General features: G+C 42.9%; 1 protein-coding gene across 1 annotated transcript; it reads right to left on the bottom strand.

Moving 5' to 3' along the window:
• Positions 1-14,727: 14,727 nt before the first annotated feature.
• LOC146008373 (G protein-activated inward rectifier potassium channel 1-like) lies at positions 14,728-60,221 on the bottom strand. Its single transcript, XM_083147580.1, has 3 exons — positions 59,254-60,221; positions 21,791-22,007; positions 14,728-18,595 (listed from the first exon to the last, which is right to left on the bottom strand). The coding sequence occupies exons 1-3, from the start codon at positions 59,917-59,919 to the stop codon at positions 17,994-17,996; spliced, it is 1,485 nt and encodes a 494-aa protein (XP_083003706.1). The 5' UTR covers positions 59,920-60,221; the 3' UTR covers positions 14,728-17,993.
• Between the last annotated feature and the right edge of the window lie 1,545 nt (positions 60,222-61,766).

Genomic DNA, 61,766 nt, shown 5'->3' with positions numbered 1-61,766 from the left:
TCTGTCCCATTGATTCTTGAGAGACCTCTCCATGGAAGTTATTAGTTTTATACCCCATAAAAGTTCCATGGTTCATTTTCTGAACAATAGTAATGCCCTAGTTAATATTATGTCACATAGTAGTGCCTTAGTGTATTTTATGAGCTATTGTATTGTAGTTCTTTAGTTTAAATGATGTCAGATTGTAGTAAACATTATGGCACTTTGGGTGAAATTTAATAGAATGAGAGATTCAGAAAGTGAGAGATTTGGGGTGACATTTAATAGAATGCGATTTTTAGACACTTTCAAATTCGCCCATTACTGCACTTTTTAAAATGAGGTGCGTGTTCCCGGAAAAAAAGTGCGATAAAGTGCGATAATGGGCGAATTTTTGTCATGAAAATGTGCGAATTTGAAGTAATGTGCGAATTTGTGTTTTAAAAAAAAAATGGTGCGAGGTCCCCCCTCCTGAGCATAACTAGCCCTGGGCTCATTGAGCCGGACCTGGTTCCAAAAAATACGGGGGACAAAAAGCGTAGGGGTCATCCAGTGGCGGATTCAGGGGGGGTGCCACCCCTGTCATTTATTTTGTAGCTGAGGACCAGGGCTTTCCAACGAGCCCAGCCCCGTGTCTCTAACCCCCCGGGAATCGGAGATATCGCCTGGCAAACCTGTAACGTTTTTTCCCCATAGGATAACATGGGACCCGTCAAATCCGACCCCCACCCGGTTCCCGCCCTGGCATCATAGAAGCTTGTGGTTGATTTCATTCAATTCCAAATCGCTGGGCCTTCAATATGATACCAGGCTGGTTCAAATCGGTTAATCAGTTCCAGAGATATTGCATGTAAACCGATTTCTTTCTTTTTGAAATGTAATTTCATGGCTGTTCATGCTTTTGAGGGCAGATTACTCTGGAACCACACGTTCCAGTTTCACTGGACCAAAATCATTCAAAGCCCACTCAAAAGTTCTTCAATATAATACTTGTCTCATGTAAATGGGTCAGTTGGTTCCGAAGATATAGCCGGTTAAATGAGATAACTGGTTAAAGGGGGGAGGGATGGTTTTCTCTCCCCCTCACACCAGAAAATGCAGGGACTAGGCTGGTGTAAAAGGGGCCAACCTGGGAATGCATTTTCTGGTGTGAAAGGGGTATTATTTCAAATAGCCGGGACCTGCAGTGCTCTGAATACAGCCAGGCTCTAACACTGTCAGTGGCTATCACTTCTGCCTGGCGGCGGCTGTCCCCCATTTACCACGAGCATGTATTCCCCCTTGGCAATGAGCATGTTATCCCACATGGCAACGAGCATGGAACCTCTGGCAATGAGCATGGAACCCTTGGCAATGAGCATGTAGAGAAGCAGCACTTATGTAGAATAATTTTTAATAGGCATTATGGTGTTTGGCATAACACATAATGGACATCATGCCGTGTAACTTAACGTGTAATGGACATTATGGTGTAAATGTTTAATGCGCGCGTTTGGTGGACAATGTCCCTGTTTATGAAGTGTATTGTGAATTTTGGCTTAATCTGTGTGGCATTATGTGAATTCTGGCTCAATCCATGTGGCATTATGTGAATTTTGTCTCAATCCGTGTGGCAGTATGTGAATTTTGGCTCAATCCATGTGGCATTATGGGAATTTTGGCTCAATCCGTGTGGCATTATGTGAATTTTGGCTCAATCCATGTGGCATTTTATGCATTTGGCTCAATCCATGTGGCATTATGGGAATTTTGGCTCAATCCGTGTGGCATTATGTAAATTTTTTCCCAATCCGTGTGGCATTATCTGAATTTTGGCTCAATTCGTGTGTGTTATTATGAAAATTTTGGCTCAATCCATGTGGCATTATGTGAATTTTGACACAATCCATGTTTTATTATTTGAATTTTGGCTCAATCCATTTGGCATCATGTGTAAGGGGCAAATATAATAGGGTCTAGTATTTTGTTGCATAATGTGTAGAAGTTGTATATGGTGTTGACACGCCCCCTGTTGAGTGGCCACACACCCTTTTCAGGAGCGTGCCTTTGGCACGCGCACAACTACGTCCTTCACTTTTGTCGCCATGGTGGGACTGCGTACTTTAAATGCCAGGGCCTATTTTTAATTCCATTCCCACCCTCTCCTGCCGCTCTCTTAGCATGTACACTGGCACCACTAACACCGCCCCTCCTCCACCCAAACCCTTTTTTATCATGGTGCCCCCCCTGTCATTTTATCCTGGATCCGCCCCTGGGGTCACCCATATTTCTGAAACCAGCCTCAGACTCTTGGACTCTGGGTTCCCCTGTATTTTGAAACCAGCACCGGGCTCCAACAGCTCGCGTTGTCATGGCACAATGGGGGGACACTTTTTATATAAGGTCCCCCGGCCGAAACATGAGCACCGTGGCTGGTCAGCCTTGGACGGGGTACCTGGAAGAGTGGGGACCCCCCAATAAAGGGGTTTTCCCCCCAGGCCCGGACTGTCACCGGCGTCCGTGGCCAGTGGACGCCGGCCTGATAGGGTTAATTCACACATTCCTAGCATTGCTTTATGCAGGAGAACTACAAGTGCCAGCAGACCTCCCCCACATGCTGGGACTTGGAGGTCAAGACCCAGCATGCGGGGCATTAATGGGCCCGCTGGGACTTGTAGTCCACCTGTAAAAAGAATGTTAAAAGAAAACACACACACACAGAAAAGCATAACTTTATTCACACACAAACACACACCTCACTTTTACACCAATATACTTTCCAATCCAGAGTCCAGTGCTGGTCTGTCTCCTGCATAGCCAGCTCACCCCGCACTGACAGCGGTGTGAGCCAGCTTTCTCATGCACAGCTAACACCTTCTGTAGCGCTTTTCCAGCGCTACAGAGGCTGATAGCGTCTAGGGCTTATGCGTCTCCATGTCAGCCTCTGTTACTCTTGGTAAGAAATCTCCAGAATTCACACTGGTTTTGCAGTGTAAATGATTGCCGCTTTAAAAAAACTGGAGATTTCTTACCAAATCTCTTACTTTATGAATCTCTCATCCTATTAAATTTCCCCCAAAGTATTCCTACTTCTGACATACTGTACAGATATAGCCATGCTCATCATTGCTGTGATATGGCCACTAGCGCCCTTTGGCACCAATTTGTTGAATTAGGCTCACGTGCAGGTTAATTATGCTCCTGGTGCTTACCTTTTGCCACGCATGTTGCACGTGCGACATGGCGGAGCTCCAGAATCAGAATCAGCTTTATTGGCCAGGTATACTTACACATACTAGGAATTGGATTTGAATTGCTGTACAACAGCCGGTTAGAAAATTAAACAGTGACAGTACAGAAATACATAACACATACATGTATACGCTAGATGTACCCTGGGGGTTATAGACACCTAGGGAACATATATTTGCTGGGCAGCAAAGCACTTAAGCAGCAATCAGCTGTGCCACTGGTCGTTGTAGCAGCCAGGTTGGTAACAATATGAGCAGAGACAGTACAGTTATCACACATGGGACACATACCCACCAATCTGCACTTCGCCTAGGCAGTCATCAGTGGCGCCACTGGTTGCTGCAACAGCCAGGCACACAGGGAACATGTTCCCGCTGAGCAGCCCAGCACCTAGGCAGCCATCAGCGGTGCCACTGGTCGCTAATACAGCCAGGCAGGTAACAGATAAGCAGATACAGCACAATTATCACACAGGAAACACATACTCACCAAGCTGCACAGCACCTAGGCAGCCATCTGCGGCACTACTGGGCATTGTAGCAGCCAGGTAGGTAACAGTATGAGCAGACAGTACAGATACAGGGGTTTATTCTTATTAATTCAGTCCTCCGTGCATTCGGCCCGGATGTTGCACATCTGCGCATGTGCAGGCGTGTTTCCCATGGCGTACCTTTGGTTCGGGCGTGCACCCATGGCGAACGGCACCGGGCTACCCCATTACTGTATGGGAACGCCCAGCGTTCCATGGGCATGTCCATGAGAACGCTGGGTGTTCTCATGGTAATGAGGCGGTGACGCGAGTACGGGGGGCTTGCAGCTGATATCAGATGTCAGCTGCCAGCCCATATCCAACCCAGCGTGCACGCATGTGGAAGTGACTTGAAAGTCAGTTTTATATGCGTGTACCTTCCACAAGTTTCGATGGTCGGCGACCATCGAAATATGTTGGTTACATGCGGCATACGAATGGATGTTAATGTTAAATTTCCATTCGCAGCCTGTGCGGGCGAAGGGGGGGGGGGGGCGGGTGGGCAGACATTCAGTGGCTGGTTTGGTGTATTTGCAAGGCTGCAAATTCGCAGCCTTGCGAATCAACCAGAATAACCCCCATAGATTGCTATAATGCAGTGTACAAGACAGGGGAGACATGGGAGTACATGTGGCTGAGTGCACAGTTCCTAGGCAGCCATTGGCGGTGCCATCTTAATCATACTGCTCGTAGGTAGCAATAGAAGGGCTTAAACAGGCCATCTCCCTACAGCACTCCACAGGATGGAAATAGGCTGTAGGGTTGGGAGGGCAGGGTGTCAGTGCCCTGGCTGGAGCTGCGGCTGCGGGGGTGGGGGAGGCAGTGTGCTGGGAGAGTGGGTAGAGTCAGTCAGTGAGGCTGGGGCCAGGAGTTGGTGGTTCGTTGTAGTTTTTGGGCTATCACTTCCCTGGGGGGCTCCAGGCCGGCCACACTTCTCTCCTCTGCTTCTGGGTAGGATGCAGCAGTGTGTCCTTCATGGGGGCCCGCCACGTCTTGCCACTGGGGGCCGCAGCTGCTGCCTGGCTGGGGGGGGGGCATTCGCCACCTTCCTCCATCCAACCAGCTGAATGCACCGCTCCATGCCATGCGAGGGGGGGCAGCCGCGATTCACCGAAGGGGGCTGCAGCCACCAATCCACTGCGTGTCCCCCAGCCACGGGGCTGCCGCGCTGGGGGCATCCATCTCCCTCCATATCACCTCCACTGTCCTCCGCTCCCAATTCCCCTGGCCGCACTCTGTCCTTCGCTCAGTCCTCCCCTGGCTACACTCTCCTTCTCCTCTTCTCCAGGGGCCAGGGGAGGGAGCTCCGGGGGATGGGAGCTGGGAGCTCCACAGCGCGTGACCATCCCCCGGCCACACCAGAATCCTCCATTGTACAATGTCAAATGTAATACCACACAATACAGACTGGGCTACTGAATCTTGGTCTAGGCCTCTAGGCCCCCAGGCCCCATAACAAATGCACACATGCACCCTCTATAGTTATACCCAAGGTAAGGGGGTAAATATACTTACTCAGTTTCTCTCAGGATTCTGTTGAGCGAGATGCTGCTGTTAGTCTTCTGACGGCCGGCATCCCATCTACTGGTCACGGATACTGAATCCATAGGAAGCACATAAAGTTGATAGTTGTATACCTGCTGTCAATAAATCTAGTATTTCCAGTCTCCTTAAACAGGGCCGTAACTAGGGGGGGGCTGGGGGGTCACGCGCACCGGGCGCTGGAGGGGGGGGGGGGGCGCTGTCAGCAGCGGCGGGCTGGGCCGGGGGGCAGGGTGCCATTTGCCCCCCAGGCCGCACTGGCAGGTCTGTGCGGGCCGCGGCCGTTTCCGAGGCCGCCTTACCGTGTTTTGTCTGCCGGCGGCCATGTTCCTGTGGTCCTTTACATGATGTGTATGCGGCGCGGCCACAGGAACATGGCCGCCGGCCTCGGCTCCACTATTCCCCGGCCAGCGGCAGTGGCAGACGCTGGGTGGGGACGTCATGACGATGACGCCTCCCACCCACGCGTCTGCAGAGAGTGCAGGAAGGCAGGCAGGCGCAGGCTGCAGGAAGAATCGTGGGGGCCGCAGCAGGAGGCCGCAGACCGCAGGATAGTTGAAATTCCTGGAGAGGAGCCACAGCAGGACAGGAGCGCGTGGGAATTGAAATTACACACAGTAAGTTAATATTAAACACTTAAAACGAAATATCTGTTGTTTAATGTATATTAATAATAATGCAATGACACCACAGGCTGCTCCCCCTGTATAATAATTTGTGTCATGGCATTACTATTATTATATTATACAGAGGGAGCAGCCTGTGGTGTCATGGCATTACTTTTATATTATACAGGTGGAGCAGCCTGTGGTGTCATTATTATTGTACAGGGGGAGCAGCCTGTGGTGTCATGGCATTATGCCTTTGGTAAAACATCTCCACCCATGATCCACCCACTCATTAATAAGGAGCATCAAGGTGTGTGGCATATGTATAATGGGCATCACAGTGTGCGGCATATGTATAGTGGGCATCACAGTGTGCGGCATATGTATAATGGGCATCACAGTGTGCGGCATATGTATAATGGGCATCACAGTGTGCGGCATATGTATAATGGGCATCACAGTGTGCGGCATATGTATAATGGGCATCACAGTGTGCGGCATATGTATAATGGGCATCACGGTGTGTGGCATATGTATAATGGGCATCACAGTGTGCGGCATATGTATAATGGGCATCACAGTGTGCGGCATATGTATAATGGGCATCACGGTGTGCGGCATATGTATAATGGGCATCACAGTGTGCGGCATATGTATAATGGGCATCACAGTGTGCGGCATATGTATAATGGGCATCACGGTGTGCGGCATATGTATAATGGGCATCACAGTGTGCGGCATATGTATAATGGGCATCACAGTGTGTGGCATATGTATAATGGGCATCACAGTGTGCGGCATATGTATAATGGGCATCACAGTGTGCGGCATATGTATAATGGGCATCACGGTGTGCGGCATATGTATAATGGCGCATCACGGTGTGCGGCATATGTATAATGGAGCATCACGGTGTGCGGCATATGTATAATGGAGCATCACGTTGTGGGGCATATGTATAATGAGCATCCAGGTGTGGGGCATATGTATAATGGAGCATCACGGTGCGGATCATATTTATAATGGGCATCACAGTATGCGGCATAGGTATATTGGGCATCACGGACTGCACTTTTGGGGTCATGTGTATCTGGCACTGCACTATTGTGGGCATATGTGTATCACACCTCCATTTTCTATGGCCGCACCCCATGTGGCTACAGCTCTTAGAGAGCTGACCATGCCCTCATAGCGGAAAAAATGGGGGATGTAGTCTCGCAGGAGTACCACGGTAGTAGGTGAACGCTCTAATTTTGGGCGCAGATGTCTCCTCTACTCTGCCTCCTCTCCTCTGCCTCCAGTGTTGGGAGGTATGTTTGTGACATATTGGACATTGCAGTGTGGCATATTGTGTATTATTCAGGGACAGTGTTCTATCCAGTGGCAGCAGCAATTAACCATTGCTTATAATGTGTACTGGGGGGGCATTACGGTTTGTGGTGTAATGTGCTCTGGGCATTACGGTGTGTGCTGGAATGTGTACTGGGCATTACGGTGTGTGCTGGAATGTGTACTGGGCATAACGGTGTGTGCTGTAATGTGTACTGGGCATTACGGTGTGTGCTATAATGTGAATTGATACTACTATGTGACCACACCACTTCTCCCCCCCCCCCCCCCCCCCCCCCCAAAAAAAAAAAACATGCCCTAAATTTTTAGCGCGCGCCTTCGGTTCATATAGTTTCTAGAGAGATCATTTATAAATATATATTTCATTTCAGAATACAGTGTAAAATATTTTTTTTGGGGGGGGGGGGGGGGGGGGGCACTAAATGAATGTCTTGCCCCGGGCACCAGAAACCCTAGTTTCGGCCCTGCCTTAAAGCTCACAGTGAAATAGGATTCTGTCTCACCAAAACATAAAACAACACTGACAAACTATTGATTAGGCTAATAGCTATTTGTCCAGATAAAACAAACAAAAAACAGAATCTCCTGATTCAGTGTGTTGTCGATTTCAAGTAGTGAAATGAACAATTCAAAAGCCCCTTGAAATTAAAATCTGGAAAACTCAATTAAAACAAATAATTGCAACTATATTTAATAATATATAAAGAAGTAGATTTTTAAATGACCAAAAACAGTAAAATTAAGCTTTGTCCTAACTAATTTGTATGCTACTGTATGTACTCTCAATTATAGTCTTAGAAGTCTTATCTTTGTTTTTCCCCAGAGCCGCATTCTTGGAATTATGTAGATACCAGTTTTGGTATCCTTTACATACTTTGCATAATTGCTTTTCTTATAGCCTTTATAGTCTGCTGCTGTTACCCAGACTAGTGCAGAAATTGTTTATCGTGTTCATAGACATTTATTTAAACAACAAGAGAGCACACTGTGTTGATCTATTTAAAAGTTTATTATAATAAAAATTATATAATTAACTAGTTAAAGACATACATAGAGAATATATCGACATTCAAAAAAACCATTATATGGAATAATTTGATCATTAAAAAAACATTCAAAAAAATCCAACTGTATCCACTCTAATCCTATCAATTGGTTTGTCTCCTTTAAGTATTTTTTAATATTTTTAACTCTTTTAAACTCAGACAGACAGTATTACAAGCAATTATATGTATAAAGGGAGCTCCCACTTCATTCTGTCAATTCCGGAATATGCTTAAATATTGTAAAGGATATGTCCCTTTGAATGTATAGCAATTTCACATTAGCGGCAATGCAAAACCTAATGTTTCTTCAATTAATGCAGGGATATGATCAGTAAGATAATGATATTACCAGCTTCTATTGCTTGGAAGTACAGTGACATCAACCACTTATTGGTCCGCGTCCACCGGTGATTCACCGATGTGAAGGGAGGTGGTGCCGGGAGCAGACACAGTGGTATTGGTGGTGGTGGTGGTGGCGAGTCCTGCTGACAACCAGCGTAGCCCTGGTGTATTGGGATCCGACGCTGGGAGCTGGCTTGGTCACACGATGTAAGTTACCTCACAAGCGTCTGGATGGAAACAGACGACAATCTGAGGAAACCGTCACTATAGTTTGGACAGAGAAATGCATCAAGACTCTCTACATATGAGTCCAGGAAATCCATTATTCCTTCAACTAATCCTTCCCTTGATTTGGACCATCTCCATAGTTTGGTAAACACCTGCCCGATTAACGACACAAACAGGAGAGATCTGCGGCAGGCTTTGTGAGCAGGAAGCGTCCGGCAGCTGTGCGATGATTGGTGTCTGTTTCCATCCAGACGCTTGTGAGGTGACTTACATCGCGTCCACAATTGGACTTTAGGTAAGACTTTGACTACACCATTTCAAAACCTTCAATTTGTTTCTTTTGAGCCATTCATACAATAACTTGTGCTTCAGGTCATTTCCATGTGGCATAACCCATTTGTGCTTGAGCTTTTGATTCTGAACTCATGTTTGGTGCTTATCAAAGTATTTCTGGTAAAGAATATATTCATCCTGGTTGGTGGTGGTTTTCACATTGCAAACTGATAAAACTTGTCACATTCTCTTTCTTATGGCAGAATCATGAATGTTGACATTAATTAAAGCAATCAAGACCAGCAGTTCATTGGATATTAGTCTATCTTCTTTTTTGACTTCCTGAATGAGTTGTTGATGAGCCTTTGGAGAACATTTGGGAAGATTCACCGTTATTTCTAGTTTTCTTCATTTGGTGATAATAAGGGGGTTTATTCTAGTTCATTCTTTCTGACAAAATCCTTCTTAGATGGACAAAACCATGTGCACTGCAGGGGGGCAGATGTAACATGTGCAGATAGAATTAGATTTGGGTGAGTTATTTTGTTCCTGTGCAGGGAAAATACTGACTGCTTTATTTTACACTGCAATATAGATCTCACTTTGAAGAAAAACCCCACCCAAATCTAATTCTCTCTGCACAAGTTACATCTGCCCCACCCGCAGTGCACATGGTTTTGTCCATCTAAGAAGGATTTTGTCAGAAAGAATGAACTAGAATAACCCCCAAGGTTTTGTAACCCTTTCCACACTGATATATTTCTGTTTCTTTCTCCACTCTTTTGGATTTTGTTTTTATTGCAACAAATTCACATTGTTGGAGAGGGTCTGTATAAGTGACTAATTATGAGTAGTCTAATTGAACCAATTTAGCAATTCAATCTGGTTCATTGGTTGAATGTGTTACAATAGGAGCTGCTGGAGAAGCTCATTACTTCATCGAGGCCCAGCTGTTTTCTGTTCTTGGCTGTTATGTGCAGCTGTTCAGCTACTACATCATTTATCTTAATCACAAAGGGGTCAGCCAGCAAGTACATATATATCATTATACAGCCTCCTTCATTCGTACCCAACAGCCCCTCTTGGTACATCAGGTTGGGTGAGAATCCCCAAGCAATGAGTGTCTTTTTTGCTTCTTTTATGTCAAAAATGCATCTAATGGTGCGTACACACGGGGGCGATTATAGCAAATATCGCTGAGCGACCATATTGCCAATGATTGGAGTGTGCGCCAGCGCTAAATCGCATGCTCCTCTGACCAGTGACTTCCCCTGCCTCTTCCCCCGGCAGTGTGACATTCTCATCTGTGACCATCTCTGGTCGCAGATGAAAACGGGACACTGAGCAATATGATTGCTGAGCAATATATTGCTTGCAATATATTGCCCCGTGTGTACGCACCTTAAGTCGCATGTGAAAAGGGAACAGAAGGAGACTCTGCTGAATAATTTGAAAGACACTTGTATATCTGTGTGCGACTGATTCTCTGAATCTGTATATGAAGTGCTACAATATACATGAAGCAGCCGTGTCTTTTTTCCAATGGAAGTTCTGTTCTGCTCCATATAAATACTCAGGCCCTTATTCTGATCGGTGCGGCCGGATCCGATTATGCGGCCAGGACCGTGCGTGCGAAACCCCACCTTCCATACGGATCGCCAACTCCGTCCGTACGCGGTAAGAAGCTGGCCGAACGGACCGCACTTGTATTTTTCACGGAATACGCCTCCTCCATCTAAGGGAACCTCCCCCATCATTCGATGGTCGCAGACCATCAAATGCAGGACCGAGTGCTCCACCAGCTCCCGCAACCTCAGACCACACGGACATTTTTCCGTGCAAAAGCAGGGATCTGGGGGGGCAGCTGACATCCGGCGATGTCATATGTCCGCCCCCTACACGTGCGTCATGGCCGCATTACCATACGTACGCCCAGCGTTTGCATGGGAACGCCCATGAAACGCGGGGCGTATGCATATGGTAATGAGCCCAAATAGACCTTCACGCCCCTCTCCACCCCCTGTTCGGAGTGTTCACATATCATGCGGGATTTGGCCGTACGCCCCGCTCGCACATGCGCAGAGACGCCTCTGCACATGCGCAGACACAAAACATCTGCGGGCCGAACGCACGCGGATATATCCGCACCGACCAGAATAAGGGCCTCAGTCACACACAGTATACAAGTATCAAGAATTGGCGGCTCACTCACACCAGGCAACTTGTGATACTGTACATGGCGTATTTATGCTAGGTGTATAGCACATGTTGGTGTTATAACTTATATTTTCCTAATTTTTATATTCATTAAACAAACATTTAAATTGCTTTTTGGAATTTCAGTAAAATTGTATTATTTCAACAATCAATGAATTGTACACTCATTTATTGAACAGAAAATCTAAGAAAGACATTTTAGATATAGCATATCTTCTCTTGAGGAAGTTTAATAAAAAGCAACAGGCAGAATGATTCATATATTTATTTATTTTATTAATTATTCACCAATATGTAATTTTATTTCTAAAGCAAACCCTTTCCATTACATATATTAGCAGGGGACCCTACTTTCTAGCAAAGTCTCATCTCATCCGGGTAAGAGAAGCAAGCAGAAGGAGTTATAGATCCAAGTTCATGGAAGTGATTGACTCTGAATTAGTTGAAAAGCTGCAGATGGTCTGCAGCCACATTTTGCAATTCTGAATGTGGCATGCTTCGAATAAACTCTTGAAAGCCTTGAAACCTGGTCAAAGTTCTAAATCAAATATTTTTATTTTGGAGTTTAATACATTCATGCAAATCCTTTAATGTTATAAAGATAGAGAGGATTGACATTACATATAACTAAACAAGTATGTTTTTCATTTTTGTCAGCTGTTTCTAATTAGCAGCAGTGCTATAATGAACATCTATATCAACAGATTGGTGAAATACATGGTGTAATATGCTTACAACTGTTCTTTTATACTCATAAAGCTCATTCAATTGACGCTGATACTGTAGCTGGCATTACCTGGAATTTTCGTGGCTGCAATTGTGAAAACACGTGGACATGGAAGCTGAACATGGCTCTATTAACTGAATTGCCTGAAACAAACAGTGTGCAGATAAAATTCACAGCAAATATGACTAATTGAATTTCATGAGGATACAAAATGGTGTTTTCATGGGACAGTTATGGCTAAATTGCTTATGGTACAAACTGATTTTAAGGTGTGTTTTACAAAAAAGGACAAAGATCACAGACTAGTTAAATGACCAGACTGATGTGGATTGCAGATACAGTAAATCAATATTGAAGGCCTTGTCTCTTATCTATGTAAACATTATACATATATGTTATTCCTTATAATCATAATGTAGCCAACGGTAACCCCTTACTGTAATCTATGTACAGTACTATTTTCTATAATCTTAATTGAGGCAACCGTGCCCTTAACTGTCTATTAGTACTCGTATAATTTCTTAAGTAAACTTTGTCCTTTAAAAATGCTTACTTCAGGATATTATTACAGAGAGCAGGGTGTATATCCTGCAGCATGTGCTCACATGAAATAGATAACTTGATTTAACCAACCTGATTTCAGACACTGGCCAGTATTCAATGATCCCGATTCACCGTTGTTTTTCGGCATATTGGGCTGTTTTCACTCCTTGCGGTGAATCTTTTTCACTGAAAATATGATTCACCCTATTCAATGTTCACTCTTCGTTGAAAGCGAACAGTGAATTCCAGCCAGTTCTCCATTTCATGCTCGCTGCAATTTGCTGGTGTATTTCAATGGGGTTTTCAATGGGATTTGCCGAGTGTATTCAATGCTAGGATGGAGAATTGCTTTCTCCCTGATTTTCCCTGTGATTCACCGTTTTGCAATCAACATCTTTTTAAGGTGAACTGGAAAGTGATCTTTTAAAATAAAGGTTTTTTTTTTTTTTTTTTGGTGTCACAAAATCAGAAATGTTATTCAGTGAAGGGGCATGCTATTTTTATTCATGTGCAGGCAGCACATGAATATATATTTAATTGTTTTTTTTACACATTCGCCGGCAGGGGGCGGGGAGCCACTCACTACATATTCACTTCACACTGGTCCCGCTCATTACATATGCATGAGCGAGACCAGTGCAGCCGCTCCCACCTCCACAGTGCCCCTGCCAGCTCTCCCCCCACACATTCTGGGGCAGGCAGGGAGACTTCCATCTCCCTGCCTGAATTCGCAGTCAGGGGCAGCAAGCCGCTACAGCATTGAATCGGGAGACAAGGAGGGCTGGCAACGAATGCTCCAGCCCTCCTGAACAGGATTCACTGCACATGCCGAAAAAGGGCATTAATTACTATCATTGTAGGCTTAGCCATGCTTAATCTGTAGCCTGAGTGCCCATTATCACATGCTGTACCACTTATTAGTGTGTGTCTGTGCATCCCCACTCCTCCTCTGCATGGCTTCCTCCCATTACTAAAAAAGTGCACCTTTATAAAAAAAAAACACGTTTCCCTTACTAAAAAAATTGTCAGAAGTTGATTTCTGGCATGTTCTAAAAAATAAATTGCACCCAATTACATGGCACGTTTTTTTTAAGCTGGCTAAAAAATCGCACCCTATTACATCTTAGGGGTGTTACATATGGGGTGTGCCTATAGTTTATAAATAAGCTATTCAGGGAAGCTTTTGATAATGAAGTTAGCATGTAATTGCTGTGGGGATTATTATACATCTTCCTTCCTCTTTTATTTTTATCTTTGCAGCTTGGGCCTGCATTATATACATGTTGTGCAAGTTGTGTTAGAATGGCCTCATGCCACACGGTATACCAGGGCCTCTGGCTATACAAATGCATACTTCAATACCCCCCCATCCCTCTATATTTCTGTACACTACAATTTTACACAGTCGGGAGCAGATGCTGAACAATCAGCATGTGATGTACTTTCTGTTTGCATTGTGATGTTTGGCTCAGTGACCTTAATAGTGCACATGCTGAGCTAAGGCAAACACACTTAATATATGCTTTTTCTTTGGCTCAATATATAATTTTACATATAATTCACAAATAATTGCACAGCAACAACATAGTTATTTATTTAGAACCTAAAATAAATAAAGTGTACAAGTAGTGTAGCTGTAAATCAATAACCCATATTTTAAAGCACAGCGGTAAGCTAAATGAGTTGGGAGGAGTGCTGTTCTGCTCTGGCTGTATCTGGGAGGGTGGTGTTCTTGTCTGTGGCTATGTATACACAAAATATTGGTATTGGTACCTGCTAATCTCGAGCTGTATCCCATTGACTGGCAACAGGAATGCAGTGGCATGAGAGAGAGATAATGGGGTATATCCAGTGAGCCTCTATTGGCGATCTATACGGTGAGCATTGCCGATAGCTCGCTGTCAGTGTATTCAATGGCCTCCTCTTCACTCGCTGTTTCCACCTTGCCTGTTCCCTGCAGTAAGGTGGAAATGGCGAGTGCGGCCATCAAAATGGCGGGGCTCACCACAAGATGCAGCGGGCTCGCTGCATTTGTGGTGAACCTCGCCGCTTAAGGGAATCCTCACTGTCTGCAAGGATTTTTGAAAAACATTGAATACAGCGAGGGGGGAGGGGGGCGTGGTTTGTTAGTGAGGATGGCTTTTCTTTGCCAAAAAAGCCACCCTCGCCGTACAAACCCCCCTCGCCACTGCTTACTGACGGCATTGAATATTCCCCAATCATAGAATAAAAGGTTTACAGAACTAATGTCTTGCACTAATTGATTGCATGACAGGTTTTTTTTCCCATCAGCAATTCCTATGTACAGATGGAGCAGCTCCCATTAGAGCTGCTCCTGGCGATAGAATCACCATTCACCAGCCGCTGCGAGCCAATGGAAGGGGGTGCGGGCGCATGAGACGCTTGCAAGTCCCGTTCCATCGGAGCCCTCTGCCGCACTCAACATGTCCCCTGCAGCCCGTCAGCTCCCCCGATCTCCCTGAAGCGGAGATGGGCAGGGAAACCACTCCCCACCACCATGCTGACGGGACGAACGTGCGTGTTAGACGCTCGCATGTCCCCATCAGATGGAACGCCTCTCCGAGAACATTCACCAACTCAGGGAATCTGGCGATTCCTCAGAATGGCTGGGAGGCGCTCTATTTGTAGAACTGTAATTAATGTCTTGGCTCGTACCAGAATAGTTTGTTTAGCACTACAGTATATTGTTGTATTTGAATTTTGTATCACAATTGATTTTGTCTTGTTTAAAGACAATAAAGCTCTTTGATTTGATTTGAGATGTTAACAGTCCAGTCTGGGCAGAGGCGTAACTAGATGTTTGTAAGCCTCATAGCAAACGTTTATAAGGACCACAGTTACCACCCAATGGGGAAAAATATATATAGCAAATGTTGCTTTTACAGAGAAGATGGACCTCTCTCAGCTCTGGGCCCTATAGCCAGGGCCTGATTAAAATGCAAATACACATGTAGACCCCCTTGTAATGCTGCTAAACACATGTGTATGGGGACTCAGCATTCATACTGCCCATGTGCATGTAACAACATTTTTACAACCGGTATGTATGATCTAATGCTTGTGGCGTGTGGAGGAAGCTTAAAAAGTACATAAATTAATCGTTCCATCAGTAAGTTACATTGACACAGCATTCTGGCAGTCACCTAACAAGCATGGAATCATTTAGGCCTTACTCTTATTCCTCAGCTGTCACCTGCAAAGCACCCCCCAGTTCTGGTGCCTTAGCACCCCCCAGTCCTGGTGCACCACAACAGAAGAACATACAAGGGAGACCCAAGAAGCCTGGTCAGAGAACAATATCAAGACCTGGTAACATGAAAGGGGCATTAATTCAAGTAATATTTGCAATAATTAGAGTCAAACCTTCAGTACTGGGCCGGATCTCTTTAAAGGGGACATGTATCCAGCCTTGGAGAGAGATAAAGTGGAGTACCGTAGTTGCCCAAAGCAACTAGTCTTCTTCTAGCTGTTGTTTCAGAGACGATAAATGACATGTAGAAGCTGATTGGTTTTTGGCAACTGCTCCTCTTTATATCTCTTTAAAATGCTTGATATCTGTCCCCTTAAGTAGGCTTTAGTCCAACTATGTCAACAAGCAAGATATTAAACGGCTGAGGTGGTATGCACCATCAGACAGAAATAACAATTTGCAAGGTTGAACTAAAAAGAAAAAATACTGTACAATAACATCAGTTAACCTCAACTAACTCACTATTCTACATTACTGAACTATAGATTTGCCTATGGCCACAAACAAATTATATTAAATGAGCAATATTACCCAAGTGTCAATTGGGTACAAAACTACTGCATTAAGGGGGCAATAATATTAATAAAATAATATTGTCCCCATAAGAGATTTATTAATTATCTTTACTTAATTATTCAATGTATTACCTAATTATTGCTCTCATTATGACAGTATTGAGCTTCCTCACATGTTGATCATCAATAAAGCTCCAATGACTTGCTTTTTGTGGTATCTCACCTGTGATAACCACATGACTACTTTTGTTGGTTTGCAAATCTACTCTGTATTTTTTTGTGGTTTCATTTTTATATATGTTAATAAATCAGGACAGCGATGTGTTACTGCTCTTTTAAAAAAGCAATTTTACACTAACATGGCAACCTGCTTCACAGGAATGACAGAGATTGATGGACATTTTCAGATACAAATGTGAATTGCCCATATTTGCTCAGAGGAGCATATGTTCTGCTTGGATGCATTCTCAGTGCAAACAAATACAACATACTTCCACAAAGAAAATGGACTGTAAAGCCCCATACACACTAGGGTATCCTGGCTGCCGCCAATATAGATAACAATATCAGCCGCAGCCTTGGGTGGGCCATATACACATTGAACGATATTGGTAAACTATATTAATAAGTGATGTGACCAGGACCTGCTGAACATGTGGGTCATTTGGCTATAGCCAAATTGACCTGCATGTTCAGCAGATGGGAGGGTTTCTTAACGATGCGCAGAAGTGTGCATCAATAACGATATTAAGAGTACACACTAGACAACATTTTAAAAAATATCACTCAGAACCCCGTTCTGAGCAATATGTTTTACAATATCCCCTAGAGTTTATGGGGCTTAAGTCCAATAGGGGCTTGGCCATAATACAGTAGTACTCAAGGCCTCAGTACTGATATTGAATATTGAATAAAGGGGTAATATAATAGAGAATATATCATTACAGTAGCTGTGTTTCCTAGTACTGAACATTCAATGGTTCCCGCTCTCCATTACATGTGGTAAACTCAATTACATTCTGTTCCAAAGAAAAGACGACCACTGTACCAAATTCTCCACTTCTGTGCTTGTGAATTTAGTGAGTACTGCTGCCAATCATGCTCCTCATGATACATTTATTTATTTTTATACAATTAATGGGACATATTTTGACATGTATGCCCACTTTAAGCATTGTTCCCTCATGGGTGGTTCTAATGAAGTAGAAGGTTGAATTATAATATGACAAGACTTTTGCACAGTGGATCTCTTAGGTTTGACTGGCTCTCTATAAACTAGAACTGCACTCAGTTTTGCAGAGTTGTCACCAATGACCAAAAAGCATGCATTCACCTTCAAGTGCATTGATCTACTACAGGTGTGTAAGCCATCTCCAACTCCAGTGATAAGATCCTTTCTTTTATTGTCTTCAGCTTAACTATGACCTGGATTTTTAAAGCATTAATGAAAAGGCAAGAGTTTTCAAATGCATGTTTTAATGTTGAAAACAATGTTTTATGACAAAAATGTAGAACAGTGAATGTCTCTTATCATCACAAAGTTTAAGGCCATTTATTATTCCACTTAGGAACCAGCATGTTCCTCTTACATTTTAGCTGATGCAGCCAGAATTCATTTTTCTCAGCTTTGCAGGAAGATTACTATCTAGCATTGTCCCCAAAGTTAGCATGCCCTGTGTTTTCTTCTGCAGCTGAAGGTCGCCAGTAGACTGTGTCATACACTCAGGTTTGACCTTGAAATATTTCAGCGGCGTACTCTCCTCACTGTCTGCACATGTAGAAACTGTGATCCTTTGGATTTTCAATGGGAGATCTCCAGTACTACAAGCTCTCTCTACACTAGCGCCACACATTCTTAGTAGTTTTCTCTGGGCATTTTCATTGCCACGATTGAGTTTTTGAAGCTTAGTAGGAAGTATACTGCTGCCTACTTCAAACACATTGAGGTAGTCTAAGGAGCAAACTCTGTCCCTGTGATATTTATCACTGCAGAGAGAGTTTAGAGGGGATTTTGGGGTTGATTTCTCCTCTTGTTCCTTTACACTATAGTATGGGGTAGGGACTTCAAATGTAGCATGGAACTGGGAGTAGTCCACTCGAAAGAAGCCTTCTTCTAGGGACATAACCGGAAGAAATCTGTGCCCCCAAAGTACTTCATCTTCTGTGTAAGATGTTCTTGCCTGGCATGTCATTCCTGTTAAATAAGCAATATATTATTAGATGCTTCAAGATTCCAAAATATAGAAAATATTTAGTAGCTGAGAAAGGACCACATGTATATGGCTTGTACAGAGAATAAATGGATTGCCATTGTGAAAATAAGTTGAGTTTGTCTTTTATCAGTTTGCAGTTATAATGAAATGCATATTCGGGGCTAAATTATAGGTGGGAGCCCCTACTGTGCAGTAAATGCCCTGAGCTGGCCCACTCTAAATATTTCCTGGCCAGCAGACCATCATGGTTGTGTTTTGACCTTTGACATGGGGTATGGAAACTAGGGATTTAAAAGTTATTATGCCACTGTACAAAGAACTGGTTAGACTACATCTTGAATATGGAGTACAGTTCTGGGCCCTGCACTATAAAAAGGACATCATAGAACTGGAAAGAATCAAAAGAAGAGCAACAAAACTAATAAAGGGAATGGAGAAATTAAGCTACGAGGACAGCTTGAACAAATTGGCATTGTTTACGCTAGAGAAGAGACGTTGGTACTTGTGTAGATTAATGGCGCCATGCGTCTGAGTCCCCTTGCGGGGCTCGCTTCTCTCGCCCATGCTGCAGGCTCGGTGGCTCGCTACGCTCGCCATGCTATCTAAAATCAACTCCATGCCAACGTGGATAGTGGGGGTATGAACTATACACGTTGGCATGGAGTTAAGTTACTTTATTTTAGATAGTTTGGCGAGTGTACCCAACCCGGAAGTAGCACGGCGCCATGCTGGCGCCGTGAAACTACACAAGAACTGAGACGTTTAAGGGGGGACATGCTTAACATGTACAAATATATCAGGGGACAATATAAGGAACTGTCCAGCGCACTTTTTTACACAAGGAAGGACTCTAGGACACGTGGGCATGAGTTTAGATTAGAAGAGAAAATATTTAGTTTCTTTAGAAGGAAAAAAATTTCACGGTCAGGGCAACTTAACTATGGAACTCTCTTCCTGGTGAGGTGGTGTTGGCAGACACAATAAATACTTTTAAAATAAGGTTGGACAAACATCTATTGAGTAAAAACATCCAGGGGTACAATTCAAAAGTAAAATATCAGTATTCACTACTGTTATGTGTTATTGTCTTATGTGTCTTATGTCTTACATATGTGTTATTGTGTTTTTTTTTTTTTTACAAATTCCATTGGCAATATTGTTAAGTCGTGTGATCATGAGGTGAGTCCTATTCCTATACAGAATTATTTTGGGGTAACCCGATTGCAGACAACAACTCAATGCACCTGGCTGCATACTACATGTAAATGGTATAACAAGCATTCCAAGTTCTGTCAAGGTATAGAGACTTTTACATAGTGTGTGTTACTAGCAGCTCTTTCATACATTATGTAGCTCTGCATCTTCAGGGTGAGTGGCCATTCTACCTTCATATCTTGTGAAAATGCTATGACATGCTTCATCTTAATACATCCTTGATGAGCCCTTTATTTAATGTGACATACAGACTAAAGGTTATTAATAATCCACTAGCATTCTTTCTAATGTGTTTTGTACATTGCACTGTGCATAAAAATGCTATTTTACCACGTCTAGTGTCTGAAATGTATGTGCTCAAATGTTCTTTCCATCAATAACTCGTCAATTTACAAGTAAGACTAGCAAATCACAATCCGTTGCTACATTAATAAGATAAAATAGGCTTCCATTACGTCCTATTAGATAAAGCGCAGATCTATAATGGCTATGCATTAGGTAACAAAGTCACCTAGAATAAAAAACCTTTTCTCTGTTTCTGTTCTAGGTTCATCTGACCTTTTAAAAGAATATAATATAAAAGTAGCTCCTCTCTCTCTCTATGTAGGACATTCACCCAAAAGTACGAAGGCCTGTATGGAATATTATGGTCCTCATTATAAGACATTGAAAGCGGCAAGATATTAAACAAAAATATGTTATTTTGACTATTGTAACTAGAAATGAAATGCTAATTGTTGGCTGGACATGGACTCGCATATCTTTTGATGTTTCTGAGAAAATGACACAAATCGGTAATGCTTGGAAATGTGACGGTGATTATCTAAAAGTTTTATAATGACAAAAATGTATTCAAATGGAAAAAAAATCAAAGCTAAGCCACCATAAAGGAATTGCTTTTAAATGGATGCTAATCCTGTAGATAGAATGTTAACCCATTTGAGTGTCAACGTTGGTGTGTGAGATGTGCAAAATTTCTGCAAAAAATGCCGACCTTAGTGGAGGAATTTGACTAAATATGGTGACACAATGTACATACTTTTAATCTCTTTTTATTCAATCCGGGACTCCAACTGTCGGAACGTCCAGACAGTCAGAATCCCAGGTCGTTTTCCCTCGACTCGACAGAAACTTGACAGACGAAATTTCGAAATTTAATGTTCTAGCTGTCGAGTTTTGGAAAGTGGGCATGTTGGGGAAAACGGCCGTGGATTGTCGAAAAAAGGGCTGTGAATTCAGCAATCCGCAGTAATTTCTGACAAAACAGATCTGATTTTTTTTATGTCAGATCTGTTTAATTGTAATCTGCTTTGAATAGGCGGTGGATGCTAATTCCCCCAGCGGAAATAGCATCCGAGATTGAATGCTCCCCTTTTATGTGTATGTGGTGTGTGTGTGTGTGTGTGTGCACATGTATGTTTTTATGAATTAATATATCCTATATATATATATATATATATATATATATATATAATCATCCTGATTAACACAAAACCAGCTAAGATTGTTTATTGTTATATATCATGCAATGTTTCAGTTCTGTTTGATGAAATTTCTTAAGAGCGCACACTCTATGAACATCAGCAATTCATGGACAAGCACCAAACTCTATCGATAGGGGTTCACCTATCAAAAACATACAACAAATATATCAAAAGACCAAGCCCAAAAGTGCTCTACATGTACTTTCATAGCTGCTACGTTGACTCTATTAAGAACTGAATAGAATATGAGTATCAAACACATTATTGTTTGATGTAGTTTTTACTTTTATAAAACGATTCTGATCCATTTACCTCAATATATAAGAGTATGCAATTAATGTATTTTACTTCTAATAACTGCTATGTCCAGTTGTGGAACATTATTTGCCCAATACAATCATTTTGTGTAGACTTGTCTTAAACATGTTTGAGCACGTTAATGGAAATACAGTATATTGATGTTCTTCTATTTCTCACCTGTAGTTTCAACAATCCCTTCCAGAATGACAACGATTTCAAACTGCTCGCTCCTCAGTGACTTCTGTGACAGATCAAAGAATGGGCTCCTGCCGTTGATCTCATGGCAGATAGTTAACGGAGAAACTAAGAACAGCTGGTCTGCTCCAGTGCCAAATCCAACATCCAGCTCACGTTGGTCTAGCGGTAGGAATTCACCTTCTGGAGTCTGTCTGGACTAAGAAACAATAGAAATGTTATATAGAAAATCCTTTATATAGAAAAACTTCTATTCTTAAAACTATTCTTACAAAGACCTCATACACATTTACAGAATGGTATTTATATACTGTAATTAGCAGTTCCATGTTACTGTAGGTGGTATAAATTACCTGCATGTTTCATAAAGATGAAACGTACATCATTTATATTAATAAACTTACATAAACTTACATATTAATGTTTACCTTAACATGCAATATTATGCAATGCAATGTTTCAAAGTTACTGTTTCATTGTACAATACAGGTGTTCTAGCTGAAGCTGCTATCAGAATTCGTGGGGCCCCTGCAACCAAAGAAAGAAATGGGGACATACAGTATCATATCTCTCATTCCTAATACCCCTTTCACACTGCTCCTATAACCTAGGTTATTGACGGGTTGAACCGGGTTGAGGTGCAGTTTGAAAGTAATAAGCAATTCAACCCAGGTTATAAAAAGGGTTTAACCCTGGTAGCCCTGTGTACAATGGATGACCTGGGTTCAGTGTGAAAGAATCGGACCCATGACGAAACTGGGTCGGACCCAGAATCAAAATCCCAGGTATTAACCGGTTTAGTAATTTGAAAGCAGTATGTTTGCAATGCAGAGCTCATTCTGATGATTGTCAACACTGTTAGTTATTATGTAAAACACTGCATTCTGGTAAATTGTATAGAAAACTGAGTTCATTCTGTAGGTAGCCTGAAAGACTTCACTGGGTCCTCATTACCAACTATGACTGGACCGTGCGGCCAATGCCATCTAAAGATGACACAAGTGGTAACTGTACATCACAAACCTGATGTTTGCTAAATATTGAATGGGCGTTATATCTCTTTGGCAAGTGCTAAAGGAGTTATGGCTTGTTTTAAACAAATAGCACTATGTTAGGAGATGGAAGTTGCTGTTGCAGTCAATATAATATGTAGTCAATATAATATGTAAGCATCGTTGTACTGGATTACATTTTTATATCCTAAAAGGGTAACACTGCTTCCCACCTCTAGGGGGGATTCAAGTGTTGTGCATGTCTGCTGCCATTAGATAGCGTACTGACGGAGCAATTTAAATGTTACTCTGTTTGGTCGCACATACCCTTCTGCGCTGACAGTACTGTTATGTTGCTCTATTATGTTGACATGCTGGTAACTAGTTAATGTAAAAAATGTTAAATTGATAATATTTTTATCCAACAATACATTTATGAAAAAAAAAAATATTGGAACACATTTGGAAGCTGACAATTCCTATTAAAAATGGAGTAGGTTTAAGTGAGGCACGTTGAAGCTTAATTTCTATCGTTTCCAACTGTCTCCCATATCAAGTAATAGAATTGTTAATGATTTTTCCACAAAAATCTATTTAATTGACAATGTCCCTGATATTAACAAATTTGAACAGAAAGAACTCTATTATTCTGATTGCTGAATGTGCTCCCTGCGATTTTCTATGGGTTTTAGAATTAAATATAATGGCATGGTTTTATACCTGACATGGAAATTATAGGTTACTATATAAGTAGTGCAAAAGGGGTTTAATAGAACATCCCACATTATGTTCTGGCCAACAGAGATATGTTACACATTTAGCAAACTGCCTGTTCTGTAGAAGTTAAGTAGAGAGCAAATGGATAATGAATGTTTGCTTAGTACGAGCAAGAAAAAGTAACAATGAGCTATATATATATATATATATATATATATATATATATATATATATATATATATAACAAAATACAGCATGGTTATTCAAGTCTCAACCGGGAAGCAAGATGGCTACTGAAATTACAGTGATCAAAAACAATTGGGGGCCTCTGGTAGTCATTTAAATTGTCATATCCTGATATTTTATTACAGCACTGACTACTTTACTTTTGTGGTGAGAGATAAAGTATCAGGCAATCAGCTCCCAACTGCCACAATACAGGCCTTGTTTGAAAATGACAGTTATGAGCTGATTGGCTGGTACTTTATTTGTATCCACTTTACAGTATCTTTCATCCAGTGTCGATGCATATGCCCATGCATATTTCAAAGTGGACTTTTCTATAACGCTTGGCATATAGCTGCTTAATATGACAAATACCGCCAGATTACAGGAAATTAAGGTTTTTCTTTAGAACAGGTAGTGACCTAACATAGAATAAAAGGATCACTGTTCAACATACTTGCCTGCTTATGAAAACTAGTTTCAGGGAGAGAATAGTTGGTAATAGAATTTTGCAAAGTGCACCATTGAGGGGGCATGTCATGTTCCACCCACAGGGCGTGCCTAGTTCCATATATGGAGAAATTGTGAAAAGAGGAAGCAGTCAGCAAGAGGTACTATACTTGGTAAAGTGCTGTAATTGGCGCTGATGATTCAATGTAACTGTATTTATCTCTCATTACTTTTTTCCTCCAAATGTAACAGTGTAATGTGGGCTAGGTGACATGAGGGAGATTGCTAGACTAATGAGGGAGAGAGTGAGATTTCTGCTATTTCAGGGAGTCTCCTGCAGAATGCAGGAGGGTAGGCAACTATGGTGTTCAAGTGTGAAAAACCTTATTATAAAGTTTACATAGTGCATCAAAAAAGGGCTCCCACACTATCCTACAGTGTCCTGCAATGCTTTCTTAATGGCTTTGCTTTGGGAGCAACGGTTAGCACTCAGCTAAATGACACGATCAGAGCAGAGCCTGTGAGAAAGTGCAAATTAACCTGCACATCACAGACCTCTCGCCCCGTTGTGCTGTACACCTACTCCCCACACTTCTAGGTGCACCATGCTGCACATTCACTGTGGAGGGACTTTTGGAATTCACCATATAATTAAAAAACTCCATATCACTGCCTTGTTTTTCATCTATTTACAAACATAAGCTTAATACCCCTTTCACATCGCACTTTTAAAACGGTAAATTGCCGTTTTTTTCCCTTTTTAAAACGTTTAAGCCTGCACTGTGAATGCACCACAGCCGATTTACCGTTTAAAGTTAACTGGCATTTCGAACCGTGTAAAAAGCAGAGTCCTACACGGTTCCTTGCCGTTTTTTGTGCAATGTGAATGTGTACAATGCTATGCATTCACAGTGCAGGCTTAAACGTTTTAAAAAAGGGAAAAAAAAACGGCAATTTACCGTTTTAAAAGTGCGATGTGAAAGGGGTATAAACCGGTATTTAAAACGGTAATCTGCGGCAATGTTAAGGCTCTGACCCGTTTTAATTACCGTTTTAAATACCGGTTTTTAAAACGTGTCGGCGATGTGAAAGTGATATTAGATTCACTGAAGTGTTGCTATTTCGTTATTGTTTGCAGTCACAAAATGATTAAGAGATCACTTACTGGGTGTATACACCACTTCTCTGACCATCATCATGCAGATAGAACCAGCAATGATTAGGCATTGCAATATCTCAAAGCCATTAGTCAGCGTGTGTTATGTTTGTGGGGTCTCATACTGACATGAGTCCCTCTGGTTCAAATGTTAACAGTGTATATCATCAGTGCACTGGTACACACTGGACAACATTGTTTATGATTTTGCCTATTCCAACAGGTTGGGACAACAATATCAAATGTGGTCCCATGTGTGCGCAATATGTCGCTGATGATGTCTTCTCCCGTTCATCTTCTGTACATGCAGGATGACGGAGGATATTGCTATCGCGAGCCATGGCCCCTGCTTCCTCCCTTCAAGCCTGTTGGTTTTCGCAGCCAGCATTGTGTACACAACTTGTCCAGTGTGTACCCAGCTTAAGAGAAGAGGAGAACATGAAATGCTGCCACAACCTGCTTTATATTGTGCAGGGCTGTTTAGGTGATAAGAGTTGAAAGCTTGAGTTAATAGGTTGCATACATACTGGGACAGTTGCAGGTCAAGAGTATTTCCACATGTTATAATAAAGCCTCAACTTATCTTAGAACGCACAAACTGCAATGCACACCATTCAGTGAACCCACCTACTCCAAGGCAGACCTCTATAAGAGATTCATAGTTGGCCCTGGAGCCTAATTATTAGCAATACTTGTATTTCACCACATACTGTATAAGCACTTAATTTCGCGAGCTGTAATTTTCGCGATAATGCCGATATCACTGATTTCGCGGGCTGAAAATTTCGCGAATAACTACTGTGCCTAATGTAAATAACTCTGTTGCATACAGTAAGGCATTTTACTGTAAGAAACTTCCTTTTGTACAAAAAATATTCCCCCCTTCTCCCCATAGCTCTAAAAACAACCCGCGGTGCTTACATTACTACTGTACTGTATCAACTTTGACCTTGGCTCAATGCGTGCATTCCACCCCAAACAAGTGAGAGAGAACGTGCCAACAGTGCCTTAAAAATGTGGAAATACCTGTACAAGATGACGGATAAGGGAGAGAAAATTCCTATAGGAGCTCCACCACCGGTAGGACTACCGGATGCAAGAAACGCTAAGTCCTTAGTTGAATCAAAAGAAATAATATCCTCTAATACGGAGGTTTCTACTGCTTTGAAAGAAAAACGTGGAGCAAAACGTGGGCAGTATGCAGTTTATGACGAAGTGCTGAGGTCCAAAATGGCCGATATGCTACTATGAACGGAAATTCTGCAGCAGTGAAACACTTCACCTCTGAACTGGGAAGGCCGGTGAGTGAATCAACCGTTCGCAGCATAAAGAAACAGTACATTCAAGCATCGGAACAAGGTAAAGCCGATGTAACAACTTTACCACACGGTAATCGTGGTCGCCCCTTAAAACTTGGTGATCTTGACGCAAGTGTTCAGACATATATACGTAAATTGCGGATTGCTGGTGGAATAGTGAACCGCACTATTGTTATAGCAGCTGCAAAAGGAATTGTGAAATCACATGATCCCTCTCTTATAAACTCTTTTGATTTGAGCCCGAGTTGGGCCAGATGCCTGCTGATAAGAATGAACTTTGTCCGTAGAAAGGGAACCAAAGCTGCGCGAAAACTGCCCCCAGACTTCCCAGCTATTCGCGACGAATTTGTTAATCGTGTTCGTACAGTGATTGACAAAAATGTTGTTCCCCCTGAGATGTTCCTTAACTTCGATCAGACAAATGCAAAGTTCGTGCCTACATCTGAATACACATTGGAAGAACGTGGTTCAAAACAAGTGTCCATAATCGGCAAGGAAGATAAAAGAGATGACTGTTTTGTTAGCATGTTCCCTTTCTGGAAACCTACTTCCACCACAATTGTTGTATGCTGGAAAAACAACAAATTGTCATCCAAAGTTTACATTTCCCGTGGACTGGGATGTGTGGCACACCGATTCACACTGGAGCAATACTGACACAATGATTCGATACATCGAGAATATTCTTGTACCTAGGGGCCTTATTTTGGTTCATTCTTTCTGACAAAATCCTTCTTAGATAGACAAAACCATGTGCACTGCAGGGGGGGCAGATGTAACATGTGCAGAGAGAATTAGATTTGGGTAAGTAATTTTGTTTCTGTGAAGGGAAATACTGGCTGCTTTATTTTTACACTGCAATATAGATCTCACTTTGAAGTAAAACCCCACCCAAATCTAATTCTCTCTGCACAAGTAACACCTGCCCCACCTGCAGTGCACATGGTTTTGCCCATCTAAGAAGGATTTTGTCAGAAAGAATGAACCAAAATAAGGCCCCTTATTACGACAAGCAGAGAGAGCTTCTCGGGCTAGTTCCAGAACAACCTGGTGTAGCATTGTTCGACGTTTTTAAGGCACATCAAGATCCTCTTTTTCTGGCTGAACTAGAGAAGAGGAATATTATTCCACTTTTTGTGCCCGCTTCCTGCACAGGAGTGCTCCAGCCTTTGGACTTAACTGTAAACGGCGAGTTCAAGCGTTTGCTCAAGAATGAGTTTATTGAGTGGTATTCTAATGAGCTTAAATTTCTAGAGGAAAAAGAATGTGTGGACCTGCGAATATCACGACTAAAACCGATTCATGCTTCTTGGCTTGTGCGCACATTTAACGGTGTTGAAGCCAAACATGAGTTAATTTTGAATGGCTTCAAAAAAGCTGGTATAAATGTTGTCAGTGAATGAGCAGCATTCTACAATACTGTACAGTATTACTGTACAGTAGTATTACAGTAGTTCTATTGTTTTTCTTCAAGTAATACTGTAGTTGTATAGTACAGTATTCAAGAAATAGTTGTAAGTACTGTATTTAAGAAATGCTTGTTCTTATTTCTTACAGTATTTTCTTACAGTATTTAAGTACAGTAACTCTAACCATTAAAATTTGGTTACTGTAAGTGAAAAGTGTCGGATTTTTTATTACCGCATTTATTGAGGAGGGGGGAATATTTCGCGAGGCTTAAATTTTCGCGATCACGGGAGGCTCGCAAAAATCGCGAAAATTAAAGCCTCGCGAAAATAAGTGCTTATACAGTAGCTAAATCTTGACCATGACTATGACTATGACATAGGTTGAATAGGTCATTTCTTTATCTTGAAGAGAACCTGGAATGTGTTAAATTTCCCTTAACACTGCAGGAGATACAGTATACTATTATATACGTCTGTGTTATTGCTTCAACCAATAGGTATTTTCCTTTTTAATAGCTATCCTTCCCTCATTCTTGGGTGAGAACATCTTGGGGCCACACACAGGGGTGCCAAGATGGTGGGAGGGGGTACTAATTACCCAGGAGCCTTTCAATAGCTGATCCAACTGTACAGGGGGAAGAATGCCCTGCCCCTCGGCAAGGTCATTGTAGTTTTCATTAATTTTTTTTTGTGGGGCCATGGCTATGCCCCCATGTATTGGCCATGTCTCTCTCATCCTTGTGCTCTACCTAAATGTAGCTAGACTGACTCATATAGTCAAACACATGTATAATTGACAAAGAAAGTAGGAGTAAAGTATGTCAAGTGTTTATGTAATACAAAGAAGTAGATTTATTCACCACAATTCTATACTGTAAAGTAAAATAAATGATTGTTTCCAATGAAAAAACACTGAAGACTGCTGACAGTGTTCCTGTGAATGAGCAGTCCTGCCAGTTCATTACATTGTCTGACTGTATATTCTCACATAACCAAAAACTAAAAAAAAATGATAATAATAAATATTTTTTAGAATATAACCCACAAGTAGGGTATTGTACATCCTCTCTTTTTTACTTATAAACCTTATAGGACGAGATAGTGGTTTGACTAGGGACAAAGAAAGTTAATAGTTTAATACACAGTTGTTATGTTAATTATATCTATGTGTACTGACCCAATATGGGCTACTGAATTTCATAGATGGTGCCTGGGCTTTGAGGGGTCAATTACTAGGAAGGTTTATGAATATCCATGAGCCTGGGGAATATATTAACGGAGATCACTGAACCTAGCCTAAAGGACTATAAAGGAGAGACTTCTAATCTGTAAGAGGTATTATGTCAGGACATGGGTATGGATTAAACGATTTACAGTACATAGATAGAAGGTCAATAGGTTGACACCAGATACTGAACAGTCTATAGTTCAGGGACATAAGGTCAACAGTTAAATGGTCAACATGGACTTATATCAGCAGGGTGACAAAAAGGTTGTTGGAATCAAAAGGCTGGCATGCAAATGGTCGACACAGAAAATGTCAACACTACTGCTTAACCCTAACCGTCCCCTTCTGCAGGCTAACCCTAACCCTCTGCTGATTGCCTAAGCCAAACCCTAACACTCCATCAAGCACAAAACCCTAAAACTAATTATAAAAACCTTGTGCTGACCTTTTTTGTGTTGATCATTTGCATGCTGACAATTAGACCCTGTTGACTTAAGTCCATGATGATGACCATTTATCTGTGAGAGTGAGAGTCAGCGCCATAAAAGGGCAGGGACTAACAGAGTTTGCCAGCCTCACCACAGTAGCCACACAACTGGGGGACCAACAGATCTGCTGGGATTTGCAGCTGATCTTTGGAAGCTGCTGCAAAGTGGAGAGGCTTTGTGCTGGACTCTTGGGAGCCACAGCTGATAGAGGGAGTCTCTATCCTGGTGAAATGACTGCTGGGGAAGGACATTTGCATGAGGTATAATGGAGCTTGTCCAAAGCCCCCCAAAAAAACCAAAACAAACAAACCAGGACTGTGCTTCCATAGCAGGTGTGGAATATTAAAGCATCACATGACTGACCCTCAGTTTTTGCAAATCCTCAGCTTTATATCATAGTTGCCTACCCTCCTGCATTCTGAAGCAGACTCCCTTAAATAACAGCAATCTCCCTCTCTCTCTCATTAGTCTAGCAATCTCCCTTATGTGCACCAACAAATACTGGGCACCAATTAAGTAGATTTAAAACAAGGTATTACCTATAGACAGAGATGACGGTTACTGCTAGCAGTGATATTTAACTTCGGTACTTGTTTCCTAGCACGGCGCCCACGATTTTTATCTTATGGATCTTATGCATCTTATGGATCTCATCGCATTGCATATAAAGTATATAAGATTTTGGTTGTTTTTATTGTATTTACAATATTGCATCGCATCCGATATATCGGATGCGATTTTTTATTGTATATGATTCATATAAGATTTTTAATTGTAAAAGTACCCTTATGGGTACTTAAAAAGTAAAATGAGCCCCCAATAACCATCGTTAATGCCATCGAGCCCGAAGCGTGGCGAGGGGACACGGAATACATGTGAAGTAGTCCGCGTCCCCTCGCCACACTTCGGGCTCGGTTGATCGCTGCGCTAGCCACACTATATAAAATCAACTCCACGCCGACGTGGATAGTGGGGGTATGAAAAGGTCAGAGGACGCATACCGCCGTCCCTCGCGGGCTCGCTGCGCTTGCCATGCTTGGGGTTGGTGGTGATAGTGTCGGTGGCGTTAACAATGGTTATTGGGGGCTCACAATTTTTATCTTATGGCATCTTATGGATCTCATGGATCTTTTATCTTATGGCATCTTATGGATCTCATGGATCTTATGGATGCATACGATCCATGAGATCCATAAGATGAGATCCATAAGATGCGATATTGTACATACAATTAAAAATCTTTTCAATTGTATGTGATTAATTAAGGCATACAATCTTATGCGATGGGCGCCGTGCTAGGAAACAAGTACCTTAACTTCATACATATTATAACTGCATTCCAAAAAATATACTGTATAAACTTGATAATGTTCCTGCAGTGGTCTGGGAGTTTGGGTGGCTGAGGTGTACAAACGATAGAATTACAGGTATATTTCAGCCCGGTAGAACGACTGATTGAATAATTTAAAGGATTTTCTTGTTGTCTGTTATCCTGGGTCCTGTCACTTGGGTGTGGTATATTTGGTCAAAAGTGTTTAGGGTAACAGGTGCAGAAGGTCATCACAAGCAAGAGGTTGACATGAGTTTTTTTGCGCAATATTAGTGGGAGACAGAGAGGCAGTGAGTCAGGGAGAGACGCAGTGAGTGAGCCACTAGATGACTGGGAAGGCAGTGGGTTGGGTGCCGGACGGATTCCCGACAGTCGGGATCCCGACAGTCATTTACCCGACGTCGGGATCCTGACTGTCAAAACGCCGACAGCCGGGTGCCCGACGGCCACCCGCTATTTTCCCTTGTGGGGGTCCACGACCCACATAGAGGGAGAATAGAATAGTAGCGAGCCACCGTGCCCGCAGCATGGCGAGCGCAGCGAGCCTGCAAGGGGCTATTTTGCGCTCGCCATGCTGTCTGACTCCAGGCAGTCGGGATAATGACTGTCGGGATCCCGACTGTCGGAGTCACATACCACACCCAGTGGGTTAAGGGGTGGCTGTAAGTAACATTGAGCCTTTCACCAAGCAGCACCCTGTGTTGCCCAGGTTGCTGTCCCACATTGTGTCCTCACTGCAGGTGATCAGGCTTCCACCCTCTGGGTCCCAATACTCTGTGCACAGTGGAATCAGGAGGTGCATGCGGCATCTATGGACTGGCAGAAGGTGCAGGCAGCAGCAGATCCCCTGTAACCCCCACCTTCCCACTGCCCCTGACTCCAGGTCTCCTCCTGGCAAAATGCCCTAAAATGGAATGGGTGCTGGGCAAAATAAACATTAATATACAAGTATTTTGTACATAAGGGTAGAAACTGTATACTGAAATTTGAAGTCTCACCTAGAGTCTTGTCACCGAGAGTAGGTATAGGGATTAGTTCATTTGTAATTGAAGTTCCAGCTAATACATAGTTATAATATTTTACTATAGGTGAGTCACTATCAATATCCATGTATTTGTATGTGCTTTTGTTATGCTTTAGTTATACAGTAATGTTTGCAAACATTGAATGATGTGAAAGATGCAACTGCAACTTACTGTAGCAATGTTTAGTGACATTACTATTGTATATGTTTCTAAAAGAGATCTCAATAAAAATGGTCAATTAAAGAAAAATCTATTAGAGATATATATGGCTTGCATAAGCAATGACACATTTACTGATCTGTCACAGCCTTTATTACTGCATTGTATTAAATTTGAGCTGTCATGAAAATCAGTGATCCTGCTGCTGATGCTTTAAAACGATGCACAATGACTGTAAAGTAGGGCACCATTCTCCATGTAAAGCGATCAGTTCTGACAATCCAGGAGAAGTACATATCACACTCCAACATAATATATCAATAGATGTTGAATTTGGTGCATCCTTCTTTCTTTCTCAATCACAGTTACAGCTACATACGTAGTAAAGTTTAAAGGTGGTCAAGTGTAAGAGAAGAAATTGTAAATGATCAAGCATAACATGTTGCAAAGCAATACAGTAGAATTTATACAGTCCTCGTTGATGGCGCAGGATGCTGCCGAAAAAGTATATCTAAAGGTGTCAAAAACACCTTAAACAGACAATGAAAAAAAAGGAGGAAAATACTTCTCAAAGGCGCATGGATCTAAAGTTCATGAAGAGAGTTCCTTAGTATGGAGTATTCTTGCTTTGTCACGTTTCATGTGTGCATGGGAGATCATATATGGTGGCATCTCAAAAATGAATATAGCTGCAAGACATTATTAGTGTTTTATCATATAGGTGTGCAGTGTGGAGAAGAAACGATGGGCGTACCCCTACTCACGGTAGGTATAGATATCTTCAGGTCTATAAAGGTTTCTTTTAGTCAGGTAGAAATGTTTAATCTTACAATATTAGGTTCAGTGAACAGTGGAGGGACTCCCAAAATAGTGAAGTGTGAAGATTATGGAAGAAAAACAACAGGTGTCCAATGTGAAGACAGTTGTCAAATGTTATGATGGTTGAGATCTGAGGTAAGTTAGTGAATGCTACAATCCACAGCGTACCTCACTCACCAAATAAGGTGCAGTGTAAATCATACCAGTGGTACAGTATCTTTAAACCAGGCATCTCCAACGTTGGCCCTCCAGATGTTTTGAAACTACACATCCCAGCATGCTTTGCAATAGTTTTAGCATTCTCTAATAGCAAAACTGTGGCAAAGCATGCTGGGATGTGTAGTTTCACAACATCTGGAGGGCCAACGTTGGACATGCCTGCTTTAAACAATGATGGGCATTCCCCAACTCAGATGCTGAAGGTGTAATATGTTCATATAGTGGTTTCTTTCTGATATACCTTTGAATATTCAGTATCTGGTTCTGTCAATGGTGAGGGGGACTCGCAAAATGGTGCCGTGTGTAGAAAAAACCCCAGCAAGTATCCAATATGAGAACAAGTATATATATATATATATGGTGAAAGCTGTGATGTGATGTAAGTTAGGTGAATACTAAAATCCACTGCGTACCTCACTCACCAGATAAAGTTCTGTTGGATGTGAAACGCGTTGGATTGGAAGAGGAGCAGGACAGCCATCAACGGGTGCCCCACTGTTCACCCCCAGCTACACGCCGCAAGTCCCGTACGAAGACGGAGAAAGTGACGTCACAGCAAGCCGCCCGCCGCACACGGAAGACACAGACCGGCGATACGCCGCTGCCATCCCCTGTGATCAGGTTAGATGCTAGGGCGAGACTAGCACAGTGAGTTAAATATACTGGACTGCTGCCTCCTACAAAATAACCACTTAAAAGAGTGTAAACTTAAGCGCAAAATTTAACTTTATTTTTATTTTCATTTTTATTTCTATTTTATTTATTTTTTATATTTATTTTTATTTCATTATTTTAAGTTACTTTTAACTTTTTATCTACCTTCTGTTCTCATTACCACTCAAACTTTATTCCTTCATAAATCTTATTCCAATTCTCAGTCTATTAACTCCTTCCCTTACCCTCTCCCCTCCCTTCAAGCGCCCAGTAATTTTTTGCCTTGCAGCAAATACCTCCACAGTAACTACCCATCATTACAGGGCTGCTCAAACAACTAGCGCAATATCGTTTTTCGGAATTCTTCCCAAAATCCTCCATGTATCACAAGAAGTTCGTTCCATAGGAGAAAGTCCACAATAATAAAGGTCTCTTCATAAATCCTCCAGAGAGGAAAAAACAGCAAAAAAACTACACAAATTGTAAAAAATAAATAAAAAATAAATAAATAAAAGTACATACGGTAAAACGTTTCGGCAATGTCCTAGTTTGGCTGTTCACTCTCTTTATGCATAATCAACGCATTTCGGTCCATAGACCTTTTTCAAGATGTCCTTTATAACATGTCCTTCATAGCATTTGACAATTCTCTTCACATTGGACACCTGTTGTTTTTCTTCCATACTTGTTACACTTCACTATTTTGGGAGTCCTGCCACTGTTGACTGAACCTAATATTGAAAGATTGAACACTTCTTCCTGACTAAAATAAACCTTTATAGACCTGAAGATATCTATACCTACCGTGAGTAGGGGTACACCCATCATTTCTTCTCCACACTGCTCAAATTTAGAAACTAAAACTCCTATATGATAAAACACTAACACTGTCTTGTATCTATATTCATTTTGAGAAACCACCACCTATGATCTCCAATGCACACATGAAAATGTGACAAAGCAAGAATATTCCATACTAAGGAACTGTTCCTCATGAACCATGCACCTTTGAGAAGCATTATATGTTAGTTGTAATGCTTGATCATTGAGGGAACGGTCAGAAAATGATGGGCATCCCCATGCATCATCAACCTGACCGCATCCATCATAGCCCATGATTCCCAATAATGGTAAAAAAAGCTGATCAAACGGTCCAGAGATAAGGTGCACTATTTACCTGCATGCAAACAGATAACAATTTAACACCGTATTGTGCCATATGTGATCTACTATAATGTAGTTTAAATTATACCAGGGGTGTTCAAACTTTTTGCGACGAGGGTCAGATTTGGTGAGGTGAAAATGTGTGGGGCCGACCATTCAGCCTGACATTCATTGGCATGTATTCAATGCCGGTGCAAGCGGCCGGCGAGGGGGTGAAACTACGAGGATCGCAGAAAACCAGTGATCCTCGCAGTTTAACCCCCGCGCCGGCCGATCGCACTATGCAACGTTCCGGGGGAATCCTCGCAGTCACAGAACGAGGCTAGTGCAGCAAACTCGCTGTAATTAGCCTCGATTCTCGCAGCTTTTGGAGGCACATACGCAAATTCCACCTCGCTCAAAAAACGGAGCGAGGGGGAATTTGCGTATGAGGGGGGTCAGTTGAATACTGACAGGGTGAGCGGTGACTGCGAGCAAAAAGTCCTGCTCGCAGTCACCGCTCACCCACGGCATTGAATATATGCCTTTGAATCCTTAATCACATCAGAATGGTCCCCCACTCTGCCCCCATTCACTTTATGTCCCCCAGCCTGCCCCTTCACTGTATATTCCCCTGCCTGCCCCCATTCGCTGTATGTCCTCCACTCTGCCCCCTTCACATTATATTCCCCTGCATGACCATCCTTCTCTGTATGTCCCCCAGCCTGCCCCTCCTTCACTGCCTGCCCCTCCTTCACTGTATGTTCCCCACTTTGCACTCATTCACTCTGCCCCGTAGCTTGCCCCCCCCCCCCTTCTCTGACTGCCAGGGGTTGGACGCACACTCACCCGAAAGCCGCCAAACACCTCACTGTGGCGGCCGGCACCTCCTCACTGCTGCATCTGATGCTCCACCCGCTTCTGGCTGGAGGCTTCGGGCCACTTGAAATTATGTCACGGGCCGCAATTGGCCTCCGTGCCTGACTTTGGACATGCCTGAATTATACAGTGTAGTTCTCTATATACACACACACACACGCACACACACACACACACACACACACACACACAGAAGAGTCAGACATTCAGAGTTCATATACAATCAGATCCTGTGAAGTGGTTACATATAGCTGTCCACATAAAACACTAGAGTCTCTGAACTGCTTGTAAGGAAGGGGCCCACTGAAAAGGTGACGAACCTTCCAGTTTTGTGGATGGGGCTTTCAGCAGTGCCCCCCATTTTTGTCAATTTGGGGGTGTGCCCAGTGCTCCCCAAGGTGCTGGGCAGCCTTGAACTCCTTCCCTGCACTGTACAGATATTGTGCAAGTGTTCACAGTATCTATTTAACCATCACCGACTGCTCTGCAGAAGCAGAGCAGAAGTGATCGCTAGCTCCCCCAAACTCCAGCCCTGCCCGTGTGACCTACAGGAGGGGCAGCGGGACAGTCTGCAATTAGCGGGATTGTCCCGCTGTAATGGGGACAGTTGTAAGGTATGGGTGGGTACTGAGAATTACAGTACATGTAGCAGCCTGGTAGCAACCTGGATCATAACCACAATTTCAGTATTAAGTAATAAGGTTTTACTATAGTTGTGGTCACCACATGCAGTACAGGGGATGGAAGGAATCTGCTGCCCACGTCCAGTGGCAGCATTTTCTCCTAACAACTGTACTGCATGTGTGGATCTGAGCACCCGGTCAGCACATTGGACCAAAAAGCAGCTGCCAGTAAGAAGAGAAAGCAGTATTAACATGAGGTAGGAGAATGTGTGCTTAGAATGCTCAGTTCTGTGTGTATATATATATATATATATATATATATATATATATATATATATATATATATATATATATATATATATATATATATATATAAATAATGTATGTTTAAATTATTACCGTTTTTTTTTTTTTAAATCTTTTCTTGACCACTTAATTTGTTTGCTACAGATAAATAGTTTTTACACTATACCCACAGGTGTGTTTTGAGAGAGGCAGCCTCTGATGTGAGCTACAGCGCATTCGCAGGTATATGGAACATCTCCAGCGCGCGTGCACAATTACATGGAAATGGTTGTGGCGCCCATTTTCTGAATGATTTGTATCTGCAGTTAGATGATGTGCGGGACTCTGGAGGGGTAAGTATAACACTGGGAATCAATTAATCTGTTAAAATATGCGCATGTCTCCACCCAACATTACTGAGGAGATATGAATGTGTCTCAAACATGACTACCAGCTACGTTATCAAAACTAAAACTAGTTTTTGTTATTGTTGAAAGAAGTTAGTTGTTAAAAAAGCAAAGCTACGTTGATTCTTTTAAGTAAAGCGACCTAGACTAGGAAGATAATTCACATGTAGAAAATAATAGAATGTAATAATTTTTCATACGCAAATCTCAAAAACTAGAGCCAATGGAAAAAAAAAGCATGGCATATTCATGATGAGCACAAAATGAATCAAAATCCCTGGTAACAGATTAACTGTTCCCCTTTGTAATATATGGGTGCTGTGTGGGCACCCCTGGACATAGGGGCACATGTGCCACCTACACACTGCACCCATTATAGAAATGCCTATGTCTCTCCTCTAAAGACTACACCAGGCACTGGAACTAGTTTCATTGGTCCATTGTGCACCCAGTGAATGGAATTTACAGTACATGGTATATCTGTACCTGCTGCAATGGGTTTGGTTTATTAGGTTGACAGGAATAAGGTTGACAGCCCACATGAAAATGGCTGACACTAGTACTGAAACTTTGACTAGTGTAATGCAGTTGCAACCTTCCTTTTGTGACCACCTGGAGTGCCGCCATTTGCTGACTGTATGTTAGTAGTTTATAATAGAGGGTACCTGGCAAGTACTGTGAGGCAGTAATGCTAACCATTACACTGTCCATGCAACCCTTTCTATTTTAGGGTTTAGGGTTACTGATTAACAGATAAGGCACAGTAAATTAAAATGGTATATTACTGAATCTGTAATCCTCTTCTGCAATATGAGGCTCTCAGAGCTTCTTATATTGGGAACAGACAGTGTCTGCAGTGGTGGACTGAACTAGGGACATGAAATGAATAGTTGAGTGAACATGTAAATAGACTGACAGATATACACATTTCCAACTACGGCTGATCTAACTAGGGAACAATTTGAGCAACCCTGCTCCTAGGTCTGTAGTGCTGGATTAACAGTGGTATAAAAATACTGCTTTGTTGTATATTATATAAAAGACACACGGTTTTGTCTCTATTCCGGCACACACACAATCTTACATAATGCTGTGCTTTTATTTTTTTCCCCCCAGATTGCTTACAATCTGGGCAACTAATACAGCGTGCACTATGATTGTTGAAAGCAAACGTGACTAAGAATATATTATATTCTTAATCGAGGGTAGCATTAAAATGTGTTGGTGTCTTAGAAATGTGTTAGTTGTAACGCACTGCATGTGCTGCATCACCTCCTTTCCTGTTTTTCATATTTGCTAGTTTAATATAACTAGTTTTTTTAATAATAATTTTTATATACTGTGAGTTATTGCTCATTAAACATACAGTAGTGTGTCAATAATTTGTTTTTCAAATGACTATTGAAATCCAATGTAGTCCCTTTTTTTGGGGCTTGTCCTACATTGCTATATCACAAAGACTAAATAAGCTGGATGCTAAAGGCTTTTACACATTGGACTTTTTTGGGACAACTATCTGTTCAACATACTTAAATAATGAGGAATTATTAATTAACATGGACAGAATTAGGTGATCTTACAGGCATAGGGGAATTTACAAACCGCTACAAAATACTATTACTAATAATTTTTTGTTATTTTGGAACAGAATGTGCCTTCTTATACTACAAACAATGTTTTTAAGTAAAATTAATTATTTTAAATTGTGTCTTTTTATTACTTTAAATGATTTAAAATGTGTATAGATCAATGTAGTGCGCTCTCTTTTCTATTGTATTTTCTTCTTATGCTACAGACTATAATGTGCATCCTCCTCCCCGTAGTATAGAATATAATGAGCCTTTTCCTCATTTAGGGCCTGATTCTACAAGGTTCGCTAAGTAGCGGTCGTTCGCTGCTTAGCGAGCCCTGAAACGCCGCCCAGCCAAACATCTGCCCCCCCCACGGAATCCCTTCGGTACCATGTGAGGGGTGTACGCGAACACATCCACCTGCATGCAGCCAAAGGGGAGAGAAATTATTTGATTATCAGTCAAAACTGTCTTTTATTTCCTTCGGTGTCTGCTAAAGAGGAGACGTGCGCTGAGGTCATGTGATGCCAGCCACCCCCCCACCCCCCGGCAGGCATTGGCCCGCCCGTATTCCCAGGGGAATGGCCAGCATTTTATGGGCTTCCCAATGAAAATGCTGGCCGTTCCCCTGGTCACTCCTGATGTACGCCCCCACCACCCCCTCCCTCACCCATGTGAGCATTTGATACTTGCCGTAGGCTTTTGAACAGATGGGCTGCACATGCGCATAATTGTGCATGCACAATCCCCAAAACATTGAAACGGAGCCGAATTCGGCCCCTTCTGATTGTTATTGAATAACCTAAGAATTGGACCCCTACACTGCATATTGACCTGTTCCAGCTGCGCTTCTCCCTGCATCATGCAGGGAAGGAAGCTGCCACGCCCCCCCCTAGCAGGTGCCGCCCCTAGGCACTTGCCCAGTGGGAAATCCGCCACTGCTTAGAGGACCAAACTAGCTTCCAGTCTAGAAACAGTTCAACAGAGTCCTAATATTCTGTAACTGAAATGTTTTACTTGTAACATGCATACATTTGACCTATTCTTCACAGAGTCATATCATGAAATCATGTTTATTAGTGCCATGCAAGCAAAAGGCAAGAAAGAATAGTCAAGGTTTGCACCGCTCAATGGAATGGGAGGTGCAGAGTTAAAACATTTCTTGCAAAATTTGGAGTAGTTGCATTATGCTAATAACATACTCCAAATTACTTTCATTATACACCATGATATCATCTGGACTCAATCCAGTTCATGTTTTTCAGGTTGCCTGCGGATTTTGAAAGTGTGACATTTGGTGATACACAGTGCACTTGCTGGGTGGCCTGGGAAATGTGAACTCTTAAAGGTCCTGAGGACCGAGTTTGAGAACCCTTGGTGCATAGGGTCAGAGAACTCTAGTGTTCACAAAGATTTATCAATAGTACATTATACATACACAATTTAAATAATAGTAGGAGAAGCACATGAGGGAAGAAGGTCTTGCTTGTTACAGCTTACATTCTGGAGAAAATAGGCAAACAGACAGGGGTGCCAAAGATGGGGTAGACAGTGAGTGTGGAACAGATGGTTATGATGAGAGTTTGCTGGGTTTGGTGCAGTAATGAGTCCTGAGAGCACGTTTCAAATTTTGTAGAGAAGTGGGGAGTCTGGGGGAGAGAGGTAGAGAGTTTCATGGAAAGGGAGCAACACATGCAAACTCTTGCAGGTAAGATTAGGAGGAGGTATTCAGTAGGCAGAAGAGGCGGCGTGCAGTAGTGGAGCAAAGAAGTTGGGTGATAATGTAAAGGGATATATGGTCAGGGATGTAAATGGGAGAGGAGCCGGTGAGGGCTTTATAAATTAATCTGAGAAGCTTGATTTGTTTTCTGAAAGGAAAGGGGAACCAGTGAAGGGCTTGTAGTAGAAGCAATGTGGATGTATTACATTTTGTGAGAAAGATGAGCCTTGCAGCTGCATTGAGTATACGTTTGTCAGGGATGCTAGATAGGAGGAGATAGCAGTACAGTATTTCATTATGGAGATGACCAAAGAGTGGATATGGGTCTTAGCAGCATCCTGGAAGAGGGGTCCAATCCTGGAAATATTTTTGAGGTGAACATGGCAGGTTTATGAGAAGTGCCAAATACAGTATGTGGTTGGGAGGAAAAGGAGAACTCAAGAATTAATCCAGGACAGCACACTTGGGGCAATAGGACATAGTAGTGTCATCAATATAAAATTAAGTTGTGGGAGGTGAGGATATGTGGAAAGGTTGGAAGAGGATCAGCTCAGTCTTAAGCCATGTACACGCAAGATGTACTGTAGCTAAGCCATCAGAGAAATGGCTAACTACATCCTGCCAGCCTGGAAGCGACCGCCAAATACACAGTGCAACAAAATATTCTTGCCTGCACTATCTATTTGGCCGGGCGATAGCAACACTGCAAGGCCACGTATCGCTATTGTCTGCTGCCCATGTTTATAATGGTTCTGGATCTGGGGCAGATTGGCCATAGGCCGTACAGGGAAGAGTCCCGGGAGGCTGATGTACCTATGAGGCCACCTGTCACCTGTCTAGTTTTGGCCCTGCCCCATCCTGTCTCCCACACAAGCAACCTTTGCTTGTTCACAGAGCAGAGTACCAAATGCTTCAAATACTCATCTAAGTCTGGCACCAATCTATATCCATTGTGACATCTGTTGAAGGGACAGGATTGGGTGGTATCTGGGGATGTATCAATGTCTGGGGTGTTTCTGGGTGTGGTAATGAGTTGTTTGTCTGTTGGTGTAGGCTTGGGGTATGTGGGGGTATTATGTGAAATGTGGAGGTCTGTGGAATGTCACAGCAGCTTAAAGGTCCGGGGGGCACCAGAATGCCACGTGTATTGAAACCAACGGCTTATACACAGGTATAGTGATGGATTAATCCTGCCTATTTTGGTGTTCATTTGGTGCCGCCCACATAAGGCCACTTCTAGAAATTTTTCCAGGGCCACTATTAGTTCCCGATCCGCCCCTGGTTACAGCTCTCCATGGTGCAGTAGAACATAATGCTAAAAGAGAATTTTGGATGGATTAATGTATGTTCAAGGATTCTGAGAGAGTGCAGATTGAAAATGCCCATTTCTTATGCAATGAAACAGAAGGCACATTTGGTGCCTAAATCATTTATGTGGCTAAAGATTTTGTGCTTAGGGATATTCAAGGCAAAATACAACTCATGCTCAGTTGGATCATGACAAATGTCATTTCTACTAATGGAGCATAAAGTACTGCTAAAACATTTTTTTTTTTAATACTAATTCCAATAATAATTACCCAACCATATACAGTACCACACTCAGTGCACCAAGTTCATTGTATCTTACAAAATTAACACCCCCTCCAAACCACATCATTATCCATCTTTATCTCCACCTCAAGCCTCTTTGTCATTGTACTCCTTTGGCCCCTCTCATGCCAATTCTCTATGCTCCACATCATCCTCAAAGCTATCCACCCCCTCCTCGGCATTATCATCGCCCACTACTCCTCTCTACATAATCCCTTCTCTCAACATCCCTGCAATAAGCAGCCATCACAAGTTTTCCTTTTGAGAAGCCCACAAGAGCTGTAGCATTTTATAGAATAAAAAAAGCCCAGAAGTGTTGTAAAATATTACATACATTTTACATATAACAGTGTGACAAATCATTGAGTTTGATATCAAACTTTGTAATCAATACTTTCAGATATTCAGTCCATTGGGAATACCATCATTTTTATTCAAATGTCGTTTCAGTCTTCATTTGCATTAAAATTTGTCATGCTACACTGAAAGGCATCTCTCACTGAAAGCATGTTCTCTGTTGAAGCAGAAGAGCCATTAAAGTCAATTTCTTTATGCATGCTGCTAACAATTCGATTTTACATCAAACACCTACACACAATATTTTATACTGCATTTTTAATAAACCATGCTATTTTGAGTACAATTTAAAAACAAAAAAACTGTCAGGTGTCTTCTTTCGAGAAAGCATATCTATTTTTACATTATCTGATTAAGAAAACTTAATTTAGAGAGTAATTCATTCGTTTGGGATTTTTAACTGAAAATGCTAGGATACTTTGCTTTTGGAAAAGGTACCGTATATACTCGAGTATAAGTCGACCCGAATATAAGCCGAGGCACCTAATTTTACAACAAAAAACTGGGAAAACTTATTGACTCAAGTGGGACCCTCACTCGAGTATAAGCCGACGGGGGCTTTTTCAGCATAAAAAATGGGAGGTAAATTTACTCAAGCTAGGATGCAATAGAGAAATGATGGACAGAATCTGATTGGTTGCTATGGGTGACATCACCTCTTTTCATTTTTAGAACTTTTAGTAAATTTACCCCTAAGAGTTATTTTCAGCTAGGAGAAAAAAGATGGACATAGATGGCCGACCAGCTGCAATATACGAGAGGACTAACAATAGACCTGAGTTTTTCAGTGTGTGCAGTCTGTGCATAGCCCAGAACTTAAGCTGGCCATACATCTACAGATTGTTTGTCAGAGTGGCCTGGTTTTGACAAAAACCTGGTAATATCTGAGTGACAGTTTTTGGCAGTTTTCCAGCATTTCAAAGCAATTGATAAACTGTCATTTGCTCTCATCCATTACCAGATTTTTGTTCCAGCCAGCCAGATCTGACAATCAAGCTGTCGATGTATGGCCAGCTTTACTCATGGGTGTGATAGAATCTGTCAGATCAAGGCCGGAGCTGTCTTCACATGATTTCCACTCAAACACTTGTGTTTTCCCTGGCACTCCCAGAAATTGGCTGGTTACCACCCAGAAATGCTGACTTCCTGTCACAGGACGCCTTGCACATGTGTACTACGGGCCGTACGCATGTGCAGTCTATCGATTATAACCCAGCCTGCTAATTCACAGCCGTGCTAACAGATTTGAATTAAGCTCAATGTACGATATTCAGCGAGACTCCATACATTGCGTATAGAGGTGATCTCCATTCACTGACTGGAATCAGCTGAACAATGGTCAGGTGAAACTGACAAGTTTATTACCAAACCAAATGATCCACATATTTTAATCCATTTTCAATCAATGAATAATTATTGCTCACATCCATGCTGTCAGCAGTCACAATCCCTTCAGGCTCTGTGGTTGGTCCGGACTTCTTTAAACGATGTAGCAGGGTGCAGGAATGTATGTAGCAGCAGTGTCGGAACTTACGAGTGGTTGGCCCAGGTGCAAAACTACATTTTTGGGCCCTCCTATTTCAGTCCAACCCAATTTCACAATATGCCACACATCAGTGGGTGGCAGAAGTGGGCCCCTTAGTCTTCAGGGGCCCCGGTGCAATGCACCTGCTGCACCAATGGTAGTTCCGCCTCTGTGTAGCAGAGCTGTTAACAGGTTTCACTACAACTGTAGCTTTATAAACCCCAGAGACTGCCACCACTGCTGCTAGTTATACTTTCTACCATCCACAAGTTTTTACTCCTTGCTGTGGAAAGGGCAGGTACTGTCCTTCAGCTATGGATCCAAGCGAATTATAGGCTTCTGCAAAATCCATATAAAGCTGCCAGTGATTTCATGTGCTGTGGGAGATAAATTGCCGCGAGCGCACTCCCGCTGCCAGTCCTACATGCAGGGCCGGCACCATCAATAGGCAGCTCTAGGCATTTCCCTAAGGCACCGGCCACTGGAGGGCGGTAGTTCCCCCTTACCCCCCGCATGGAGGTGAGAGTAGGTGCTGGAGCGGACAGGGGTGTCCGTGCCGCGGGGGTACCTGCGGCGCTGTGTATAAAGCTGGCGGCGGTGGCGGGGTCCCTGCAGTGAATAGGAAATAACTAGAGCTAAGCGGCGGCACGGGAAGCGCTGCTGGGTTTGAAAACACTTGCCTCACGCTGAGTGGCTGAGATTCAGCCAATCAGCATGTGGCCAGTGTTTTCAAAATCAGAAGCGCTTCCCGCGCCGCCGTATAGCCCGGCAGATAGCGCAAGTTTTTTCTTAAGCACTGCAGGGCCGCCACCGCCAGCTTTATACACAGTGCCGCAGGTACCCCCGCGGCACGGACAGACACCCCTGCGTGCTCCTGTCAGACGCCGGCACGGACCCCCCTGACTGCTCCCCAGACGGCACAGCAGGTACCCCCCCCCCCTGCCTACATGGTCACTGGTCGCAGCATGCTCCTCCGATTATGGCTAAAAATCGCTAGTCGCTGGTGCACAATGCACTGTGCAGCACCTGACTACACCTGTGCACCAGGGACCAGCGATTTCTAGTCAAAATGAGGTAGAGACAGAATGAGACAGAATAGCTTGCAATTTTCAGCCAAAATCGCTGGTTGCTCATGAAAACGTACACTGAGCAATATATTGCTGAGAGATATTGCCAGTACACTGAGCAATATATTGTTGAGCCTTTTTAAGCCAAAATTGTTCAGTGACCAAATCGCACTGTGTGTACACAGCTTAAGTGTTCCACTGCAATTCTGGGACATTCAAGTCAAAAAGCCACAATTCGGGAGACCACTGGATGGGACTGCTGATATCTACTTGAAAGGTGGTAAATTTATTCCAGTGCTCTTTCAGCTGAATTACAGTGTGGAACTTTTTAGGGGTATATCTAGGAACATACTTCCTGTCATTGCATTCAAAGGGTGACTAGTGTTTGATCTGAAATGCCATGTTACTATGTCTTTGTAGTATTGTCTTTCTTAAAATATATATTTTTTGGGGTACTTGTTTCCTAGCACGGCGCCCCGATTTTGATCGAAGTGCATCTTAAACAATCGCATCGCATCGCATGCAATATAGCGGCATGCGATGCGATTTTTAATTGTACAAGCACCCTAATGGGTGCTTACAATGTTAAATGCCCCCCCCATTGTCAACACCACCCCCACTCCAATGCCAACCTGAAGCGTGGCGAGCGTAGCGAGCCTGCGAGGTGCGGCGGTATGCGTCCTCTGACCTTTTCATACCCCCACTATCCACGTCGGCGTGGAGTTGATTTTAGACAGTGTGGCGAGCGTAGCGGGCCAACAAGCCCGAAGCATGGCGAGCGCAGCGAGCCCCGCGAGGGGACACTGATTACTTTACATGTATTCCGCGTCTCACGCTTCGGGCTCGTATTCTGCGTCCGCTCGCCATGCTTCGGGCTCGGTGGCTCTATCTAAAATCAACTCCACGTCGACGTAGATAGTGGGGGTATGAAAAGGTCGGAGGACGCGTACCGCCGACGCTCGCCACACTTTGGGGTGGCGTTGATAGTGGGGGTGGCGTTGACAATGGGGGTGCATTTAACATTGCAAGCGCCCATCAGGGTGCTTATACACTTAAAAATCGCATTGCATTGCATGCCATTTGCTGGCATGCAATGCTATGCGATATTTCATTGTACAAGCACTCCTGTTAATTTAACGGGAATATCGCATCGCACACCACTAAATACGGTATGCGATGGGCGCCATACTAGGAAACAAGTACCTTTTTTTTTGTTACAATTATATTAAATAAATATTGAAAGTTTGAAAGCAATCCAATACTACTAGTTATTGTTAGCGCTGTTTTTTTCTTCTTTTCTCTACTGCATTTCTCAGACCCTCCCAAATACAAAAACGTGGGTGTGGGTCGCGTGACCATATCCCAGGATTACAAGGCCACACCCCATTTTCCAGCATGCGGCTTCATCACTGATTGTTACACACCCACTCCTCAATGCTGGGAAGTATGCTGACTCAAAGATTATTATAGCAACGTAATAAAAGGAGGTTGCCTGTTGTGTTTACAGAAACAACCAAATATTAATGGGCAAATTTTTATGATTTATAAGTACAGGATACACCCAGCACTAATAAGTGAGGTTGTTGTGCAATAATGTACCGTAGTTGAACAATTGCTAAAAATGCAAAAGTACTAATTGAAAGCTCATATATTTAGCTTGCATTAATCTTTTGGTCACTAAATGGGACAAATCTTTTTATCCATCTCTAAAAATATTGTATGCTTTGGAAACAGCTTTCTAAACAGGAGAGTGGAAGCTATCCAATTAAGCAATCAGTAACTGGCAGTGTCGGGCTAATGAACAACTGACCATGGCTCCCAAACTGAGCAGGTGTTTTATTTAGTTTCTTTCTCCTTATCCTGACAGCTTAATTGGGCCAGATGTATTAAGCTTCAAAACGTTATTAAGTGGAGAGTGATACACTACCAGCCCCAAACAGTCATGTTACAGGGTGTGTTCAAAATGACAGTTCGGAGCTGATTGGTTGGTACTTTTTCAGTCTACACTTTCTCACTTTTTAAGATTAGTACATCTGGGCCTCAGTCTTTTATCAACGGGGTCTCATTCCCATCCAAGACATGCAGTCTTGGGGTGTTTACCTATTTGTACTTTACAAGGCAATACTCTTAATTTTAAGAACACCAAACCCACAGAAGGTGTGCAAGGGGGAATGCTGCATACCTCCCAACATGACCCTCTCCAGGAGGGACACAATGCTCTGTTCCTGCACTTTCCTCTTCAATTATGATTTCCATCACCTGTGGTGGAACACCTTTCTTATCAATTAACTTGTTTAAAACAGGTGAAGGTAATCATACATTAAGAGGAAAGTCCAGAAACAGAGCATTGTGTCCCTCCTGGAAGAGGTCATGTTGGGAGGTATGAGCTGTAGTTACCTAAACTGTATGAGGGTTGTTCTAGAATAGACCATCTTTCCACAAAAGGAAAACATTTCTCTTGCCTATACTTGTACTTTTACTGAACTTTCATATGTGGTTCCATGGTATACTGAAACACAGTGTACTATTTAGGTGTAATATTACGCATGAGATCGTGATGATCTGAGAGGGATGACAGCACGAGATGAAGAGTCTGTAACAGTAACACATGATAACTGAGCCTATATATTGGTTATGATTCCAAACATAAACTAATAAACATTGTTACTCAGGTAATGACCTGGAACAAGATAGCTGAAAGAGTGCTGAAAGATGTGCATGGTTATTACCTCCTAATAAGCTACTCTGTGAGGAATGAAAACATACTGTACAGTAGTAGTACATTTTAAACACTATCTGGAGTAGAACAATTTTATATTTTATTGGGTAGAATACAGTAAATAGTACAGTCATATATTTCTATAAGTTTTATAAACTGCATGTTTGCAACCATGCATTAACATCACAGTTCATTGCATGCAGGGCCATCGCTAGACCAATGCGACTCACGCCCAGTGTCGCCCCAGCAGTGCAGGTAGACAAGTCTCTAGTGGCAACCCACACCCTCAGGAGTGATGAAAATGAGGTAAGTTACTGGGCCACACCCCCTAGCGCACCAGGTGTCACTGATACTAGTGACACCCCTGACTGTTCAACTTGTTTCGAATGAGCTGAATAGATTGGCGGTTATTCTAGTTCACTTGCAAAGGCACAGTCACTCTCTTATGAACAAAACCATGTGCACTGCAGGTGGGGCTGATGAAACATGTGCAGAGACAGTTAGATTTGGGTGTTTTATTGTTTCTGTGCAGGGTAAATACTGGCTGCTTTATTTTTACACTGCAATATAGATATCAGTTTGAAGTCCACCCCCACCCAAATCTAACTCTGCACATGTAAAGTACTTTCACAATAATACACGTAGTATTATTGTGAAAGTACTTTATATTATTTTAAGTATACAGTATAACTAGAAATGTTTTTATTTATATATATATATATCAGTGGCAAACGCAGGATTTTCAGAAGGGGGTTTCCAGAGGGGTGGAGCAAAGCACGGAGATGGACACTTAGGTGACCCAGTATATGCCGGGTCAGTTAAAGTATTATAGATAGACCAAATGTATATAAATAATAATAATAATAATTATATATATATATATATATACAAAGTCCAAAATCAATGGCACTCCGGAGGCAGGTATAAGCAAAAAGAAAAGCTTTTCTTTTTGCTTATACCTGCCTCCGGAGTGCCATTGATTTTGGACTTTGTATTATTTTCTATTATTGGGCACCGGGGCCCGCTGTACATGCTAATTCACATCGAGTGCCGGCAGACTTGGAGCTGTTATATATATATATATATATATATATATATATATATATATATATATATATATACAAAGTCTCTTAGAAAAAACAGCACTCAAATTTAAATGGAATAATATGGTTAGGTGCAGGGTCCAGACGGTATCATAAAAGCACTTACCCAGCCTAGGTGTATAGGACAGGAAAAGACCAGCACTGTACATGTACATGCTTTATTTCTAATACAATTATTTTTTCCTTCTAAAAACCGTGAGTGCTGGTCTTTTCCTGTCCTATACACCTAGGCTGGGTAAGTGCTTTTATATATATATATATATATATATATATATATATATATATATATATATATATATACAGGGGCGTCAACAGCAGTGTAGACCCCTGGGCATAGCAATGTATTGGGGCACCTACCGAACCTCCAGCGGTAGGGGTGGGGGAAGCTTTGATGTCCCCCAGGTGGTAGGGGGTATTATATCAACCGCTCAGCATGTAGGGCCTGGATCAGTAATTTCCACTAATTACACCTTTACTGCACAGATGGTGGGAGATGGGGTGGGAGAAGGGGGCATTGGGCTGAATGAAGGGGCCCTGATACATAACTTCCAGGGTGGTAGAGGATGTTTAATATGCAGAGGAGGGGTGTATAGTGGAGTGGGCTTATTATTCATAATTTTCTGGTGGGAGGACAGCTTGCTTGACTGCAGATATCTCCAGTTTCCAGGAATTAAAAACTAGAGAATCCCACCTACCAAATGATATTGGTGACTCTGGGATCAGAGTTCAGGAGGCAGAGCAATCTGCCAACGAGTATATAAAACTACATACCAGGTGTGTGGAGCTGGAGCAGTAACCAGCTGCTGGAAGGCTGATATCTCTGGTTTTGAGAACAGTAGAGACAAGCTACTAGTGTCCATCAAAGAATCCCAGCTTTTGGAATATACCCTCAGAAAAGCTCTTAATCAGACAGAACCTGAAATATCTGACTGGGAAGAGCAATTAACAGGCTTGGATGGGGACCACTGCTTTGAAGTCAGATATCTCCGGTTCCCAAGGGCCGATTTTTAAAATTCTTGTACCCATGGAAAGAGGGGACCCTCAGCTTTTAGACTAGGGCCCTTAGACTCCTGGGGGGGTTTCTGGGTACTCAGAAACCCCCCCTGCGTGCGCTACTGTATATATATATATATATATATATATATATATATATATATATATAGATAGATAGATAGATAGATAGATAGATATAACACCAATATATTTAACTTTTAGGTATTTTTCTCTCATAATGTACCTATAGGATAAAAGATCCTTACAATGTGACCAATTATTGTAATTTTTTGAAAGTTACCGTTCCGTATTCAATTATCTTATTACCGCCGATATTTAAGTGTTGGAATCATTTCTTTCTGTTTTCAATGATCACAGAAAATCACATACCAGATTTTCTAATTGAGCCCTCAGAACAGGGCCGGATTAACAATAGGCCTGATGGAGCTACAGCTCCAGGCCCACTCTCCAAATAGGCCCATTTTGTAGCAGAGGGCCAGGGCTTTCCAACAAGCCCAGCCCCGCATCGCTAGCCCCCGGGAACAGGAGATACCGCAAGGCAAACCTGGAACGTTTTCCCCATAGGATAACATGGGACCCGCTAATTCTGACCTCCACCTGGTTCCAACGTCTGCCAGTTCCCCCTCCGGCATCACAGAAGCTCGAGGTTGATCTCAGTCGAACTCAAATCGCTGGGCCTTCAATCTGATACCTGGTCCATATGGGTTAATTGATTCTAGAGATATTGCGGGTAAACCATTTTTTTTTTTCATTTCTGAAATGTAATTTCATGGCTGTTCATGTTGTTTGAGGACAGATTTCTCTGGGACCAAAAGGCCCAGTTTCACGGGACCAAAATCATTTGAAGCTTACATGTGGACACAGCCAGGGGCGGATTGGCCCACCGGGAAACCGGGTAATTTCCCGGTGGGCTGGTCCATAAGTTACCAGAACAGGCCGCTCGCCTGCCTGGCTGGGCCGCGGACCGCACGACTACAGCGTGCCGCGGCCGCAGCATAACATGCCCCAACAAAGATGGCCGCGGCTGTCTGCGGCAGTGAGAGATTTAAAGATGGCCGCGGGAGGGCTTCTGCGCATGCGCAGCTCCACGCAGCTCCTCCCGCGGCTCTTATGCAGAGGTGGCCAGAACAGTCATTGATCGCGGGTGCGCGGTGACGTCACCGCGCACCCGGCCACTCACTACACTAGTACACTGCAAAGACGCAGCGTCTACAATGTGGATGGCTGCAGCGTGGGTGGGACGGCTGAGTGAGCAGCTGACGAGGGGGAAGGCTGAAGCAGCAGCATAAAGTGTAAGGGACTGTTCTTATCTTTTTCTTTGGGACTGGGATTTGGGCTCTGTTAAAAAAAAAATTATATATCTGGGTTTAATATAATATATGTATATGTACTGCATGTGGGAGGGGGGGTTATTTTTGGTTATTATGCGGAGGGGGTGTGTGTGATGGGGTCTCTTCACAAGTGTAAGTGCATATAAGTTGCTGCATGTGATGGAGTTTTGTGCCCCCCTTATGTGTGTGTATATATACTTTTTTAAAGGGGCACAAAACTCCATCACAGGCAGCAACTAAAGGTGCCCATACACGCACCGATCCCGGCGGTGCAATGCTATACGAAGAGATGCGCGCTTCCGCGGCATCTCATCGCACAGTACAAAAAGTATGTGCTACACATACTTTTTGTACTGTCTTTTTATCGCATTGCATGCACTAGGCATGCGATGCGATGTGATGGATGCTAGTTTAGCCCAGAACGAACGCCGGGATCGGTGCGTGTATGGGCACCTTTACACTTGTGAAGAGACCCCCCCCCCCCCCGCATAACAGCATATAGACCCCCCTCCCACCGCATAACAGAATTTTGCTGGATTCTGTGTGGCTTTACTTACATGTATTTGGGCTAATTCCGTGTGGTGTCATTTGAATTTGGGCTCCTACAGGATCACGATGACAATGTGATAAACATATGGAGTCGCAGTGATGCATTCTTGCATTATTGGTGTGTGTACTGTGTATATCTATCTTTATCCGGCAGTTCGGCACTCGGAAACAATGCTGCATTCTCGGTGTGTGTACTGTGTATGTATATGTGTGTGTGTGTATATATATGTATATATATATATATATATATATATATATATATATATATATATATATAAAAAAGTCCAGGAGTTAGGATGCACTCAGGCAAAAAAGACTTCACAGCCAATTAATCAAATAAGCATCGCTGTAATCAGCGCAAAGCGCTTTCGAGGTTGTTACCTCTTCGGGGCACAACATACACTGAAGAAGAAGTATCAACCTCGAAAGCGCTTGGCGCTGATTACAGCGATGCTTATTTGATTTATTGGCTGTGAAGTCTTTTTTGTCTGAGTGCCTCCTAACTTCTGGACTTATGCAATATTGTTTATTGGAGTGCACCGAAATTGCTGTTGTATTATTCATTGAGTGCCGACAGAAGTAGACTGTGTATATATATATATATATATATATATATATATATATATATATATATATATAGGCACTCCCCGCACTCAGAAGACTCTTGCCTGGGTGCCATCCAAGGTGGGATGCCCACCAAATACAGTAAAAGAATGGGTAAGGCGTCACTCCAGGGCTTAGAAGAAACAGTATTTATTGTGAGGCGGTCAACGCCGTTTCAGGTGTTACCCCGTCGTCAGGACCAAAATGTGCTCATTTTGGTCCTGACGACGGGGTAACACCCGAAACTGCGTTGACCACCTCACAATAAATACTGTTTCTTCTAAGCCCTGGAGTGACGCCTTACCCATTCTTCTACTATATATATATATATATATCTATATCCAGTGGTGCGGCACCCGGAAATAATAAGCTCACAGAGGCAGTCTAGTGAGGTTTAAGTTTATATGATAACTGTTTTCAAGTTACAAAGACACATAAAATTTACATAGCATTATACCCGCTTTCCTTGCTGCTTTGCCAGAGAGGCCTTCCGCAGGGGGAATGCCTTTCCACCTTGCATCCGCCAGTGTGATCATCTACACTGGCAGACGCGAGGTGGGAGGGTGTTTTATCCACAGGTTAAACAAGGCACTGTGACTAGTGTGACTGACAGAGTTAATATATATATATGTATATATATTTATATAGTATATAGGTGGATGTCCGGCACTTCTCTTGACCCTCAGAAGCAGGGCATCACGGTGTGTGGCATATGTATGATGGGCATTACGGTGTGCGGCATATGTATAATGGGCATCACGGTGTGCGGCATATGTATAATGTCATCAGGGTGTGTGGCATATGTATAATGGCATCAAGGTGTGTGGCATATGTATAATGTCATCAGGGTGTGCGGCATATGTATAATGGCATCAAGGTGTGTGGCATATGTATAATGTCATCGTGGTGTGCGGCATATGTATAATGTCATCAGGGTGTGCGGCATAGGTATAATGGTGCATCACGGTGTGTGGCATGGGTATAATGGCATCAGGGTGTACAGCATATGTATAATGGCATCAGGAAGTGCGGCATAGGTATAATGGAGCATCACGGTGTGCTACATTTGTATAATGGCATCAGGGTGTGCGGCATATGTATAATGGGCATCACGGTGTGCGGCATATGTGTAATGGAGCATCACGGTGTGTGGCATATGTATAATGGCATTATGGTGTGTGGCATATGTATAATGGGCATCACGGTGTGTGGCATATGTATAATGGGCATCATGGTGTGTGGCATATGTATAATGGGCATCATGGTGTGTGGCATATGTATAATGGTGCATCACGGTGTGGGGCATATGTATAATGTCATCAGGGTGTGCGGCATAGGTATAATGGTGCATCACGGTGTGTGGCATGGGTATAATGGCATCAGGGTGTACAGCATATGTATAATGGCATCAGGAAGTGCGGCATAGGTATAATGGAGCATCACGGTGTGCTACATTTGTATAATGGCATCAGGGTGTGCGGCATATGTATAATGGGCATCACGGTGTGTGGCATATGTGTAATGGAGCATCACGGTGTGTGGCATATGTATAATGGCATTATGGTGTGTGGCATATGTATAATGGGCATCACGGTGTGTGGCATATGTATAATGGGCATCATGGTGTGTGGCATATGTATAATGGGCATCATGGTGTGTGGCATATGTATAATGGTGCATCACGGTGTGGGGCATATGTATAATGTCATCAGGGTGTGCGGCATAGGTATAATGGTGCATCACGGTGTGTGGCATGGGTATAATGGCATCAGGGTGTACAGCATATGTATAATGGCATCAGGAAGTGCGGCATAGGTATAATGGAGCATCACGGTGTGCTACATTTGTATAATGGCATCAGGGTGTGCGGCATATGTATAATGGGCATCACGGTGTGCGGCATATGTGTAATGGAGCATCACGGTGTGTGGCATATGTATAATGGCATGATGGTGTGTGGCATATGTATAATGGCATGACGGTGTGTGGCATATGTATAATGGGCCTTGGTGAAATAGGCCACGCCCCATACTGATAGGCCACACCCCCGAAAAATTGGCGCGCCTCCGGCGCGCGACACCACTCCCCCCCATCAGGGCTGCTTCGAGATATTTCCCGGGCTGGTTTTAATTCCCAATCCGCCCCTGGACACAGCCCCTGTACACTGGACACAGACCCTGACACACTGGACACAGCCCCTTGTATTATGGACACTGCAGCCCCTGTACACTGAGTGTACAGTCAGCAGCACTGCAGCCCCTGCGTGTGAGCACTGCAGCACCTAGTTTACAACAAAATACAAAATCACCAGTCACAAAATAAAATATAAATCACAGCACAGGGCACGCAGCACAGAGCACGGAGCACGGAGCACAGATCCCAACCACCCTCTTCCCTCTCCTATAATGGAGTGAAGATGGCAGGGCGCGCGTGCGTCTTATATAGAATCCAGATCCCGCGAGAATCCGACAGCGCGATGATGACGTTTTGCCTCGTTTTCGGTCCCGAATTCAGGCGGGAATTCCCGAGCCAACTCGGATCCTGACCCGGATCACCATATTCGGATCTGACGGATCCCGGAGAACCGGACCCGCTCATCTCTAATTTGTATAAGGGGTATATGGTGTGGTAAACTTAGGTGACTACATAAAAGGTGCTGAAATGTTGTCTACCAAGTTTCGTCTTTCAGTATTTTTTTTATGACTGCAGTGCCGCCTCGCCCCGCAAGTATCTTAGTACATTGACGTCCTGCAGGTGCACCTTTGGAGTGCACCCGCCAATATAACTCCCTGCATTTTTCTTATGCCAGCCCCCTGCCTTTTCCAGGCATGAGCCATGTAACACCCATGAGCAGACCACCCAACCAGAACACTGGTCACGCCACCCACATTATTAGGTGCTGGCCACAACCCCTATTATTTCACATAATAGGCCCTTGATCATTCAGCTCCAGGCCCATTTAGACCTTAATCTGGCTCTGCCTCAGATGCACAGGAAAAATCTGCTGCCACTGGGCATGTGCAGCAGATCCATTTACCCTTTATGCATGCAGTAGCCACTGGCCAAATTGTGGGGAAGGGGGTTTCGAAACAGCTGGAACCCCCCTCGCCCCCCCCCCCCCCTGCATTTTGCTAGGCACCCCCTGTGACATCCATTTTATTTTAGGTCCAACTGTGTTAAACTACTGTGTGTGAAAGTCTGCACCATGCTGAGCTGTCTATGATCATCCAGACTGTAATAAATATTCCCAGGACCAGGATATCTATGTTTGAGATATGTCTACATGTGTCCAACCCTATATAACAGGGGTAGGCAAGTAATTTTTGATGGAGTCCGGAATTTCGAAATGATTTTGGTCGAGGTCCAAAAAATGCTGCCAATATGGGGACAATGCTCCCAATACGGGCACAATGCTGCCAATACGGGCACAATGCTGGCAATGCGGGGACAATGCTGGCAATGCAGGCACAATGCTGACACTGCTGGCAATACGGGGACACTGCTGGCAATACGGGGACACTGCTGGCAATACGGGGACACTGCTAGCAATACGGGGACACTGCTGGCAATACGGGGACACTGCTGGCAATACGGGCACAATGCTGGCAATACGGGCACAATGCTGGCAATACAGTCACAATGCTGGCAATACGGGGACACTGCTGGCAATACGGGGACAATGCTGGCAATACGGGGACACTGCTGGCAATACGGTCACAATGCTGGCAATACGGGCACAATGCTGGCAATACGGGCACAATGCTGGCAATACGGGCACACTGCTGGCAATACGGGGACACTGCTGGCAATACGGGGACACTGCTGGCAATACGGGGACAAGGCTGACAATACAGGCCAGCATTGTCCCTGTATTGGCAGCATTGTCCATGTATTACCAGCATTGTCCCTGTAATGAATACAGGGACAATGCTGGCAATACAGGGACAATGAAGGCACATTCTGCTCACCTTTTTAAAAATGCCAACTCTGCATACGGGTGCGGCGTCAGGCAGCTCCTTCACTCAGCGTGGGGGGAGGGGGGGCTGCCGGGCAGCTACTTCACTCTGCCGGTGGGAGGGCGGGCAGCTACTTTACTCTGCCGGCGGGAGGGCGGCCGGGTAGCGCCGGGCGGGCGGGAGGGCGGACGGTCTTGGCGCGCGTGGCGTCTCTAAATGACGCTGGCCGCATCTTCAGCCCCCGCCCACGTGAGGCGCCGCGATAGGATGCTCGCTAGTCAGGGGAAGGAGACGTCACGTCTCCTTCCCCTGGCATATTTGGCGAAAACCTGTGAGGTCCGAAGCTCTGGCTTCTTTGGTCCGGAGATGGACCCCGGTCCGCCAGTTGCCGGACCCTGCTATATAACATAGTAAGGGAAATATGTCAAACATTGCGAGAGATGCAGCAAGCATCACTTCCCACCAGTCTCTACATCTCTGTTTAGTAACACCATATGCAATAAGAAACTGGCAAATGACGGCTCTTGCGGTAGGAGCCGTCCTTTACGATTATAGGACTTCTGGGTCTGGAACTGGAGTCCTATCTGCGCATGCGTTGAGTGACGCAGGTGCCCGCGGAGATGCTGGGAGGGATCCCGTTAGATACCTCACAGCAGAAAACTTTGAAATAAGCCCATAGGCTTCTATGGGCAAAGCTGATTTGAAATTTGGGTACTTATGTAGTAGCCGGGCGCCCAATTTGCATACATGTGGTAACTTAGGAAAATCGCATCGCACCGCATGGGCCATTTTAAGGGCCATGCGATGCAATGCAATTTTCCTATGTAATTTATTCACTGCTCTGTTAGCCCTGGAGGATCGCATCGCATTGCACCTCCCGCAAAATCGCATGCAATTGCATGCGATTTTATAGGGTGTACGATGCCATTACATTAGTCTGAGCTTTTCATACCCCCACTATCCACGTAGGCGTGGAGTTGATTTTATATAGTGTGGCCAGCCCGAAGCATGGCGAGGGGCATGGCCACGTGCATGGCACGGCCACGCCAACTTGGATAGTGGGGGTATGAAAGGTTCGGAGGACACGTTTTGCTGCGCTCGCCATGCTTCGGGTGGCGTGGAAAGTGGGGGGGAGGGTGCCTAAAACCTTATTATTGTATAGCTAATGTAATGGCATCGTACACCCTATCAAAACACATGCGATCACATGCGATTTTGCGGGAGGAGGTGCGATGCGATCCCCCGGGGCTAAGATAGCAGTGAATAAATTTAATAGGAAAATCGCATCACACGGCCCCTAAAATGACCCATGCGATGCGATGCAATTTTCCTACGCAGAATAGGCCACTAAGCAAATTGCTTAGTTGGCGCCCGTCTACTACATAAGTACCAAAATTTAAGTTGCCCACCACATCCAAGCCCCGGATTGTACCGCATTCTGGGCTTGGTGCATATGGGGGCTGTGGCCAAACCTCAGAAAAAAAGTATTTCCAGAGGTTTGGCCTCATTATTACCTTTGCTGCATCTCGCCACATGTGTTTGATCTATGGCAGAAGCTGATTGGTTACTACTTTATCTCTTTCCGCTTTACCTCTCCCAAGGTTTGAAACATATATATCAGTATGCGGTAATTTTATTTCCTAATACACAGTAGTCCAGAACATGAAAAAGACTGAGATAAGTGATCATAAAGTTATATGTAAGAGAATTTAGTGCTGTAAAATGAGCAACACAGAAGGAGATAAATATAAATAGTGAACTATCTCACCTTATGAAAAACAGCATTGGCAGGATGTACTTAGCGCTAAAATGCACTTAAACACTGGAAAACTGACACTTTATAAGGATTGACGCAATCCTCATATGTATCAAGCTCTGGCATGTAAAACTTTTTGGAACTTGTACCTGATAAGCAACATCATTGCCTAAAGAAGCCTATGGGCCTGTTTTTGTAGAAATTCACGGAGAGTGGTCTGAGAGATCCCTCTTCATCTCCCCTGCAGCTTGAGCATCAGCAGGCCATTGGCTGTCTCGAACATAATCATTTGTAAGTATTTATGCATACGGTAATAATAAACGCTGCTATGCACACAATAAGGAGCAGGATGATTTGCATTGTGTACTTATCTCACATGGGGTGGGATGTATGTGTGTGTGTGTGTATGTGTGTGTATAAAACATATAGACACACACATAGAGTTGAGAGTCGACTCACCACTTTATATGATATAACACTGTTTCACTAAACATCCTGTGCATCAGAATTAACATTATACAGCAATCTCATATCATCTATATAATAACGTGTCATACATCTGTATTAACTCCTCCGACATGCTGTAGTATACAAATGTGCACACAGCACACAATGAGGTAATATACTAATATATGACAATTTGATGTACTTGTTGGGAAATTAGCTGTATATTTTAATAAATGTAAATGCACAATGTAAAGCAAGTACTCCACAGACATAAAACAATTCATAGTGAATAACAATGCAAAATTGTCATGTTTAGAAAGCCAGTAATTAGGGACTTTATAGGCTGATGCCAATTCTCTTTAACCTTTTGCGTGCTAACATCTCTGTGAGGGATGTGCAGAATATCAGCTAAAGATGCCAGCGTCGCTCACATTTGTTATATAAATTCAAACAAAAAATGTTGCGTTAAAAAAGATTATATATGGAGGTAAACGTGACAGATCATTAGTATGAATAAAAAGGTTTGCTTGGCAATTTCCACACCTATTTTGCCAAATTCACTTGGCACTTAAAGGGTTAAATGACATTACAATAAATGAGTTCTTACCTTTATAAGCTTGCATCGAATCTGAGCAGAGACCATATGGCTGTTCCTTAAGTTACCTACTCTGAACATCAGACACAATTTCCCATCGCGCTGGGAAATGACAGCATTGTGGCTGAACATCAGAGTCTCTGCTCTCTTCTTTGGCTGTGACATCTTTATAAACATACAGCCTATGAGGAATGCATCCACAATAGATCCCAGCAAGGACTGAAACAAAAAGAGTATGATCCCTTCAGGGCATTTCTCAGTGATGTACCTGAAACCGTACCCAATAGTAGCTTCTGTCTCTATAAAGAAGAGGAACGCAGATGGGAAGTTGTAGACATTGGCAACACATGGTGTGTAATTATCATCGTGAACCCTATTTATGTCACCTCGGATGTAGGCAATAATCCACCACATTGAAGCCATTACAAGCCATGCCACAGTGTACGTTAAAATAAATATTAACAGGTTCCATCTCCATTTCAGGTCCACCAAGGTGGTGAAGAGGTCCGACAAGTATCTACTGGTCTCTCCTCCTAGATTCCCATGCTGAACATTGCAACGTCCATTCTTGTCTACAAACCTCTGCCTTTTTCTTTTAACAGAAGGAAAGAATCCACCTCCCACGGTAGTTGTTACAACATGGTATTCTTCACCAAATTTTCGTCTTAATGCCGACATCTTTTTCTTCCTTTTCCAGGGGTCAAACTGTTTGTGTCCACTGAAAGTTTTTTTTTTTTTTTGTCAACCCAGGAGATAATTCTTATTTGTCTGCATCTCTAGAACTGTTGTCATTCAGCAACTAGGCAGAGAGTTCTGAGAAATCTGTAGGAATTGCCCTGTTTAGTCTGGCTGGTTGCTTATCCCTTTAACCGAATGCTCTGAATGTGTGCATGGAATAGGAAGATACTGTTCACAGCCTGCTCAAGAGAGCGCAATGTGAACGTGCTCTGTGTGCTTGCCTGAAGCCAATCGTTGGAATCCCAGTATGGATAAAGTAATCAAATATGTATACAGTAAGCCACTAGGTGGCACTGTAGATAAAGCTATCAGTGTGACTGGATCTGAAAAGAATGACTGTAAAACCCTTGAAACACAATACAGGACAATTGTTTCATTAAACAGATATGTTGTCCAAACACAGATTGTTCCTTACGGTGTATAACAGCAATTTGTATTGTGTTCTGCCTATGTGCTGGGGCTATACTAAACATGTGACGGTATTCCATAGATATAACAATTATTTAGATTATAAATAGCAATAAGAATTATATATGTGTGTGTGTGTGTGTGAGAGAGTGTAACTATAAATATGGTTATTGATTTAAGTGCACATATACCGTACATGTATTACTATACCTTGCATGCCAAAGATATTTTTTTAAATAAAAGACACAATACCTGGACATCAATATTGTTGTTGTGTAATTCTGTCATACAAAGGCCAAACACCAGACTGGCTCTGGGCCAGACAGTGATCAATATGTAAAAACAAAGAAGCAATATGGAATTTACATAGGAGCCAGATTAATTACGGGGGCAGACAGAAGTCCAACTACAATTGTGAACGAGGACCAAATGCTTTCTCTGACCTTCCAGGAAGCTAATATTTTAGAATGGGAAATCTGGTTACATTATCTTAACCCCTTCCTGACACAGCCAGTTTTTGCCTTCCTGACAGAGCCCTTTTTTTCAAATCTGACATGTATCACTTAAGTGGGGATAACTTTTTTTTGCTTTTACTTATCCCAGTGATTTTGAGATTGTTTTCTCGTGACACATTGTACTTCAAGTTAGTGGTAAATTTTCGTCGATACAGTCTGTGTTTTTTTGTGAAAAATACCAAAATGTCGTAAAAAAAATGGAAAATTTAGCAATTTGCAAAAAGTTAAATTTTCTGCTTGTGAGACAAATAATCTTACCACTCAAAATAGTTAATAACTAACATAGACCATATGTATACTTTATGTTGCCATCATTATTTCAACCTCATTTTCATTTTTTTGGACACTAGGAGGCTTAAAATATGAATAGCAAATTCTCAAATTTTCAAGAAAATTTCAAACACTGATTTTTTTAGGAACCAGTTCAGTTCTGATGTGACTTTGAGGGACTTGTATGTGAGACACCCCCATAAATGATGCCATTTCAAAAACTGCACCCCTCACAGTATTCAAAACAGCATTTTGGAAGTTTGTTAACCCTTTAGGTGTTTCACAGGAATTAAAACAAAGTGTAGGTGAAATTTCAAAACTTCATTTTTTTTGCAGATTTTCAATTTTAATACATTTTTCTAAGGAACACAGTAGATTTTACTAGAGAAATGTGACTAAAAATTGATTCCCCCAATTCTTTTGTTTTCATAAATATCCTATATGTGGCCCTAGTGTGCACGTTGACCAAACCACAGGCTTCATAATAGAAGGAGCACCTACTTGATTTTGGAGCCTCCTTTTTATGAGATTATTTTTTAGGCACCATGTAGGTTTCTAGGCACCATAAGATGCTAAAAGTTAGGAACCTCCCCC

This window comes from Crinia signifera, chromosome 6 (assembly GCF_055691185.1).
Source record: "Crinia signifera chromosome 6, ASM5569118v1, whole genome shotgun sequence".
In the NCBI taxonomy this organism is placed as follows: Eukaryota; Metazoa; Chordata; class Amphibia; order Anura; family Myobatrachidae; genus Crinia; species Crinia signifera.
Note: the sequence above shows the minus strand (reverse complement) of the source record. Positions and strands in the feature narration are given on the sequence as shown.

Excerpts from the sequence above, each read along its gene's own strand:
- LOC146008373 (XM_083147580.1), bottom strand. The coding sequence starts at position 59,919 with ATGTCGGCATTAAGACGAAAATTTGGTGAAGAATACCATGTTGTAACA. Across the intron at positions 22,008-59,253 it reads TTCGATGCAAGCTTATAAAG|TCCAGACAGACTCCAGAAGG; the intron begins GTAAGAACTCAT and ends ATTGTTTCTTAG. Across the intron at positions 18,596-21,790 it reads AGGGATTGTTGAAACTACAG|GAATGACATGCCAGGCAAGA; the intron begins GTGAGAAATAGA and ends CTTATTTAACAG.